Source organism: Clupea harengus, chromosome 19 (assembly GCF_900700415.2).
Source record: "Clupea harengus chromosome 19, Ch_v2.0.2, whole genome shotgun sequence".
NCBI classification, from domain to species: Eukaryota; Metazoa; Chordata; class Actinopteri; order Clupeiformes; family Clupeidae; genus Clupea; species Clupea harengus.
In genome coordinates, this window is record NC_045170.1 from 17,018,239 (window position 1) to 17,089,525 (window position 71,287).

At 44.4% G+C, this 71,287-nt stretch overlaps 4 protein-coding genes and 1 long non-coding RNA gene across 6 annotated transcripts in view; 1 reads left to right on the plus strand and 4 right to left on the minus strand.

Moving 5' to 3' along the window:
- Positions 1–5,137: 5,137 nt before the first annotated feature.
- LOC122133818 lies at positions 5,138–6,355 on the minus strand. Its single transcript, XM_042710700.1, has 2 exons — positions 6,223–6,355; positions 5,138–5,893 (listed from the first exon to the last, which is right to left on the minus strand). Exons 1-2 carry the CDS (start codon positions 6,320–6,322, stop codon positions 5,163–5,165), a joined length of 831 nt encoding a protein of 276 aa, XP_042566634.1. The 5' UTR covers positions 6,323–6,355; the 3' UTR covers positions 5,138–5,162.
- A 4,122-nt stretch (positions 6,356–10,477) lies between these two features.
- galnt12 (UDP-N-acetyl-alpha-D-galactosamine:polypeptide N-acetylgalactosaminyltransferase 12) lies at positions 10,478–24,338 on the minus strand. 2 transcript variants are annotated; one of them, XM_031586020.2, is made up of 11 exons: positions 23,395–24,338; positions 22,912–23,206; positions 22,047–22,216; positions 20,544–20,733; positions 19,987–20,172; positions 19,479–19,596; positions 18,719–18,895; positions 14,537–14,668; positions 14,172–14,285; positions 13,676–13,831; positions 10,478–12,303 (listed from the first exon to the last, which is right to left on the minus strand). In XM_031586020.2, the coding sequence occupies exons 2-11, from the start codon at positions 23,145–23,147 to the stop codon at positions 12,166–12,168; spliced, it is 1,617 nt and encodes a 538-aa protein (XP_031441880.1). In that variant the 5' UTR covers positions 23,148–23,206; positions 23,395–24,338; the 3' UTR covers positions 10,478–12,165. The 2 variants fall into 2 exon arrangements, with proteins under 2 accessions (XP_031441880.1, XP_012684965.2); XM_012829511.3 differs by having other exon boundaries at positions 22,912–24,337.
- Positions 24,339–26,882: 2,544 nt separating this feature from the next.
- poc1bl (POC1 centriolar protein homolog B (Chlamydomonas), like) lies at positions 26,883–45,620 on the minus strand. The gene is made up of 11 exons (XM_012829514.3): positions 45,264–45,620; positions 40,332–40,826; positions 38,597–38,766; positions 37,010–37,199; positions 36,393–36,578; positions 36,075–36,192; positions 32,437–32,613; positions 31,169–31,300; positions 30,689–30,799; positions 29,272–29,424; positions 26,883–28,910 (listed from the first exon to the last, which is right to left on the minus strand). Exons 2-11 carry the CDS (start codon positions 40,739–40,741, stop codon positions 28,782–28,784), a joined length of 1,776 nt encoding a protein of 591 aa, XP_012684968.2. The 5' UTR covers positions 40,742–40,826; positions 45,264–45,620; the 3' UTR covers positions 26,883–28,781.
- Positions 45,621–56,246: 10,626 nt separating this feature from the next.
- On the minus strand, positions 56,247–62,433 carry LOC116225024. Its single transcript, XR_004165874.2, has 3 exons — positions 61,892–62,433; positions 58,234–58,430; positions 56,247–57,036 (listed from the first exon to the last, which is right to left on the minus strand). It is a non-coding gene; the product is annotated as an uncharacterized LOC116225024 (long non-coding RNA).
- An 886-nt stretch (positions 62,434–63,319) lies between these two features.
- The window catches only part of c19h18orf21 (chromosome 19 C18orf21 homolog), an 18,137-nt gene continuing 10,169 nt past the window's right edge, over positions 63,320–71,287 (plus strand). The window contains exons 1-2 of the mRNA XM_012829516.3: positions 63,320–63,839; positions 70,564–70,583. Coding sequence (XP_012684970.2) covers positions 63,763–63,839; positions 70,564–70,583 — 97 coding nt within the window. The 5' untranslated portion in view covers positions 63,320–63,762. The remainder of the gene's footprint in view (positions 63,840–70,563; positions 70,584–71,287) is intronic.

Consider the following 71,287-nt stretch of genomic DNA (forward strand, 5'->3'; position numbering starts at 1 on the left):
CCCAGAGGATTCCGGAGCCCCCAGTGCTGCATTGTATTGACCGACCCTTTATAAAGGTCGTTACCTTGGCAGGCAGCTGGAACCCCTGCATGGCCCACGGTCAGGCCCTTACACACACACACACACACACACACACACACACACACACACACACACACGCACACAGACGCATGCAACACATCCGATCTGTACATATACACACAAACACACACACACACACGCATGCACACACATCCGATCTGTACATATACGGGCCATTCTACCGAATTGGTGCAAAGTCAGGTTGGAAATATTTTGAAAATTTGTATGTTTTATTCCCAAAACTTTGTCCGTATATATATTGTACCATATCTAAAGTATACATATCTAGTAAATGAACCGTCAATTTTTATATAGTATTTTCAGAATGTGTTGGAATGTTTTTCCTCTCCCAAAAATTGTCACTACCGAAACATAGTAATAAACTATAGGAAAAACGTATTATTAATAACCTGTTCAGATTGTGTTTCCTTCCCTTCTCTGAAGAGTATTTTTACAAATATTTCTTGAAGGTTTTCACAATGAAATCAATAAAACATTTTTTTTTACCAAATTTCAAAGTTCAATTTATACAATTCATCAAAATCTAAGTGCAATATTTCTTTGTAAAATGCACAATACTGATCATATTGATTCCAGAGTTGATGATTGATGAAATTGAACATACATTAAACCAATCAGTATCATAACATTTTAGTTGATAACTCAATATACTTTATTTTTTACAAAACATCCAGTGTTTCGGTAGTGACTGCACTGTTTCGGTAGTGACAGCACTGTTTCGGTAGTGACCACAGTATTTAGTTTGCAAGGTTGTATCATATTTCCTCAACCTTATTGCTTAATCTTAACTCATACCATGCTTTAGGTTGGGAATATTAAAAACACAAATGTTTTGTGCTTTTGCTGTCTTTTCCTCCAAATTTTTCTGACCTTCTTTTGCTCCCTGTTGGATAAATCACTGATACATTTCAACTTTCCTTCTTCCTTTCGTTTCTTATTTCTTTCTCTTTCCTTCCTTAAATATTCTTGATGTTTCACTGGGTCATCCCTCACTCTTTGTCGGTATTCTCTCAGCCTCTCTGCTCCACTTTTTCCTTTTGGCATTTTGGTGTCTTATGATTCTTTCTCTCCTGAACAATTTCAGATAGAAATCAGCATTATCTACATCTTTACCATTTAGTCCACGTAACACATTTATTTCAAAATGATGGGATTGAACTACTTACCATTCCATTTTGTCACTACCGAAACGTTCATGTCACTACCGAAACTTTACCATATGTTTTGGTAGTGATTGTTTCGGTAGTGACTGTTTCGGTAGTGACAATTCTAGCTAAATTTGAGCATAAATAAATAATTCTAGCAAGCACATGGCTAGCAAACAAATCGTTGAAGAGGTGTACACACAAACAAACATAATACTTTGCATAAAACCCCAAAAAGTTTACTTAATTGAAGAAAAAAAGGTGTTCTGTAGTGACAATTCTTAAGGTTACACACTGATTTTCAGACTTTGGAACACATTTATATCAAAAGTATGGGATCTAGCTACTTACCATTCAGCCATGAGGGACAGGGATGCAGTATCACTGCCTGGTTATAAATGCAGGGGTGTGGCTAAAAAACAGGCTCAGCCAATGGACTAAAACTCCTGTGTTTTGGTAGTGACATGAAAACTATGGACATGATTTTTTGAGTATAGTTTTTTTTTTTTTTAAATTAAACCCACAATAGATCTAAATCTTCCAAGTTCTTTTTAAACTTTGAAATTACATCATTGAAAAAAATCTAAAAAGTGTTATTTACAGACATTGAAATTTAGATGCCAGGGTTAGGGACAGCTACTTCCCAATAGAAAGTACCCTATAAATGATGATTTTGTATATATTTAGCTTATCCCTATCTCAATTAATGTCTTGGGTTTAAATAGACCATAACATATTCTTATTAATTATCTATGTCTGAATACTTAATTGTTTTGTAAATAGTTTTTATTGTTGTGGGACCACACTTTGCACCAATTCGGTAGAATGGCCCATACACACAAACACACACACACACACGCATGCACACACATCTGATTTGTACACACACAAACACACACACACACACACACACGCATGCATACACATCTGATCTGTACACACACAAACACACACACATACACACACGCATGCACCCACATCCGATCTGTATACACACACACACACATTCAGAGACGTCCCAACTGAACCGTGTCTTTTTCAGGCCTCATTGTCACTGCTGCTGTTAGGTCACTGGTCCAGGGTAATGATGCTACACTGTGACAAAACTGCTGGGTCAACAACTCTGCTCTTTTTAAAGGTGATGTCCCAAAAACACTGCTGACAAAGTGTGTGCCTGCATGACCAACGGAAAAATACCACATCTTTACTTAGAGTGGACCATATGATATTTATATCAGACTTTCATAAGCAGTTTCAATGCAAGGACACAGCTGGCTAGTGTCTAATATCTTCTTTACTCAGTGTTAAAAAGCCAAACACCCAGTGCCATCTTGTGTTGCATATTTATGCAATAACAATTAACTGAAAACAAGGCTAGTCATTGTAGTAGAAAACGTATCTAATATTCAATATTATGCAATAGAGATCATCTGGGAATTGAGATATTATTTGCAACATAGTGGCACATCTAAATACAAATCTCACATATTTCTATTACTCTCATCTGTGAGAAGAAAAAAACGTTAATAGACTAGACACTGTCAAATCATTAAATAGGGAGACAACATTTTCCAAGTGCATTACTGGGAATATGTAAATTGTGTGCAATTAAGCAAGCAGCATTTTCAATGGAGTGGAAGGGGAAAGCAGTCAACTAAATGCAGTCATGGGGGATATCAGCATGAGGCAGTGCGAGTTATTCTGCACGATTTCACCTGACCACGGCCTTCACCAGTCCATTCAAGCTTTGTTTTTTCCTTTTTTTTTATTGAATATAGAAAAGAAAGTTAAGCTGTCAACCTGTCTGTTTTAGATTGACTCTCTAATCAAGTGCATAATTATACTGGTAAGTTCATGCCGGACAGATAGGCCCAGAGTGTTTTCTTCTGAAAGAGGGCTTGTGTCTGTACAACTGTACAGACATTTTAATGTCAGTAGCCTTTCCTCAGCACCACTGTGGGCGGCTTGATCTCCATCAGCCACTTGTGCACGGCGCTGTTCCTCTGAACGACCCTCACTGTCTCCAGGGTCAGCACCTGGCTGTCCACCTTCCTCTCCCTCTCCGCCTCCTGCCCGACCCGGGCGTCTCTCCTGAGGTGGGGGGGTGCGTCCCAGCTCCCCCGACGGCCCAGGCTGGTCTTGGGGATGCTGACAGTGAGGTGGGCCCTGCGCTCGCCGGAGCTGGCCGCCCTCCAGGCCTGGCTTCCTGATCGCTGCTGCATCTCGCGCAGCTTGCGGTAAAAGACGCGGCAGCTGAAGCCGTCCAGCCAGCTGAGGGCGATGTGGCTCTGCAGCGCGGCCAGGCTCGCGTAGCGCCACAGGCAGCTGGCGCACTTGTACAGCATCTGCCCGTTGACGTGCTCCAGCGAGGAGGTCTGACGCAGGAAGCTGAAGTCCAGCAGGTCCTGTTGACGTGGCTCCACCGACCCGGTGCGGCCCTTGGGCTCCTGGTGGTGGTGGGCCTCGCCCATGGTCAGGAGGCGCCTTAAGGCAGGGCTTGGGGGATGCGGGGAGGTGACGGGGGCTGTGGCATGCTCTATCCACTTCACCGGAGGAATGCTGACAGAGCCTCGGCCTGGTGAACAAAGATGTAAATAACATACATAAAGCAATAACAACAATAACTCCCTCCATCATCATTATCACAATAAGCAACATCACTATCACCGTTATCATATAACATCCAGAAGCTGGTAAAACAATGAAGGGTGTATTTAACCAGCTCATACTGCATTTGCCAATGAAACACACAAAAATGCTTCAACTGGGTCTTGTGCTCTTAACCGTTTAAATGCAGAATTTTCAGTTCGATTTCACTCTCTCGCCTATTAAAATATATGTGATATTTCAGGGGCCAGAGAGGTCCGAGTTGCAGAACTATTTTAACCTTTTTCTGATTTAGAAAAAAGCACACAAAGACCGACAGGTTGCATCAGTTGTGAACATGGAGGATACAATAGAGTTAGCAGCACATACCTCGTAAATGGGTTCCAAGTTGAAAAAAAGCAGAAGGTTGAGCTATAATTAGGCTACAACTGGAAAGAGAACTACGATGCCAAGCAGCCTATAAACATGCCAGAAGCAGGTTCTCCAAAATTCATTCCACAAATTATTAGTAAAAATGTATGGTAAGAATTTAATAATGATCGTCTCCTTATGGTGTACATTATCTAAGCACATATGTTAGAATTATTTTTGTGCATTTTAAAAGCATTGTTTAAAGGTGGAAATCCAGCCTTAAATCAACACTGCATTATTTTGTGATTGTGTGATTTACAGTTTGGCTATGATTGCACAGATGATTTTAGTTTAAAAACAACAAGCTGTTGTCAGTGCCAAACCTCCGAATGTGAGTGTGTTTCAGATGTGTCGACTGGAATTTTTCCCCTCTGAAAATGGAACATACTTGTTTTGACAGGATCTGCCAGGAACATTCGTTTTGGGACATTAAGGCGAACAGACTCCATACTCGGCGAGCAAGTGTGATATCTGTTCTGACTGTGTTCATTTCTCTGTCACCATGGAGATGATTTTTTTTCTTCTAAAAGACTCCTGCCAACATACAGTACAGGAAGGCCACAGATCCGTGCACTCAAACTAACGGAGATTATTTCTATATTGTGAAGTGAAGGGAATTAAAAAACCTATGCAAACCCATCCACACAATGGCTGCATAATTTAGGCTGTTTCTCTGAACATTACTCCTAATATTGATCCAAGCAATTCACCCAGATTTTGATCTATGTGTGTTTTTTTTGTATTTCCGATTTTTGCATCACTGTTGCTTCAGCAGCATGAACCACGGTACACAAAAACTCACACCACAAGTTTCGACCTATCCCAAAAAGAAAAGATCAGAAAGTATGCAACAAAGATCAAGAAGTGTCATCATTCGGGTTACTTTATATATTTTTTTTACTGGGGCAATATGACAGACTTCTCAAGCCAGTCTTGCACTCTCTCCATCTTCTTGTCCTTGACTGTGTGGCTGTTGACACTGTCTGTCGCCGTTGCAGCCAGCATGGTGGTGGTGGTGGTGGTAGTGGTGGTGGTGCCGCTCAGCGGTAGTGTGCATCCGGAAACCGTTGTGGCCGCCTGGATGCCAGTGGTGACATCGGTGCTGACCCGCCGGTCCCACATGCTCTTGAGCTTACGGTAGAAGACCCGGCAGCTGAACCCGTCCCGCCAGCCCTCCTTGACGTGTTCCACCAGTGGCCCCAGGCCGGTGTAGTAGTGCAGGCAGGCCGAGCATTTGTACATCCTCTCCCCGCACACCATCTCCACGACGGTCGCCGCCCGGATGAAGAGAGGGTCCATATCCCCGCTGAGAGCCCCGTGGTTTAGGGTGTGGCTCAGGCTTTGGGGGTTGATTTGGTGGCTGTGAGGGTACAAGGGGACATGGGAGGTAGGTTCTGGCTGAACTGGAGCGTTGAGTGTGCTCGAGTGGCTGAGGTTGTGCTCAGTTGTCCGCAGGAAGTTGTGGGCCGTCTCCTCCATCTGAAGGCCCGTGCACGTGTTGGGGGGAGGTGGCGGGCTGAAGGGAGAGGTGCCCTGGCATATAAACGAGTCACAGGACGTGGAGGCCAGCTGGAGGCTTGGAGTACTCTTGGGTTGCACACTTAGACGGTCAGTAAGGCTCTTACACCCTAGATGTGGATAAAACAACACTGAGCTCTACAGTCAATCATTTCAGGCTTTGAGAGAACAATATTGATGTTGATGATAAAAGACGTGATATAATGATGTTTTTCCCTGGGAAACAAACCTTACTTTATGGAGAGAAAAACGTGTATTTACGTAGCTATGACCTTTAAAATGTCATGGAAATCCCAATCAAATGACTATGGTCAATGTTTTACAGAGATTCATTTCCTGATGGTGTATTTTGATTAATTCAATAATATTCTCACAATATGTTGGCATGACTTCATAATAAATAACAAAAGGGCAACAGTGTCATGTTATAATAACCTACCTGATTTGTCTTGGGCATTCGCCTTTCGTTTCTTGGTCTTCTGTCCATGGTCATTGCTGCTTGCGCATTGGCTCATCGTATTAAAGAGACGTATTAGCATGGGCAAATTCTATGGAGCATTTATGTAGTCATGCCATTAGGGTTTTGTAGCATCACTGATTAGGACAGTGATGTCACAAAAGAAGGCTCTATGGAACATGTCATGTTCACATCTGGCTTCTCTGTTGTGGTATAATAAACCACAATGTGTTTTTGTAACCCCCCCCCCCCGCCGCAGCCACCGCCCCGAGATTGCGGAAACATTCTCCATTCTTTGTGTGTGTGAGTATGTGAGTGTGAGTGTGAGTGTGAGTGTGAGTGTCTGTGTTGTATTAAGGCCTTCCTTTGTGCCGCTGGGTGTGAGGGACCGCACCAGTTTGATGAGTGTTATCACTGGCTTCACAATACCTGCTTCTGGTGGCCTGATTATTGAGAGTTGCTCAGGCCCCGCCGCGTTGGTCAAGCTCAGCTTCCTGTTCTGGATCCTCGGCGGGCGTTTGGAGAGGCCAAATTCTGAGATGACAGAGATACACAGATGGCAAATGTACAGACAGTGGCTTAGACAAAATCACAGATTGGTATGGGGGTGGGAGGAGGGGGGAAAAAGGACTGCAATTAGCGCAGAGATGAATACAGTTCTCAAAGCAGCACAAAGAGGTAGAGTGGAGAAAAGGAAAACCTCGAATTGGAAGGCTGATAATGCTGTCAAGGGAATGGGGTATGACTCGGATTATAGCTAATGATGCTGCCTAAAAGCAATCTACAGAGCATTCGGGTAAATGGCCTGATCTAAATATACAGGCTTGGCAGCCTCCTTCAGCAAACAATCATAATGGTCTGGCCCCTGCAGAGACAGCACACTGAGTTACAGGCAAAATGCTTGTCCGGCTTTTGCTTACCTTTGGTTTTCCTTATGACAGATTCCATTGAGTGAAGATGTGGGCAGAATTCTGCTGGTGATCTCAGTGTATAACTGAGCTCATGTGAGCCTCTGTTGCTCTTTAAATACCTTGTTTCTGCATCACCCGGGAGACGAGAATTCTACTGCGATGAGCATTCCGAAGCAGAATAAAGATCACAATTAATCTTTCAAAAAATGAACTCACACTAGACTTGAAACCTTTGCAAATGCAGTGATGTTGTGCACTATGCCTCAACTCAATAACTGTTAATGTAATACAGGTTGGCCAACATTTTTGATAAGACTTTTTATAGATATTCCACACTAAAACTGGGGCTGCTAAATAAGGATTTGTTCATTCTTTTTTTGGCTTGGGTTGCATTGATATTTCAGATATTCACCTTTGCTCTTGTTAAAATAAGAAGCAAAAATAAGCAAACACAAGCGAAAAACCAAAAACCAAAAAACAAACGCTGGGATCAAAGAGCCACAGGCTTGCATGCAAGTAAAATGTGAAATGGATTTATTTTTTTTCTTTAGCAAATTACCAACATTTCCTTGGCACTCGGTGAGCGAGGAGTGAGCTGATTGTGTTGCTTCTCTCTCCCCTGCTCTCTCCCTCTCTTCCTCTCTAATCTGTCTCTCTTGCAACCAGACAGGATGGCAGAAAGCAAGCGGATCCAGAACCACTCAGGCGGCCAACACATGGGACGTGGGCGATCAAGGCCTGCTTCAATATTTAAGGGCCCAAATGCAAGCCCGCATTTGTGGATCCTCTCTTCTTCTTTTTTCCCTCTCTCTCTCTTTTTCTTGTTCTTGTTTCATTCTTTTTTTCATAACGAATAAATAATTTAATTCCCTTTCAGGTTTGCTCTAGAAATTCATTGTGTAGTATTCTGGTTTTGTTTGTCACTTTTTTGTGTGTCACAATCGCATTTGGGTTTTCGTGAAGAAGTGTCACAGGCTACCTCCTCTGACGTTGAGAGAAGGCTGTGCGTATGTGTGTGTGTGTGTGTGTGTCGGTGTGTGTGTGTGTGAAGGTGAGGCGTACAATGCTTCTAGGCCTTTGCTGCCGTGGTGACGCACCCGTACTGGCATTAAACAATGGCATAATCTGAAGGCTTCCAGTGAACTTCTAGAAATACCACAATTTTTATTTTATTTTAGAGGGAAGGGTTTTCATTTCGGCTTTTCTCCACCGTCGACAGGCCCCCTTGCGAAAGGCCTCTGTGTGTGTGTGTGTGTGTGTGTGTGTGTGTGTATTTTGAGGGAAGGGAAGCTATGAGGGTCGCTAATCCCTTCCTGCCACCAGAGAAGGAGGCAGATGACACGAAACAAAGGAGGCCCACGCATGGTATGAAATACCAAACAGACGGGCGTCATGAATGAGTAATTCAGAATGACTGCAGGGCACTGAAAGAGAGAGAGGAGAGAGGGAGAGAGAGAGAGAGAAAGAGAAGGAAAGAGGGAGAGACGGATGGAGAAAGAAAACTTGACATGGGCTCTTCAATATACTCTGATGCACATGTTCAAACAAATCAAATGGGCCAGCAAATAAGCACTTTCTTGCCTCCTCTCTCTCTCTCTGACGCTCATTCTCTCTCTCCTTCTCTCCCTCCAAGGAAGAGGATATTGGGAGCGCAGGTACACCTGCTCATAAGAGAGCGTTAGTGTGTGATGTCAAATTCAGAGCAATGGTCTCCTACCTGCCTGCAGTAAGGGAGCCGAAGGCTAAATGCCAAAACTGAGGGGAACAGATAAACTAGGAAATACAGTTGCACTGTTCAGAAGATGCTTATACTCCAATCAAAGACGATGGATGGGTGGGTAAACCAGTTGGTCAATGGATGGATGGATGGGTAGATGGATGACTGGATGGAATGATGAGGATGATTATGATGAGGATGATAATGATGATGGTGGTAACTGACCACATAAAATACAAAATGGACACCAATTCCCAGTACAATTCTTGAAATGATGTATTTATTTACTTTGTGTTAAGTGTTGCGACAAAGTATTTACATTTAAAGTACAGAACTAGAAAAAACATGATGTACAGCAACAAATGGTGTCAGTGATTACACACAACATGACATTATTTCAAATGTATGCAAAAATGCACAAAAAGGCTAAATCGATTCCTATTGTTTGTTAAGGGCACTTAGGGAAGAACAGTATACAGTACTGCAGTAGCATTTCAGTGTAGTGATGGTTTTTCCTAGCCTGGGTGCCAGACAAACTTAGCCCCGCCCACAACATTTGAGGTCGGGAAGTTCGGTCTGGCATTGCTCCGTTGGGGCGAAACTATGCCCGAACAGAAGCTGTTCGGACCAATCAAATTGTCAGGGCGGGCTTCATACGATGATGGACAGATGATACGTAACGTAACCAACCACGTCACCAAAGAGCGCTTGGGTTGAATTCGTTTTCAACAAACATGGCTGCCGCTGGAGAGCTATTGGTTGTAGGTCTATCCAATTGAGCGAAGAGGCATTTTTTTTCCTGGTTCGGTTGAAACACGCCCCATAATCACAGCCCAATGGAGCAGTATCAGACTCATATTCTGACTAGAATTATGAGTATGACAACGTTAGGCCAGGTTTTTCCTACACAGAAACTATGCTATGAACATGGAGTTGTGATTGATCTACAAAATTCCCCTGCTGGTAGAAAAATTCAACCCACCATACTGAGAGGAGAGAGAATCCCAACACTGCATAGAAGTGCATAAATACCTAGACTGTGTTGATTGTATAGTCAATAGAGAGCGTGCAACACGTCACTTGGGCAATATAAATCAAAGGCTAGAAACATGTATTCACATTAGGACATTCAGCAAATACATTATGCATTGGATCTGCATATCTGTGCAGATATAAAAGTGCATATTCAACTGTTGGCAAAGACTGATTAATTTGCCAGTACAAACAATACTGCAACCAGCTCTCACCAATCTCATCTTCACTTCACTAAGGAAAAACGACAACAAAAAATAATAATTGAGAAAACAACAACTCCTTGCATAAACAAACTGAATTGTATGTTTTCGTATTCCTATTTCCTTTATTTTGTCTGTCTTCAGACACCACTGATTTGTATCTTTAAGATGCTTCAAATACATGCCCTTCTTTCTAGCCACTAATTAAGTCATTAATCAAGACTCGTTTACAGCAATACGCTTGTTAACCTCTCGGTCTCAGAGGCAGAGACCTTTTCTCTACTCTTTCCCCCCCCCCCACACAGACACACACACTATCCACAGTGCATTGAAAGACTGAGTGAGTGGTAGTAGTTGGTGAGGAGTACTCGTTGGGTGAAGGGAGGGGAGGGGAGGGGAGGGTTTCCCCATATGCAAAATTGTCTGCATTCACACAAGCGTGATCAATCAGGCACAGCACTGCAGTTATCTGCAGTCAGGATTGGAAACATCTGCCCATTGTGGAGCCCTTTGGTCTCTAATTGGTGGCTGTCAGAGCCTTTAAGACTCCAGTGTGGAAGGACATCTTGCCGTTACCCTCTCCTACCCTCCCATCAAGCAACCTCTTTCAATAACTATATCACGCACAGCACCGCATGCGACTAAACAAAAGGAACAGGAGGGGGCGGTGGGGGGGGGGTTAGATTCCTATGGGAAGGAGAAGCGTGAGGGGTGATTGCATGTTATCACTGCATGCATCCAGTCAGGCACTTGAGACATCAGTTCCGTGATCGGATCACATTACAACTGCTATAAGCTCTATGCTTCCTTCTAGTTTCCGCTTGTGCTTAAATTCCAAATGAAACTCTTCATTACTCTTCATAAAAAATAACAATAAAAAATCTGACAAATGAGTCATGTGCTCGCCATATACATAGCAATGATCAGCCTACAGTCATGAAATCAACAGAAAATGTTTTGTTTTAGATAGATAGACTATTAAGAACGGGGAAAACAAAACAAAAAACACCAGCATGTACATGAAACAGCATTGTCACGGTTCAGGAACCAGCCTGTGGTCAAGTTTGTCAGGCTGCTTGCTGAGGTATTTCCTACCAGCCTTTGTAAGACCTACTCAAGACATACTCATGTCCTACTCATGTCCTACTCAGTAGTTAAAGAATGATAGGTACACTGGAGTAGGGTGAGGGGAAGGCTTTGCGGAGGAATGTAAATAGCACGTGTGAGTGAACAAAAATCCTCCCATCACTGCGACCAAACCAAAGCTAATGTGAGAACATGGAGGATTCTAGAGGTAAACAGCAGTAAAAACGGAGGCACTGGCGCCATCTAGAGGTATTTCTCTGGGACGACGAGCTGACAGCGGCTGCACTGCCCATCACCACCTCTCTGTAGAGTCTCTCAGCCTCTGCTCAGTGCACTGCCTGATATATCCAGAAAGACTAGCTGAAGACCTGACTATGCAGAGCAGGAGTCAGAAGCAGGAGAAAGAGACAGAGAGGCTTCTAAATGATGGAGTGTAGACAGCAGATCGTCTTGTAGCCTGTGCTGTAACTACAACAGCAGAGCGAATTCCTACTTTAGGAAAAATATGATATCCACATGAAGACCGTTTAAGAGATCGCAGCTCCTCCATAGAGAGACCTTTCTTAGAGGTATGAAGTGTAAATAATCCAGCCTATTAATGCCTGTGTCACGGGATGACACGACAATATATGTCACTGTACTTGTAACACAAGACATTGGTGTAAAACATACATAAATACATAGTCGATTCTTATGTCATAACAAGTGATAAAGTGATAAATTACCACAAAATACCAATCTTCTGCAGTTTGAAAATCTCAAAAGTTTGAAAAATGTATCCATAACATCGTGTGAGCATTACTACCTATGGCAGGTGTTACTGCTAAGTTGTGTCTGGAGTCCCTGAACCGTTCAGTGCCTGAGATCCAGAACACTGGACAAATTCTTTCAGCCGCAATGCCCTGGATGATGTGGTTCTCGAGTGGTTCCGGTCTTAGATGGACTCCACTCTTGTCCGGTCCGGGCGTCCGCGTCTCTATGACCGCTCCTCGAAGAACCACTGCTGGTGGGCCGAGTCCGTACAGGGCATGAGAGCCGGCCCCGGGCTGCTGCTGTCGACTTTGGCCACAGCCTGGACGCACTTCTGGGTCTGTACGTGGAACAGCGTCCCGTCCTGCAGGTCAGAAAACACACGTCACACACACGAGCCGCAGAACAGGACCCCAGTGGAGCCGCGCTGGGATTTCACATTAGCAGACTCCAGGGGAGTCGGCGGAGGCACTGCATATCGGCCAGTCATAAATAAACCCGGAGTTGCACATATCTGAAATGCTAATGTTCAGCCGGTGAACAATCCAAACCTCCATATATATACACACACACACACACACACACACACACACACACACACATTTACATTTAGATGGAATGGTCCAGTGATGGATATTATGGTGAATAGCGAGTGTCAATAGCAATGTTTACACACACCTACAAAAACACACACACCTACATGCACTCGTGGACTGTGAGGCCCAGGTTTTGTCAATACTCTGTGTACCCAGCAAGGGTCCTTGGTGTCGTGTATATTGACAGGAGCAGATTTGTGGCTTGTCCATCCCCAAATAAGAGATCTTTGTTGTGTGTGAGAGTGTGTGTGTGTGTGCATGCCTATGATAACAAGAGAACAGAAAAGAAAATAAAGAAAAAGGAGGAGGTAGAGTGTGTGTATATATATATATATATATATATATGTGTGTGTGTGTGTGTGTGTGTGTGTGTGTGTGTGTGTGTGTGTGTGTGTGTGTGTGTGTCAGAGGCAAGCAGCAAGGGCTTAACGTCAGCAAGCATGGGCTTCTCTGAGAGGGCCCTTCACCTCATGGCAGCTGGGCCGACCTGAGCACTGTGCTGTGCTGTGCTGTGCTGTGCTGCCGAACTAAGTGCTTCAGGGAGGAAAACATTTAAGAATGGAGAGAGCAAAGAAGAAAGAAGAAGAAGAAAATAAAAAGTCACCTAAGACAACCGACGGGGCACTTTTTCCTGTTCTAATGGGCAATTTCCGATGCCCTGCTACTCTGAGGTCAAACCTCTCTGTTTCACGCTCTCCTTTTCTCCAGTGCTCTCTCCCTCCCTCCTTCTTCTTTCATTTTGTGTGCTTCTCTCTAGCCCCCCCTATTTACACTGGACTTTGTCATACTCTTCCCCAGTCCTCACAGCTATTATGAGTGCCATTACCACTGTTTGTGTGGATCTCTAGGACTCTTTGTCTCAACCTGTCTGTCTTTCACTCTATACCAGTCAGTAATATAAATGGCTTTGGATGAAGGCATCTGCCACAGACGTGCAGAAATGCAGATGTGTGTCTCTTGTACTCTTTCAGTCACCCATCACTGGGTCTAGGGAATCTTCTCTGACTGTCGGCCTGCCTCTGTCTACATCCCTCCCTCCTTTCTCCTTCTCTCACACTCTCTCTTTCTCTTTCGTTCTTTCTCTCTCTCTATCTCTCTGTCTCTCTCTCACCTCTCTCTGTCTGTCTCTCTCTCTCTCACCTCTTTGAGCACAAACTGCTGCTCCTGTGGAACGGGTTGTCGGGGTTTCCTGCACAGGTGCACCGTCAGGTAGGTGGAGACCGGGTCGGCCACAGCGCACCCTGCTGGCTCCCGTGTGTTATAGCGGATCTCGTGGTCAGAGGAGTACTCGAAGAACTGGAACACACACACACACAACACACACACACACACACACACACACACACACACAACACATGCTGGTCTCAGTAGATCATCAACAGGCTCCCACATTTACAGTGATGGATCAGGTGAAACAAATACAGGAAGTCTGCAGCCTAGTTAGGCATTTCAGGAGCAGTGGAACATTACATTTCAAGGAAGAGAACCAGTCCTGCCTGATATAAGCTCTAGCACAAATAACAAGCTTTTCCCCATTGGTTTCAAGGGAATGATGAGGCGTATTGATAATTAAGTATCCGTGGTAAAACCGTATCCTGACCTCAGGTACCTGGGTCTGTTTGCGTCAGAGGCCTACCTGGTTTTGGCCCATGCCATGGCAGGGGTAGAGGATGACCCGGTGTCCCACCACGTTATGGTCATCAGGTGGGTTGTAGTCAAAGCAGTAGTTGGTCATGCCTCGATTCTTCAGCTGCAGAGTGACGTCAAACAAAGAGGTCAGTTCATACTGTTATAATCTCAGCAGGAATTTTTAATGAACAGCATTTTTTTTATAGTAATCTAAGTACTGAAGGTATATCTCAGAGACAGAACGTTCAAGGCAAGATATATTTTATGATTGCCTCAAGTGGAGAACCAAACACTGTTGAAGGGAATTTTCCCACAGTGGTGTACTGTTGTTTGTCAACATAATCCAAGGCAACCATATCCCGCACATCTCACCATTCCGAAAAATCCTGGTCGGTCTTGCGGGACGTGGATGTCCGGGTAGATGTTGTCCAGGAACCACTTGAAGTCTTTACAGCCCAACTGCTCCCGGAGCTTCCGTCTGTCCGTCACGTCTCCGTAGGCTTCCTGGAGACAAAGACACAACCAGCCAATGACGTGACAGCACTACACTCGCTGACAAAGGACACACTGGGTTCACTTCAACCAATGACCTTGACAGAGAGAGAGAGAGAGAGAGAGAGAGAGAGAGAGAGACAATAAACTGCCAAACTCATTATGAGGGTAATTGTGATATTGCAGCAGCCAAAGCAATTTAGCGCGAGGCTGAGAGGACAATAAGAATGACATGCTAATCTAATGAGAAATGAATACGCTGGGGTCATTTAGCCACGACCCTGGCAGATGAACATGTCCGTCCACAAAGCCAACACCATCGGTCAGTCCCCCGAACAAAAGGGCACACTTGAGGGATGTGTCCCTTTAAACATTAGGAGGTCAGTCATTCACCCCTGGATCGGCCAATTCAGCAAAAGGTCTATTTTGTGATCTGATTTGTTTTACACGTGTATGTCCTCCTAACCCCTAAAGTTTAGACGACACGGATGCCCTTGGACCCAGAGGTGCATACTGCCTCGTCAAACTACCTCTTGTGTCGACAAGCATCCGTCCCACAAACCGACGTCACCCGCGGCTCTGTTATTGAGAGGAGAGTTATTTCAACTATGTTCGGGGCCTCGTGTTGTTTACGGAAAATACCACAAAGAGGTAAACCACAGCTGCACCATGTCCTGGTCCCAGAAACCAGTCATTTCTACGAGGAGAGAGTAATCTATCGGAAACATCAGCAGCTCTCTTGAGTTTGTTTGATAATGCGACGGTAAAAGGGTGAGTAGGCTGATTCACTTCACTGAGGCAGTTCTATCTTCCAAAACAACGTTTTGCTGATGTTGACAACAATCTCATAGTGCCATTGCTTTGATAGTCATTTTGTGTCGTTGTAGGCTTTAACTTGCAGCAAAGGCCATGCAAGAAATATGGTTCCACAATGACTTAACTGGCAACAGCAAAATATGCATTATTGCAGTCCTTTTTATCTTAGAATGTTTTAAAAGTGTGAGAAAACCATTTTTCCCCAGCTAAACTTTTTTTCTTTAGTTTTATGTCTTTGGTTCTTTAGTTTCATGTCTATGGTTGCCAAACAAGACTATTTCACAGTTTTTCATTGCACTAAATTAGAATAATGTAGGCCTAGTGTCAACCACAATCATGCTACAAGTTGCAATTGCAACCCAAGCTATGACAGACGGGTAGAATTTGGACATTATCTATTCATGTTGCCTACCCTTTATCCATTCATTTGAGGACACGGTCATTCTTTTGTCAACCTCTGTGTAAATTATATAGGCTGCATTAGATTTGCATTTGTGGATGGATTGCATGTGCATGGATTGTTCTTGAAACATGTGGCGGTGTGTATCAAATTTGTCTGGAAACATGAATTATTTCCGTACATTAAAACCTGACCGTCAATGACCGTCAATGACCGTCAATGACGGTTTGCGGAGATCTGATTGGCTGTAAGGGAGACAGGGGGGTCAGGGGTCAATACAGATGAGCTACAGTCCACAGAGTGGTGCTGCAGATGGTGCTGTTTGCGTGCAACATTTGCTCAGAGCAACACCCTAATGGGGCCAGCCCGGGTTGGGATATGGCGCTCTAATTGGCCGTTCAGATGTTTGTTGGAGGGTGGGGGAGAGGGGGTTGGAGGGATGACCCTCATCCTCTGGTGTCTGATTTGGAAGTGATCCATCACAGAAGGATAGGTGGAGGTCACTAGGCAGACAAGCACCACTAGGGTGTTGTTTGGAGGAAGACTGCCATTGAGCTATGAATAGGAGTCTCTACACTGTAAGAAATTACAGTATATCCTGTGAGTGAACATGAGATTCATGATCAAGCAGCTGCTGTGACCACCAAAAATTGGCCAGCATAATCTCCAAAATGGTTATCTTATCATGGTAACAAAGGAAAGGTCCTCACACTGGTATTGCTCAGACACCTGGGGTCAGAAAGCAAACTGAGGTGTGAGTGAGTGACTGTCAATCCAGAAAAGTTAGCAGAAGTGACAATGAGGAAAGAGGAACATCCAGCAGCCTTTGCAGATAGGCTACTGGAAGCTTTTAAGACATACAGTGGGTCCCTTGACATCACAACTGAGGATGTTGGCTATAAATCTGCTTTGATCAACAAAAGTGATCCCCAGACCCGGTCTGCCATAGAAATGCTTGTGACTCATCTCAGACTATGATGAAATTCTTGCAAAAATGACACAATTCTACATTTTACAATCAGGCCACTTCTAAGAAATTCCACCCAGCTGCAGCTATAGGAAGTATGCTTTTCCAAACCGAACAGGAGACAAAGAGGGACGGAGTCCTCTAGTTCTTCTAATGGGCAACACAGAGGTAAAAGCTTCAGGAGAAGCAATCCAGTGGGGGTTATCATATGCTATACATGTGGAAAGGATGGGCACATTGTGAGACACTCCCCAGGTAGTGGGGGGAAGGTATGAAGACCTTGTTTGCTATTCATGTGGAGAAGTGGGTCACATCGCAAGACATTGCCAAGACAGAGGGGGGAGACATCAAAACCACGTGCTTCGTTACTGCACTTTACTGTAATAAAGACAGATTGCTGCATCAACCACCTGACTAAACATCCTTTTTCTTACAACACACATGCACATCTGTGCCACTAACTAACATTTTGAACAATTCAAAAATGTTTGCCTCCGGCTTCATTACTGTATACCATTATAAACCACTGAAAGGAGCTTTGAGTTGGATTAAAAGATGCCCACACCAGGGGTGTGCATCTGTGTGTGTGTGTGTGTGTGTGTGTGTGTGTGTGTGTGTGTGTGTGTGTGTGTGTGTGTGTGTGTGTGTAAAAGCGAAACAGAAAGAGACACAAAGAGAGACATACATGCTTGATTCTGTCCAGCTCCGTCGTGCAGGACAGATTTGTGCCTGGCACTGGTAGACTGGCATGCCCTGAGAGGGGTGTGGCGGAGCAGTGGGTGCCAGCCAACGGGTGCCACCTGATCTGTGCCCAGCGAGTCTCTCCCTACAACTCCAGCCGGGCGAGGCGCTCAGCTCAAGGGCAGCGAGATGACAAACAGCCACTCACTGAAACGGCACTTCTTACTCATGCATTCACTCACTCACTCTTTCCTTGCCTTGCTTCATTTCTCTTTTCTTCTCTACCTCTCTTTATGTCTTTTACCCTGTCTGTCTTCTCATCTCATCTCATGTCATGTCTGTCTCTCTCTCCCTCTCTCTCCTTTGTTCTCTATTCTTTCTCTCATTTTCTCTGAACCCTCCTCTCTCCCTCTCTCTGGTAATCTCACACCACTGCAAGTGTCACCTTGAGTGCTCTCATCCTCGACATCAACCAGAGAGTGTCACTCAATCAGGGGGCTTTACAGTGCAGTGACACCGAGGCTTACCTCTCCGTGAGAGAGAGTGTGAGTATGTGTGTGCGTGTGGGGGGAAGGCGAGAGAGAGAGAGAGAGACAGATAGAGAGAAACAGAGAAAAAAGAAAGAAAGAAAGAAAGAACGATATGGAGATGGAAGAGGATAGTGTTATAGTTATCATGTGTGTGAGGAAATGAGGGGGAAAAAAAGGACAGACAACAAAAAACGGGACAGACAAATACATCAACACATTCAGCAACTTCATTATTGCTGCATGACAGTGTGGGATTACCTTGCTGCAAGCCTGCTAAGCCTGGCGCCATATCTGGGCTTACGCGTCGCTGGCAGCGCTGTGTGAACGTGTATCTCTGTCTCTCTGTGTGTGTGTGTGTGTAAGGAGAGTGACATACAACTGAGTGTGTGTGTGGGTCTGTGTGTTGGTGTGTGTCAGGACAATGACATACATCTGTGTGTGTGTGTGTGTGTGTGTGTGTGTGTGTGTGTGTCTAAGGAGGGTGACATACATCTGTGTGTGTGTGAGTGTGTGTCTGTGTGTGTGTGTGCCTAAGGAGGGTGACATACATCTGTGTGTGTGTGAGTGTGTGTCTGTGTGTGTGTGTGCCTAAGGAGGGTGACATACATCTGTGTGTGTGTGTGTGTGTGTGTGTGTGTGTGTGTGTGTGTGTGTGTTCGTGATCTTACCAGGCGAGCGTGGGGGTTCCTATGGTAGTACAGGTCCTTGTAGTGGTCCATCCAGACCTCTGCGGCCCGCACGCTGTTGGCCAGCGCCTTGCTCCGCGAGTAGGGGGCCTTCTTGGGGAAGACGTGGCCCACGTGGGAGCAGGGGTGGATCTCCAGCGAGCCTCCACACTGCCAGATCTGCCGGGGCAAGCCAGGGGGACAAAAGCAAACACAGACCCCGAGACCACGAGGACAGCGTTAGCCACGCGGACTGATCTAATCAAGGGCCGATACAATGAGGGGGCCTGTGCCGGGGCTCTGTGGGAACGGATGCACTGACGCGTGCCAATAACAGCGGCGTGTCCTTATAATTGAAATATGCTTGGATGTTTTATGAGGGACATTTTATGGCAATTCCTAGGAAATTGGAAAGAAAGCATGGCTGTGTGTGTGTGTGTGTGAGTTGGTGTGTGTGTGTGTGTGTGCGTACGTGTTGTTGTTTCCAATTCCAATTGGGGGTTGTTTTTCCTTAAAGTTAATTAAAGTCAGTTTCATTCCTGACCTTCGGCTAGAATTCTTGCACAGATGTGCACCATGCTAACCACTCACGACCTCATCACCCCGTGTGAACTCTAGCGCATGCTTCACATAGAGGTGGCAACCCAGAGAGAGAGAGAGAGAGAGAGAGAGAGAGAGAGAGAGAGAGAGAGAGAGATTACAGATCACAGGGGTGCAGGCACTCTGAGAGGTGTGAGGTCCCCCGCGGGAGACTGGAACTCACCCTGAAGGAGAACTCCAGGTTCTCTCCTCCCCACACCTCCATTCCGGTGTCGTAGGTGCCCAGGTAGTGGAAGTATTTCTTACTGACAGCAAACAGACCTCCAGCCATGGTAGGAGATCTGAGGAGAGGAGAGCATGGTGGAGAAATAGATCAACAAGGACAAAGGAGTGACTGACAGAGCACACTACAGCGGTGGGGGGGTGCAGGAACTGGTATGGCATTCATGTTGTAGGATACTTCACTTGGAAGGCTGCGATTGAATACATTGAAACCGTGTGTGTGTTCTTTGCGTATTGAAATTTTGACCTTGAAGTTTCAGTGTGATAATGAGTGTGTATTTGTCTGTTTGTATATGTGTGTGTGTGTGTGTGTGTTTGTACACACACATATACATAATCATCTGTTAATTTGCATAATATGTCCAGCTATCTATAAAAGAGTGTCAGTGTGCCTGTATGTGTGTGTGTGTATGTGTGTGTGTGTGTCTGTGCCTGTGTGTACCACACACCTGATGACATCTGTCGGGGAGCTACGCCGCTTCTGCTCATACTCTGGCACAGGGTGCCAGGTGAACACCAGCCGCCAATCAAACCCACCAATCTGAGGCTCACCGGGGTTGCCTAGGTACTGGAATGTGTTCCAGTCAATAACATCAATTACAGGACACACCACGGCAGTAGGCTCCACCATTATCCTGTCAAAGAGGAGGGGTACTTGACTCAAGATTTTCAGTGCTTTCTTTGTCATGTGCAAACCATACAGACATCACAAATGTTATGACACAGAGTGTCTGACATATACCACAAATGAAGGAAAAGACCACAGCTTGTTGTATTATTTACATAAAAGACCATGCCTGTGGATTTACGTGTAGGGTCTAGTTCAATTCAAGCTGAACCACATACTCTTGATTATGGACATGATTATGGAATCTCCTGAGGGCATATTTGGCCAGTTTGGCAACACCCCGTCTGTACACAGCAAGATAAAAACACACACCCTGACAAACAACAGGTGGTTGCCAAGATGCAGATCTCGACCTTCCTGTGGGTTGTGGTCTCTCACCTGTGCAGGAGGGGCTCCAGCCAGCCGTCGTGGCTCTCACAGTGGCAGTCCAGGAAGGTAAGCACGTCGCCCGTGGCGATGGAGGCCCCCAGGAGCCGGGCTCGGACCAGGCCCTCGCGCTTACGGGCGCGGACCAGCCGCACCTTACGCAGGTCTGATAAGTACCGCTCCAGGGGCTCCTTTAAGTGCTCTGTGGCAGCAACAACAACAACATCACACCCATAATTCACTTGAACATAATTGCACACAGACCACCTATACGCTCCACTAGATACCATCTGCAATTCTACCACTTCTGCTTTTTCACCACAGGGTGGGGCTAACAGGTGCTCTATCTCTGTTTACAAGTTCATCATTCTCCCATTCATCATTCTCATGAGCCCGCTAAGCAGGGAGTGGTCAATGGAACACAGCCATTTTTGATAGCCTTCAGATAACCTCCATCGGTCCTGACCTCAGGTGGCCATTGGGCCGTGAGTCAGCACCACACATGCCAGCTAGAGCGTATCTTACGGTCCGTTTCCTCCGCTGAAGAACCACCTGCTCTGTGCCCCCCGCCCCATCTGCAGATCAACCACAGCCACTTCTGGCATACCGTTTCACCAGTTTGACCGTTTCACCAGTTTGACCGTTCGACCAGTTCTCTGGCATGCGTCTGATCTCTCGAAATGCAACCCAGCGAGTGGTCACACCTTGCTACTTCACCCAGGTGTCCGGTTATCAGATATTTTTAACTGTGTGGTACTGATCTGAACAATCCCAATGTAGATAGCACCTGCCCTGTTTCTCTTTCAATGCATTTTTAATATCAGTTTTTAGATGTTATATTCCTGTAGTTTCATTCTTCATTTCTGTGGCTTATGCATGTACTGTGTAGTGTTATTATATCTTTATTTTATTGTCTACTACCTTACATCCGGTCAATTAGCCGGTTCGCATGTCCGTTTTTGCTAAGGGTGGACAATGCAGTGAATATGTGCAATTCATTAGTACTACAGCAGAGGTAATAGTTCACTATGTGGACAGAGATGCAGAAACACCTATTGTCTTAGAGGCTTAAAGATTTTCACCACTAATAAAATGTTTATACTCTGTCAACTTCAACTTCCTCCACATCTCTAGTGCCAGGTGTCCATCCACATGATCCACCGCTCAGCATTCAATTTACCTTAATGACCATTCATTCTAAATGTTAATCTAACGGCACAGACAAAAGAGTTAATGTCTGTACACATATTTCTCAGTACAGTCTCAAACCTGTTCCCATTTCCTGAATCTCCCTACGGGGATTTATAAATGTTTATCTTATCTTATCACTGTTGCACCCAATACTGGAGCCACCTGAGGGTCATACCTCTGTCACTGTAGTCGTCCAACAAGATGGCTGTGCACATATTTCTCAGTACAGGTGATGTCTGAGAACTGGGCCTCAAACCTGTTCCCATAACTACTGGACCGATCCCTAAAACCTGTGCCAATACTGGATCCACCTGAGGGTCATACCTCTGTCACTGTAGTCGTCCACCAAGATGATCTCTCGCAGGAGCAGGTCAGGCGAGGTCTCCAGCACGCTGTGGACAGTGCGCAGCAGAGTGGACCACGCCTCGTTATAGAAGGCGATCACCACCGACGTGGAGGGCAAGGAGCGGTAGTCATACTTCAGGTCCTTACAGCTGGTGTGGGGGAGTGAGAGGAGATGGAGAAAATAGAGTTACTGATGGATGACTGTGATAGTAATAGTAATACTGATGAGTTTGTGTTTCAGTGTGTGTGTGTGTGTGTGTGTGAGTGAGAGAATGTGTTCAAGAGAGAAAGAAAAAAAGTGTGTGTGTATGTACATAAAAGCGCAAGAGATGAAAAAACAGTCCTGGCTGAACACACTAGTCTTGATGTTTGTTACTGTCCCCATGGGAATACAGTGGCTTGTAGCCACAAAGACATTCGGCTTTTCTGAGAATGATGCACCACACCATGACAGTTACCTGAAAACTACTATGATAGTCTGGAAGATCTTCTATGAAATGCACATTGGCATTCACTGTATCGTATTAGTTAGGTACCAGTGTACAGATAGAGCCAAACATTTGTGTTTAAAGTTCAGGTCTGAACCCAGTTTTCTAGCATAAAACAGTGCTGTGGTCGAGGTTGTGTGTTATGTGACTGAAAAGACTAGCCAACTACTTCACTCCGAAATTATCATATCATCCCAAACTTTCTTGACAGATATAGGTCTCCGGTGAACAGCAGTTCAACAAATCATCAAATGAATCCTCCGACTAAAAATGCAAATTAACATGTTCCATTCACATGTATAGGCTATATCGACATGCTTGTCTGACTCCCGTATGGTTATCTTAGTAGGACTTACAGTGGATTCCATCTCTCGGGCAGTCTTCGATGAAGGGATATTTTGTCGCTCACGTAAGTATTGATTTGATGTTTGGTGACACTCTCCTCTTCTTTCTTCTTCTCTTCCCCAGTCAAATCTAACTTAACAGCTCGTCCCATTTCCCCAAATGCACTCATATCCAAAGGTGGTTTCTCGTAAACTGGTCTCCTCAACTTTTCGTATTCCCCATCTTCCTGTCCATTGGTAGAAACCATACGTCGACTTGCCACCCCGATATCGTATCCACTGCGTTTCAGAAATACGAAGTATCCAACTACAGAGGCACAAAGGATGCAAACAATCAGTTTTGACCGATTTCTTCGCCCGCAAAGTGCCATGATATAATGAGAGTATCAAGTTCTTGAATTAATGTTGCCTCTTAATTCAAGGTGCTGCTCCTTGATTGTCGTCGACACGTTTGCATTGCAAACTAGGTTATGAGAAAACGGAGCCACAACTAACCATGTTGTTGCTTACGGTTTGTCCCTTTAGATCTTTTTGAAAACTTATGGAACACATCATTGAGTAGTTGCAATTTATCTAGACAATAGAAGGGCCGGATACATTTGCTGCGTGATTTGTGCGCAGAGAATTTCTATAAGAAATGGTCTCATAAAAAGTTGACTACTTCAAAGCTTCCGAATCGAACCCTTTCTTCCAGGAATCCTTGTAAAAAGTTAAAATGAGATGTATGACTGCCAGAATTTCTTCGGATAAGTTAGCAAGGTGGCTAACTACAGTGGCACTTGGGGGGAAAATCCAGGTCAGATCATCAAGTCTCTTCAGGGTTACACGGTGACAGTGCTAATCCTAATCCAGTTAGCGCTAGCCTGAATTTCCACCTTCTCTCTTCTCACCATGGTAAAAACATGTCAAGTCAGTCAAAGTGTCTACCACTCTCTCCAGCGCCTCAGGTCCTCTGTGTGTGTTCACTACTCAGGATATCCAGGAAGTTGATAAAGGGGGAGGAGGCATAACACAAAACTGTGCAAACTATTTCCAACAAGAGAAACTTGGGGAAAGTTGTCGAAGATGCCCTGCAGTTAGCTGAGCAAACAGATATATCCTAATCTCTAAACCTAATCATTTTAGACTATGGATGACTCAAGTACATTCGCTCTGTCTTTATTTTCTCCAAGTCCAGAGTATATGTTTTGTTTTTCTATAGCTTGGGCTCCTTACAGCAACATAATGCTTCCGGTTTTTGCTACAAGTAAGGATAGGTAGATCACATCGTTACAGTTTTAATAGCTTCCATCTACCAATTCATCTTAAGCATTCAGGAGAAAAGAAAAGACCGGATAGGTTAAATTAAGTAGCCCAGTGTAGTCGCCAAGACAAAAAAGTAGGCCTACTCGTCATAACTCACAGCATTTAAGTAATTCGAAAGATTTGGAAAGTTTACTCTCCAGTATTGTAGCATATTCTGTTCTTGTTGTTATGCTTTCGAATCTTGCATTGCAATGTCTGGCAATGTGAAATGTAGACAACTAGGCCACACAAAAAAATAACTACCTGAAGTACATCGTAGAATGTGCAGGTGTGTTAAGTGATCTCTCTGATCCCACAGATGTCACATAGCCTACTTGTTGTCATTGGTCTAGAAGTATCTTGACAACAAAACTAGGGCTACTTACTTCTTTAATTCATTAATTCAGCAGCCTGACACCCTCCAGCTAGAATGACTATTCGGCATTTTAAATTGGCATCGGGGACAGATTATTTTGCTTAATTTAGATCATTGAATTACAATCTGGGTCAAGATTAAACCATTCACATCACCTCTACAGAACGGCGAAGAACGCTTAACAAACACTTCAACCTGTTATACCCTGTGCACAAATCTACTATCAATTTATTTATTCACTATTAGATTACTTTATTTTTTGTCATCAAAACCCCAAAAGGATAGGTAATCATTTTGTACACTGATTAATAAAACTGAAGGACACCATGAAACCTGAAGCAAAATGCATGTTATTCCAATTAAATGTATTAATATTTCATAGTCCATGCCTGGGGTGAGAAGGTAATTTGAGTGCTTCACAGCTTGATTAAGTAATGTTACTCTTGTAAAACGTACAGAGACAAGGCAACTAGACTGTAATCATCTATGCTACACTGCCCGCAATATTGAGCAATCTCACCACAGTGCAATTTGTGTTCCATTGTAGGAAACCAGAACATACTTTTTGAGGAAGTACAAACTGACATGCCCTCATTACGATATAATTTGGCAACTGACAAACTGGTCACGATATATAGGCTTGTAGGTGAATCTATTGTCAATCATCTGATGTACGCAGATTATTTGGTTTTACTCAGCCCATATAGTGCTGGGCTGCAACAGATGCTGAGGGTGTGCTCTCAGTATGGCATAGATCATGATATAAAATATAATGCAAAGAAAAGCCACATAATGATAGTCAGAAGTAATCAGGACAGGAAATTAACCTTCCCTACCTTTTATTTATCTGGCAGTCCCCTTGGTGTTTGTGAGGAAATAAAATATCTGGGCCATGTCATTTCTGATGATTGGACGGATGACAACGATATATATCGACAGCGCTGTAAAATATATTCTCAGGCCAATATGTTACTAAGGAAGTTTTCTATGTGCTCAGATTCAGTTAAATGTTCCCTGTTTAGAACCTACATAACACCATTGTACACTGCTCATTTGTGGTCTAATCACAGGAAACGGAGTATACAGAGACTGAAAGTAGCTTACAATGATGCTTTTAGATTGCTGCTTCATGTGCCTAGGTGGTATAGTGCTAGTCAGTTGTTTGTGTCTAAGCACGTACCAACCTGTGAGGCGCTCTTGAGACAATTGATGTATGGTTTCATGTGTCGACTGGACAAGTCTGAGAACTGTATAGTAGAGGCTCTGGTCAACCCTCTAAAGAGCTGCTATCGATTTACTTCGAACTTAAGACGACATTGGAACAAAAGTCTTCATACTTTTTAATGCACTGTATGTTGTATCTTTTTGTTTTTCTCTCTTTTTTATAGTTGTATGTCTGTTATTTTATATGGAACTTGGTGTCTGAAATAAAGATTGTATTATTAAATAAATAAATATCACATGTGACTCAAGTTTCAAAAGGTTCAAATAAGCCTTCAGTCTTTTTGTGTACTGAGGACTTAACGTTATAGAAATTTAGTTTCTTTAAAGAATCTAGGATATTAATGTGTGCAGGCTGTGCCTTCAGTGACCTGCACGATTTTCTCCCTTGAGTGCACGTCAATTTATGGCCACTAGATGACACCAAATAGGCCTTTTACCCTTTTTTTTGCACCAAATTAGGTCATTGGATACTCTACAAGCCTATATTTTACAGAACCATCTGATTAAGCGTACAGGTGGCCAATTCTAAACATTAAACATACTTTTGAAAGATCTACTCCTGGGGTCCTATTCTGGCTTCATCTGAATCATACGCTTTTACTTTTGGGACAGGTCTACTCTATAGAACCCTGTTAGAGTGCACATATACTGGATGCTCTCTTGGGATTTAAATTACTCATGCAATTTGTGGGAGAATTGTAATCATAAATTAAAGTATATTAAAAGAGCCTTTTAAATGCTAAGGATGTGCCTCAATGCTGTTGTTTTAAATGATTCTCTGATAATTTTTTTTTTTAACTTTATGTTATTTAATTTTTTTTATACTTAATTTCTGAGTTATTTAATGTGTTTTGTTTATTTATTTTGTCTGTTTTGTTTTGTTATGGTTTGTTCATTTATTGTTCTTCTGTACTATGTAGCCTCAATCAGGGCATTGCTGCAAAAGAGCCCTGTGCTCAGTCAATTTCTCCCTGAATAAACTATGATGATGATGATGATAAATACATCTAGGCAATAGTTCCCTCAGACTCATCTACAGACATCTTTATTTCATATTTATGTGATTTAGCACACTTAAAAAAAATAAAAACTACAGCCATTTATCAGAATCAACTTTAATAATCATTTGGCCTGAATCACATAAGTACATGTTATTTAAAAAATATAGATTTTTGCACAGTCCCACTTAGGTCCCTTTACAATTTGAGAATAATTTTCAAAGGCATAGGTAATGCACTGGCTGGGGGGAGGTTACAACAAAGGTCAAAGGTCACTTTCCAGAAAAGGACGTGTCACTTCTGATTCACGCCATAGTGCAAATTAGCACAGAAGATGATAAATGAGGCCGTTCAGAAACATCTTCAGTGTTACAGCTGGCTACCGAGTGACAGTAACACTGCACATGGTATCACGTTAAAAAAGCTTCCAAATGTTATTAAAACTGCACGCTGTTGGGAGAATTAACACATAAAAAGTTTGGACTCGGCCAGTATTAAAGACAATTCAGGAGCTGAAGTTACACTTTGGTCAACAGTCAAGGTGCCCCCAAGTGCTAGGAAATACATGTAGGGGCTATGTACAGTGTGTGTACGCACCTGGCAAAACAGGCCAGTAATGCCATACAACACATTTGTAAACCACACTTAATCCATATTGGCAGATCAAAGTGAAAAATAGATAGGACAGTCAAACACTTAGAAGGCAGAAGAATTAACGCATCGCTGACATAAAGGAAAGCCTCCTCTAACACTCTTACTTGGACAAGCATGGCATCAGTGTCGTGAAAATTGGAATGGCCAACAAGGTGGCCATCAGAATAATGTACAGTATCCATGAGGTCAAAAGAAGACACCCAGTTGTCTATATTTAGGCCAGTACATGATCAGTCTCCTCAGGACTGCACAGCAGAAAACACAGAGGCACAGTGAATTCCCATGGTCCCATCTGGAGTAGGCAAACCACATCCTCTCTCTCTCTCTCTCTCTCTCTCTCTCTCTCTCTCTCTCTCTCTCTGTGAGCTCCAATGAGCAGTCTAAGCATTCAGGTTTAATCTAATCCCAAAAAGACACAGGCTCTCCTCCACACCACCCTCCTCCTCCCCTCCCAAATCCCCTAAATAGAAAAAGGCATCACAGATGGGAGATTATTTTAATTGGCTTCTCATTGGTCGGGATTCCCTCCAGAAGTGGACTGAGGGTAAAACCACACTGGCTGAGGGAGTCGAAAGGCATTAACGCCTCCCTGGCGCTTGGGTTTATCTTCGATAAACAATCTCTTCAATGCAACCGCTGACACACACAAACACAACAAAAAGATACATAAGACCTATGGTGGATAGGCATAATGTGTAAACAATATCAAAACAAGATAAAAGGATAAGAAAATGACTAAAACAAATAATAATAATCTCCCATTTCTCTTCCAATGCCTACACCGACTCTGTGTGATGTAAAGTCATGAAGTGTAAGGCGGAAAGCCGCTGTGACACAATTGTGTTCATAAAGGCGCCGATGTGAGTGGTGTTGGCACGAACCTAACCCACCGATAGCACAAGAGGCTTAATCACACAGCCCTGTATTGCTCTTGCAGTACTTCAAGCCTGGCCTGGAGTAGCCAAAATGGCTCTCTACACATTCCTTAGAAGTCCCTTTCGAAAGAAAACAATATCAGAAGACTGATCAAAAACAGTACAAATAAAGATATTGGCACTTCACTGCTGGATTCCCCTTCGATTCACAAAGGCATATGGTCAAGACCAGTCTGTTCTGCAGCATTCCAGAGGGCACAGCAGGAGCACTTCCTGCTTGCTCCCGAGCCCTGCATCTCAAAGCCCATTATTGTAATTGCACTTAGGTCTCGTGGAGCTACACCCCCCACAACACACACACACACACACACACACACACACACACACACACACACACACACACACACACACACACACACACACACACACACACACACACACACACACACAGACAAACAGACACACTTTCCCTTATTCAAACTTCCATCGCTGGTGCTTGTCTCCTGGGGTACATTTCGTCATCTGGATGTCTGCGCGTCCCTCTGCTGTGCGGTAAGAGGTGACACATGTGCCGGAGTGAGGATGGTAGATGCTTCCATCCTGCAGAGAGGGGGGAAAAAAAGCCACAGAGAAACGGGAGAGGAAACGGTGCCATTAAAAATCAGGCAGGCCAACAAGAGCCTAAAGAATCCACAAATCACACGTGAATTCCTAAGACAATACAGCAAGGCAATGCCAGTGCTGGTGGCATGGACTCAAATCCCAATTAGTACAGGCATAGAGAAAATGTAGCTTTTGTATTACTTTGCATCTGTTCAAATACCATTGTGTTAAATGACAAAACGTAAAACAACCCTTAAGGCATGGTTTTTAGTCCCATGTTAACCATGTTAAAATACATTTGTTTAAGGAGTTTATGGGGAAATAGTTTATGCAGGGGAGGGGAGGGGGGTAGACTCACATCTCTGAACTCCCAGACGATGGCGGGGGGCATAGGAGCACCGTCCTGTGGGCAGTGCTTCATCCCAATGTAGTTCTGCCCCGACGGCACCTCCGCACACAGCTCCGTCACCGAGTTGAAGCGGATCTCCTTGTTGGACGTGTACTCAAAGTACTGTGGGTGAGGAGGATTTTTGCAGGTGAGTGTAACCGTGAGGATGACTGAGAACTTTCAGTTGAACTTTGAACTTCACCTTGAACTGAGTTAGCAGAGAACAGCACCATGAACTGTGCTCCCATCAGCACTTGGGTAGCAAGACCATATCAGCCAATCAAAACTACTTCATTCAATAAACGGTTTGATAATTAACCACACATAAGAGTCCGACTTAATATTTTATGGTGACTGAATGGGACGGGACATTTAGGCAGCTGCCTGCTTTGTTAGGCTGGTGAGTGGTGTGGCTAAAGATCTCTGAGCTGGGACACATTTCTGAATCTGACAGGACCATCCAGACAGACTATTTGTAGTTTTAGATAAGAGTTTTAGTCAGGCTGCAAGTCAAGACATGCATTGAGGTATTATCTTCCTCACTATGTTTGCTAATAACCTTGACTGCATTACAGCAGCCACCGTTTTGGGGAGACATCAGGGCCTGTCCATCTGCACGCCACTGGAGCACAAAAAAGGTAATCAATCTCTACAGTCCGAGGGTTCTCGTCAGGTCTCATGCATCATTCACACAGGCCAATCGACGGCTCTATGAAAAGGGCAGATCCTGTCCCGACTCAAACTTATTTACCTGGCCCCGCATCATCTAGTCTGTACAGGCCTCATTTATCTTCCCAGGGAGGGTAAGTGCCCTCGTGGACAGGCTTTTGTCAGGCGGAGGCTAAAGTTCCCTTTCTCGAGCGCGTTGGTGGAAACATCATCACGTAACAACTTAATGCTTTTTTTTTAGGAACACCCGATGCACAACATCAATGAATAATAGGACGATATCAAGACCAAGGAGACACACAGACAGCGAGACACATGACATCCCCTTCTCACTCCTGCCATTAAAAATAGACCAGAGCTGTTTCTTTATAAAGCCACAAAACAACTGCCACAAGATGAAATATAGGCACAGGGTTGGAAAAAAAGCACTGAAAGTGACCGATTGCCTCATTAAGGCTCATATAAGATATAATGATGCGCTGTCATCCTGACATGACAGTGGAGAGGGTAAGCCTGTAACATCTAATGTTATCATATGCATTATATAACACCGCTGAAATATAGCTCATTTCAGATGTAACTCAATACTGCTGACATTTACAGATGCCTGTCCACCTCCTCCTCCTGTTCTAAATGACTTTAGACTCTAAAAGGCTATGGGGTCTGAAGGCCTAGAGTGGTAAGGCAGAGAAACAGCAAGGAGCGGGAGGGGAAGTACCTGGTTGCCGCCCTGGCCGTGGCAACCAAACATGGCAAGGTGTGCACCTGTAGGGCTGTGCTCAGGGGCGTTGTAGTCCAGGCACTCCGAGTGGATCCCTGCACTACGGACCTGAGATATATATATATATATAGAGAGAGAGAGCGAGAGAGAGAGAGAGAGAGAGAGAGAGAGAGAGAGAGAGAGAAGGCTTCTAGTTACAAAATCAGTACAAGATGTTTCACACAATTCCACACAGACTACTTGGAATGAAGTAGGAACAACTACTTTTGTGTCCCTTATGCTGGTGTTCTCAAGAGTGTGTGTTGGGCAGATGTAATGCAAGCTGTGCAGAGAGGGCCGTAGGGTGTCCTTCCTCTGCGGTTTTACATTTTCCTCCAAAACTATTCAAAGTGTACTGAGACCAAGCATGTGGAGGCAAGAGAGAGGACAGGGGGCTGACACCTCCGGGGACTGTGTGGGTGAGATGTGGGCACTTACCGCTCCGTGCCAGCCCTCCCTGTCCTCGGGCACATGGAGCTCCGGGTAAATATTCTTCAGATACCAGTTGAAGCTCTGGCACTTCAGTCGCTGCCTCAGAAGAACCCGGTCCGAAAGGTCCCCGTACGTCTCCTACGGACCAAAAGACAAACTTCAACAACAAAGAAATATCAACTTTCCCGAAGCTATCACCACCCTACAGATCTATCATCACCCTACGAAATGTCATATTATGATAGTGTCCGCATTGCTAATGCAACTGCTGCTCTACTTGAAGCATCTTCAAACATCCCAAAACGTGCCCTCATGTGCGTCCTCCTGGAAGTGGCGCCGGCCATTCTGAAACGTCTGACTGAGTAATAAAGAGCGCTAATGAGATCTCCTCAAATGCCAGCAGTCTACCAATTATCCGATGTAAACTAACGATCGGCAGAAAGACCCATATCTGGTGTCGTTGTCATCTCTGGCACTGGTAACCAGTCATGCCAGAAACTGGCACGGCGGTATTCTCATTAGTTTGACCAGGTCCGGCTTGGCACGTTTTCGACACCTCCTTTTCATGAGATAATTTATTGTTTGATCAAAGATCCCTGACGGCATGAATAATGTAACTTTTTTCAGGTGAGCGATATATAGAGTTGCATGCATCTTTTATGTCTGCTAACACGGGCAACTTGATACGCCTAGTACTCGCCCCACTTACAGTACCTCCGTTTGAACATCTCTCAAATACAGCAAACAAAACCAGCAAACGGAGCCCAGACACAAACTGCCAGCTGTGTTGCTGGTAAAGCCCCCCTCCCCCACCCCCCTTTTCCACTTGGAATATGATATCACTTCAGATTTTCTAAAAACACAAAGGGCCTTTTCTGACGTTCAAACGTCTCAAGTCATCATCGCAGGGTAACCATATCTCCTTAACTAGGACAGGGTACACAAAGTGTTCCTGTGTCCGCTAGCTAAAGCTATCTTGGCAGTGTTCTTGCTATGGAGACAGTTGATGTTATCAAGTCATATTACTATCCATTCCGTTTAAAACAATGTCTACATAACAGAAGATTACTGCATAATTACACCTACATAAAAAGGCTGCGGTGACAGAGCAGTTTGTTGTGTGTCAACAGTGTGTGTCAACATTAACTTGTAAAGTCAGTTCCACTAAGCACTCAGAAGAATACTCTACGTAGGCTTGTCTGCTAGCAACTCCAAAGCAATAATGTCACTGTTGTTTAACATCTGCCTGCCTTGGAACTCTTCCAAAGTCATACCTTGCGGGCAGGTGGGTTTCGTTTGTAGAAGTGGTGCTTGTAGGAGTCCATCCAGACCTCCGCAGCTCGGACGGTGTTCTGCAGGAAGTTGGGCCGGGCGTAGGGGGCCTTCTTGGGGAAGACGTGGCCCACGTGGGAGCAGGGGTCGATCTCAAGCGAGCCTCCACACTGCCACACCTGTGGGTGAGGCGAACCAGAGTGCTTACAACCAGCCAGAATGTTGTTTTTTTTTAATCAAACATGCGTCCGCTAGGGATGTGCATAAAGGGGTTCAATGAAATAGTATCAAAAGGAATCTACTACCTTTTTTATTGACAATCGCTCCCCGTTACACAATACTGACAACAAGAGTCAGATGACTGGATAACAAGGACACAGACGCAAAGGCTTTAAGGGACTGAAAACCCAGAACCTTGAACAAGGCAAATAATATTTTGTTACTAAAATAATTAATTCCATCATTCTAGACAAAAAAGGTTGATTCATACTAGGAGTTAATGAATGTATCGATTCAAAGCTACTTTGATTACAGCCAAACCAGTCTGTAATACCACAAAGACCACACAATTACATTTACATTAACATTGTCCTCTAAGAGAGAATCTATGCACAAAATATCACTTTCCTTACAACAAATATCTGTTGGTATTTAGACAGTACAGTTATTTACTAACTAGTCAAATTAGAGCATTAAGAGCCAAAGACATAATGCAGTAATGCACTTACATGTGATCAACCCAGTTAACCATACACTACAGCAGGGGTCTTCAACCTTTTTCAGCCCAAGGACCCCTTGGCTGAGAGAGACACTGAGCAGGGACCCCCACCCCCGCCGCCCCAAATTTGGGCCTGATATTCATATAATTTATTTGGAACTAAGTGTCAGTCACACACACACACTTCCCTACACATGTTTGAACAGGATTACAAATCATCTGTGACACAAAACTCGTTTCAATTTATTCTGTTTATTATTGACATTTTTTCTCCCTTACAGTTAGCCATCACTCTGTATTAAATTAGGGAGGGACAAAGAATTGAGAAGCTTAAGTATGGATGAAATATCTCATACCTAGTGAGAGATCTGACGTTTGAGAATTCATCATTCACGTCTTTGGCAACAACATTCTCCCTATGAAGCATGCAGTGCGCCATACATGGCTCTTGCACCGTCTGTGCACATCGCGACACATTTTGGCCAGGGTATATCATGTTCACGGAACGAATTGTCGATCACTTTGAAAATCTCAGAACTTTTTTTACCTGCAGGCAGCTGCTTACAGAATAGAAATTCCTCCTGCATCTCATTTTGGTCGACAAATCACAAAAAAGCTAAAAGCTGAGCGTCATTTGACACATCGGTGGATTTATCTAATTGTAGTGCAAAACAATCTGCCTTCGGGAGTTTTGCGACTAGTAGTGCCCTCACATCAGCTGGTAATTCATCAATAGGGCCGGCATTGGGATGCTTTTCAGTTTTTTTACGTACTCATCCTTCCCAAACATTGTTTTGCACATATCACTAGCTGTTGGCAATATTAAACTTTCCGCAATTATGTATGGCTGTTTGGTCTGAGCGACACGTAATGCAACTTGATAAGAGGCTTTTAAAGCTAGCTCGCACACTTTGGCTGATTGTCTCATCAAGGTCTGCTGGCCCTCAAAAGATTTTAAACGGGAAATATTAAATGTTTTTTTTCCCTTTCAAGTGAGCATGGGTTGTCTTTGAATGTCGTTGCCTCTTTGATGGTTTCATAGTTTCGTTTGATAGCACGGAAGAGCAAACCACACATAATTCTTCACCATCGGTCTCTTTGTAGGTGAAGGCAAACTTCAGATAATTCTCTGAATATTTACGTGTCTTCTCCCGTTTGCGCTTTTCGCTGTTCATGGAAGGGGTGTTGGTATCCTCTGAAGGTAGATCATCTGAACCGCCATCAGTGGTGTTGTTCCGAGAAATTACAAAACGATCAATTATTTCAAATTGTATGGTTATGGCAGGTAACGTCTTTTGGCACCAGATAGCTAAATGTAGCTAAAAGTGCATATGTTGCCATTATGATCAAATGATCGCGTGAAGACTCATGGGTAGCCTATGTATTATTTGTAAGGAATAGAAAGCCATTTTTACGTTCTGTTTATCTTTATGTAGTCTTTTGGACGTTTTTTATTTTTGGAAAAGGGTAAAAATGCTTCAGATGAAATAATTTGGCGGACCCCCTGCAGTACCTCCGCGGACCCCCTGGGGGTCGCGGACCCCCGGTTGAAGACCTCTGCACTACAGGACAGTGATGGTGATGGGACAATTTTACTATAGTTGCAATTACTTAATTTTTCAAAGTGTTACCAATATATTTAGTTGGTAAACAAGATTGACTTCAGTCAGGATGGAATATTTCCCCAAAAATTCAATTTCCTACTAATTTTCTTCCTCCTCTAGACTCTTTTCAATGTGGGATGCTGCCACCTGATCTACCCGCAGAAACCCTCTCCTTACAGCTGCCCATTTCCACTTAACTATTTTGCAAAGATTCTATTCCGCGTATAATTCATACTGTACGCCAGCCTATGTACCCGTAAAATAAACAAATGGCGTCACTGATATAGTTTTCTGCTTCATTGCTCTGCTTATCCTTATAATATAACCGAGACTTTGAATGTCAGCTCTCTCCATTTTTATCCACTATTAATTCGGCTTTTTCCATGTATATATCCCTTCTTTTATGTTTCATGGAATCATATGTATCATGTACATATGCCACACGTATGCTAATATGTTTTATCCTCTGATCCCTCCTGATTCTCTCTTCTCCTTCTATCCCCCCCCTTGAGGTTCTGCTCAAGGTTTCTCCTTGCCCCAGTCACCTTAGTGCTTGCTGTAGGGGGTTCAGGCTCTGGGCTCTGTAAAGAGCCTAGATAACATTTGAATCGTTATCAGTGCTATATGAATTGAATTTCATCCCATTTCATTTCTTAAAGTAGTAGCACTAATTTGGTATTGGTGTCACTGGTAGCTTAGAAGTGGTAGATGTAAAAGGCCATGTAAATTAGAGAAATTATTCCCTTTTAATCCCACATTGCCCAAACCCCTCTTTACCACATTACTGATTTAGGAAATTAAGAACAGCAAAACACATAAAGGCTGGAGAATTACAAGACTAAATTGCTGCTATAATAACTCCTGTCCCATACATTTTTCATTTAGCTTTTTCATTTTTATTCTCATACACAGTTGTAAACCAATTCACATGACATCAATTATGCATGCTAGTCTTGCAGCTCGGAGCGAGGTGTTATATTTTCATATGCATAAAACATGGCCCAAAGGTATACGCCATCTATCAGTTTTACATTCGGACACGCAAGCATGCATACGTGTCCAAACGCACACCACACACCCTACACAAACACGGAATCTGTCTCTCCCTGATTAATTGACACCCGCAGATGAAAGGAGACTCTTCATCTCTTATTTACTGAGGGTTTTCCCAGCCTCTCTCGGCATCACTGATTCACTTGATCAATTCTCACTGAGAATTTGGAGCACAGCACCTCCTCAGACATGAAGCAGAGTTTCTCGTGTGGATCCCTAGTCAAGAGAATGGAACACGGACATGGAACGCAGAATGGATACTCACTCTGAAAGAAAGTTCCAGGTTCTCTCCTCCCCACACCTCCATACCCATGTCGTAGGTGCCCAGGTACTCAAAGTAAGCCTTACTGACTGCAAACAGACCTCCAGCCATTGTAGGAGACCTGTAGAATAAATAAAAAGTCGCAGATGTGATAACTGTAACTTCAGTTCATTTCAGTTTACGCCCCCCCCCCCCCCCCCCCCCCCCGTTTAATGTGTTGAGAGTATTTGGGCGACTGTAACTTCTTAGCCGGTCATGTTTCAGGCTGAGGGAGACTCGGCGGATCTGAGTGAAACCATGGAGCTGGGTCGTGGATCTTACTTGATGGGGTCGATGCGAGACTTGCGCCGCTTCCGCTCGGTCAGGGGCACCGCGTGCCACTGGAAGGTCAGGCGCCAGTCGAATCCCCCGATCATGGGCTCGTCCGTCTGCATGTAGAACTCAAAGGTGTTCCAGTCGATGGTGTCGATGACCGGGCACACGATGGTGCTCTCGTTCTCACCGATCCTGAAAGGGGAGAGAGAAAGAAGGGTTCTTACAGGACTCTTTCTTCACCTCTGGGGGAAAGCCTTTACCTGATCCAGTCATCTGCTAATTGACATTAGATCTAATCTGAATAACATTAGATATGTAGGAGTCTTGCTACAGCATATTCAAACTCAAAATGAAATCAATGTAGTGGGAAGGGTGACATTGCTATGTATCAATGTCACTTCAAAAAGTAAATGGGATTGTGATTCTGGATTAAGCTCCTTTAGCAGTAGCACACATGTGAAATTGTACATAATAATATTCAGGTAAAAAAATTAAGTTGCAAAAGGACAGAACAGGACAAAAACAGAACAAGCAAATTGACAGCAAATTGACAGAACAAGTAAATTGACAAGCAAATTGACAGACTGATAGTCAGTGACTGATGATAGTACGTGGCGACGCACCTCTCCAGCAGTGGTTCGATCCAGCCGGGCACACACTCGCAGTGGCAGTCCAGGAAGGTGAGCACGTCGCCGGTGGCGTAGGTGGCGCCGATGAGCCGCGCCCGCACCAGGCCCTCGCGCTTGTTGGTGCGGATGAGGCGCACGCGGTCCAGGTTGCTGATGTAGTCGGCCAGCTGCACCTTCAGATAGCCTAAAAATTCACGCCGGTGACGACAGTTAGGAGACACATCTGTCACGGTAAACAGTCTGAAGTCTTATCTCTAGAAGTCAGACGGGAACAGTCAGCGCAGGACCAGACAAGTGACCCAATAAAAGCCGGTGAAAACAAATTACGTAAATTAATTGGTGGCATCATTAGCGGCTAACGAAAGGGCTGGGAGGCCCAGTGTTGTATGTCCAAGAGAATTGCGTCTGGGAAAAACACTCTGTGGACCTGACTACCACTAATCTCTCCAAATGAAGTGCTTTTTCATTACCCTGTTGAACAATAGAGGACAACCCACAATGCACTCGTTGGCTGCTAGATTAAAAAGAAGACCCCCTGGGATATTTGTTTCTGACAAGGTCTTGTGTTTTGTTCCCTTCCCAGGAGAGCAATTAAACGGGCCTTTCATCGTGGTGTTTGAATCTAAAGGCAGCCTGCCCAAAGCAGTTACTAATTTGGAAAAGCACAGATGATAGCATGTCAGTTTTGGAGCCTCTGTTGGAGTACAGACAACGGAATGTGCAAGTGTCGGTCTTTTGCTATCATAACACATCGGCGCTGAAAAGCATTACACCCACAAGGAAAGAATTTTGGGAAACTGAGTGATTAGAACTATAAGGCTCTGCCGGGCTCGTTGGCATTTTAAGACCCTGAACTCTGCATCAATGTCCCCAAACCTCCTCATTCTATATTTTTCTAATACTTCTCAACTTTGTCAGGAAACCTATGATGCACATGTAGCACATAAATCACATTCATGCAATCAAACAATTTCTGGTTAAAAATGTCTGGTCAAACTGGACCTGAACCTTGTTTTTTTAATTTTTTTATACTGAATTCTGACTTCTGAGCTTTAATGCATCTTATACTGTATGGTATCAGTTCTGGGGGGTGCCTTTCTGAGTGCATCTCTGCAGCACTGTCTTAGGGGTTCTGAGGTGTCATGGACTCACCAGGGTGTGTGCAGGTTTAGAGAGGCCTGCTGGGCCTGAGATTCATGCAGATTAAGGGGGAGGCGGCGGGGTGGTCAAGAAATGGCTTGGTGTGAGGTAATCACAAGGCACAGCATCTGAGAGGAGCTCCGCGCTGGAGAGCCACCAAGAAGGCTGCTGCCGCTGGCTCAGGATGAATAGTTGCATAAACACTGGAGTGACACCCCACCACTATCTCTCTCTCTCTCTCTCTCTCTCTCTCTCTCTTCTTTCAACACAGTTTTCCCTCCCACTCCCCTTACTGAACTCCTTACTGGGCTTAATAAAGTTCAAAAAAAGTTTCTCCCTCCTTCTCTCTCTCTCTCTCTCTCTCTCTCCCTCCCTCTCTCTCTCTCTCCCTCCCTCCCGCTTTCTCTCCCATCACACCGTCATCCCCTCTCTGGTACTCACTGCGGTCGCTGAAGTCGTCGATGAGGATGACCTCGCGCAGCAGGACAGCGGGCGTGGTCTCCAGCACACTGTGGATGGTCCTCAGCAGCGTGGACCAGGCCTCGTTGTAGAAGGCGATGATCACTGACGTGGTGGGCAGACGCCGCAGGTCGAACTTCTTCGCCCGGCACCTGCCAGTGTGGCAAACATAAGGGAGATACACAAAAGAGGAAAACAGTTAACAACAATATTAGATAAATAAAAAGATAGAGGGAGGATGGATGAATGGAAAGATAGATAGATTGGAGTTAGATAGATTGATAGATAGATAGATAGATAGATAGATAGATAGAAAGAATTAACATAAATAAATAAAAGACATGAGGAGCATATCAATCATGACCCTAAATAATGACGTCAGCGGTGGAACAGGTGAGAAACCTGCTACGTCTGTGTGAGTGGAACAGGGGCACTCTGGCCAATCACACTGAGCTGCAACCCGCTGGTTATTGTGTGCAGCAGAGATATTGTGAGGCTTTGGAGCCTTTGGCTTGCTCTGGGCATAATGGCACAGAATTAAAAAGGACAAAAAAAAAAACATCACACTGAGGCTACACATGCCAGAGAGGATTTCACAGACGCCTGGGGAACAGAGAGAGAGAGAAAGAGAGAGGGAGAGAGAAAGAGGGAGTGGGAGAGAAGCATGGAAGGAGATGTGTCGCACCCAGTAAATAAATACACAGGGACAGCTTGTGCAAACAGTTCAGGCGTCACTCTAACTGTCGCACATAAAAAAAGACAAACCGATTTATAGCCGAGTCAAATGTAAGTGGCCCCGACATCTCGGGGGAAAAAAAGTTACAAATACCTTCAGGAAAAGGCAAGCAGCTCAGGGAAAAGTTGCTTCAGAAGACTCGCTAGCTTGCAAACTTGTTAGGAGCCTTTAAAATGAGAAACGTATTCACAGTGTGAGGCAAAAAAAGAACCTCCCGGTCAATCCTCAGTCAACACGGCTTAAAAGCTCCCAACAAGCCCTAAGATGTTCTGACTGAATCACACTTTAAAGGCTTCCGTTTCTTAAGCAAAGCTTTTTAAAAATTCACACAAAAATCCAACCCAACTGATCTTGTTCATCTCAACAGGGAGATTAAAAAAAAAATTGTGATGCTTTGCAGAAAGCCGACATGAAATCCAGCTCATTATTTCAGGCCTGGGCTTACTACATAGCAATTAACAGCAGAGGCCCACAGAGGTCCACAAGGGTCTGGAGATGAGGGGAAAGGGGATGAGATAGAGATGAGGGGGAAAAAAACGCAAACCAGTGTAACATGCTCTAGAGGTAAGGCTTTAACACCAAGCCTTTGCTTCGTGAGTAAATGTTGTTCGGAAACGGAAAAGAGCATCAAGATAAACCAGAGAGGATCGCCAAAGCAGACCCTCAGGAAACATAAATAATGGACTGTGCGGCTAAACATATGCCAACTTGACAGGCCAAACTGATGACATCTGGATAAAAAACTCAAGAGAAAAATGTACACTCAACACATCCAGTCCAAGAACACGCCCCTGCAAACAAACAACACGACACAAACATACCCGAGACCCAAACCCAAGAAGAAAAACCCCATGAAGCAGGGTAGGAGAGTGGAGAGTGCCCGAGAGAGGATCCAGCAGGCACTATGGCAACCATTCTAACCACAACAACCATGGCCAGTGTGCCCGTCTTGCCCCAGCCCACCTGCTCGCCCTCACTCACTCGTGCATCCGGTTGTCCTGGATGTGGCGGTGCAGCGAGATGTGGTCCGACACGAAGATGTTGATGGCGTAGCGCTCGATGCTCTCCTCCTGCTGCTTCTTCTCGTCATCCTTCAGCGTGAGCCGCGTGGCCCTGCCCCACTCGCCTGGCGCGTTGCTGTCGGCAACCGGCTTCTGGTACACGGGCCGCCGCAGCGCCTCCGCGTCCTCCTGCTGCTGCTGCTGCTCCCGGGCCCCCACCGCCAGGCCGGCGCCCGGCTCGTCCTGGTCCCCGACGGAGTCCGAGGAGGACGAGGAGGAGGGGGTGGAAACGACGCTGTGGGTGACGATCAGGTAGGAGAGCCACATCAGCCACAGTACCATGCCCGCCTTGGCCAGCAGGCCCAGCTTGCGCGACAAGCGCACCCTCATGATGAAGGTGGGCGGCTGCGACCACAACGCCAAACCCTGCCCGACCTCCTCGCCGTCTCGCTTGTCTCTGACTGCTGTCAGCTCACTGTGGAGAGAGAGAAGGAGAGAGAGGGATAAAGAAAGAGAAACAGAGAGAGAGAAAGAGAGAAAGGGACAGATAGAGGGTGACAGACAAAAGAGTGAGTGACTTTTAAAAACATACTACACCAATCCATATCAGCTGAATGAAATCAAGTCTTCCACAAGTCTGTCAGAGTCATTGTCATAAATTCCTTACACACACACCCCACTGTTCTCTGAGTGACTTTTAAAAACATACCACACCAATCCATATCAGCTGAATGAAATCAAGTCTTCCACAAGTCTGTCAGAGTCATTGTCATAAATTCCTTACACACACCCCAGTTCTCTGTTCGCTGGTAGAGACACACACTTTTTACCCAAGCACGGCAATCCAGACTATTCTCATTTGTAGTTCCACGTTGGTGGAACTAACTGCCTAGTACTACCAGAGCAGGGGCGTCCCTCTCTTTTGAAGAACCAGCTCTTCAGAGAGCACCTTCCTTCCTAACTGGCACCTTGACTAGTGCTTAACTTGCACTTCAGCAGTTACATTCCTGCACTTCTTTTTCTTTCTATGTCGTTTTTCTATTTCTTATGTAAAGTAGTATTTATTGTTACACCAGGTTTGTATTGCTCTTAGCTTGACTGTTCTCTCCCTTGTACATTGCTTTGGACAAAAGCGTCTGCTAAATGACTAAATGTAATGTAAATTATATACTTGATGGAAAACTGTATACGCTAGCAGTGCTCTTGATCCAACTGATGATTTAAACATGAGGACAGCGAGAGAACAGACTATCTGCGAAGGAGGGCAACAAGAGGTTGTAGAGTTACACCACAGAATGAAGGTGACAGGGTACAGTGTTGCATGTGCTAATCTATTACGATCACCTGGGAAATTCCAACCCATTCAGAAGAACTGATGCTTCTAAATGCCAATGAATGGAATTCCAGTGGTGGCAGGAACACCCAGCTGGAACCCCACCCACACAGAACCACTTCTACCCATCGTAAGTACCTGTGCGACGGGGTGACTTTGATTCGTTATTCTATTAGGTGGTTTTCCGATCTCATGCTACCCTGTCCTTAGCTGACACGAGAAGCTCTACGGGTTTTTATCGCACCGCATTCGATCATTTTCCGCCACCCACGGCGCTTGACTCCTCGTTAATAAACGATGGCGCGGAAGAGATTTCGATCCGGAGACGCGCAAGGTTTCTCCAGCCCAGGAGGCAATCATGGCAGTGCCTGAGCCCGATCCATCAGCGCTGCCGCGGCCTCCTGTGTAATCACATAATTGGGTGGCATTAATATTTCAGTGTGCAGGGATTTACACTGAGAAAGCACCGGCAACAAAGTAAGAGGATGACACTATGAACCTCCCGTCTTTTTCTCTGTACGGGAACCCTGTACCTTCTCTGTGTCTTTCCCGTGACCATTTTCTGCAACTGATGAGCCCTGGTCTCTCTCTTTCTCTCTCTTTCATACACACACACAGATACACACACACACACACACACACACACACACACACACACACACACACACGAAAAGTTCTGTAACTTTAGGGTTGGGATACAGTTCTACTATGCTGTCATCAAAGCCAACCAATTGTGCTTTTCTACAAGGGGGAGGGAGAGTTACCTCTTCAAACCTGACAGTAAAAAACCTGTAGTCTAATCAGTATGCTTAACCAACACCCTCATGTATTATCTTTCAGTATGCTGCTTTTCAAGGTCTTAAAAAAAAAAAATTAAGAAGGTATTTACCCTTTCAGACATGTTCTATCAAGGCCCAGCAATCAAAGATCCTCTAAACTATTTAGCGTCAAGCTTCTGAAGTTGATTAAAGATTAAATAAACAATTGGGCTTTGTTTGCAAGTTCTTGTGGCAAGTGTTGATATTTGTTAATTTTTTTCTTAAAGTCAATACTAACAGTTGAACCTTTAGTATCCCATTCTTTTGAAAAGGCAGAATAAGTCATTCAAATCAGAATTCCCTGCCCAAGGTTAGTTTGTATGGGTGAGGCATAGTGAGGCCCTCATATCTCATAAACTGCAAAACACAACCTGTTGAAGAGCCAAGGTAAGTTCTAGTAAGCTCCAGAAACAAGAGACGGGGCAGCCCGAGCTGGCTCACCGCTACCCCTACCGACACGCAAATAACGGCCCCATTATGAACTGGCCTGCCGATCACACCTTCCCCTCTACCACCTGATAGGGCCTTGGCAGCACCAAGCACGCAAATGGGCATCAACTCAGACACAAAAGAGCTCTTAAGGGAACCACTGGCCTGTAGCCTGCGCCTCGCTTTGCTCTGCTTCGCTGGGCTAGGCAGGGGGGACCTCCAGTGGCTCAGGGCCGGCAGCCGGTCGGTGGTGAGGAAGCACCAGAGCCAGCCGCTGCTACCAGGTGTGTGCCACTTCACCGCTGATGCCTTTGAGGCCAGGTGAGGCGGATGGCTGAGGCCTACTTTAAATCAAATGTGAGGTAGGACTCATTGCCAGTCCACAGGTGGTGTTTACTTTCCAACTCTGGGCAGGACGTGGCATCAGAAAGAAAGTGAGGCAGAGAGAAAAAGTAAGAGAGAGAGAGAGGGAGAGAGAGAGAGAGAAAGAGAGAGAGAGAGAGCATTCCCAGTTGAGCCACAGCAGAAGATTGTTTTTAATGCGACTTAGTCGCAAGGCTGACTTTGCCGTATCAACGAAATTGGCTCCCATTTCCACAGGACTCCAATACAGTTTATCAGCATCAAATAAACGGCTTTCAATGTGAGCAGGAATTGGCCCAGAGAGAAAAGGCGTGATAATTTAAATAAGGCAAAACCAGCATTGGCAGTTCTATGGCCCATTCTGTGCCCTAGGCAAGCTCATACACTTTGTGGCCCATCCCTTTGTTTAAACAGCATCTTTTCACTGAGTGTCTAGGTGCGACATGAAATTGTGTATGTCACGACACTGAGAAGAAAGGAACAAAAGTTGAGTCAAAGACAAACAAGAACCAAAAAATACAGAGCAGGGTGAACAAGTCATGCGTCTTTGGCCGGCCTGAACCAGTATTACACAGTGTTATTACTATGTGTTTACATTTGGAGTGATGTTGGCTCTTGAACTGTGAGGGAAAGAATAACAGTTGTAGCCCAACCAGTGGTAAACACTATAGTGGCTGTGCAGAGACATCACTATGAAGAGCATAGCCCTCAAGCAGGGGGTAAAAATCATAAGGCCATAGTTTGCATAGCCTTCATAATATAAAACCCTTGATATTTAGTCACAGTTGCAGGACAGCCTACAGCTTCTTGTTAGCACCTGTGTTCACTATGCTCTACTGTAGTCCAACATTTAAGTAAATACAGACACAGGTAAGAGACAACATTACATTATCTTGTGTATCTGCAAAGTCAATACACAGGTTTTGAGTACACAAGGTTTTGAGTTCCTCTGGCTTTCAGAGGAAACTATTTGCTGCAATAAAGAAGTGATGACTAGCCTGAACATCTTGTCTGACAAGATGCCAGTGTCCATACTAGGTCATAGAGTCCGACTTTCATCTAATCTCTAAACAACGTCAAGTAAATAACAAACCCACTTGATGCGTAAACTACAATGTTATTCAGTTTACGCTTCATAAGTAAATCAACCTACACAGCTTTTTATTCGAAAAACAGCTCTTAACTGCTCACAGCTGTGCAGAGAATCAATGACGTACAGTAAAATGCGCCGAAGTAGTTATCTTGTAACACACAAACAGGCGCGCACGCTCATACAAGCAACAGGCGTGCAATGGTTTTTACCTGCCACTAAATTTGCATTGGGTTTGTGTAGAGAGGAGTAAAAATGTGAGAACTTCCCCTGTATCATTCTGAGGTACACGAAGTAAGGCAGGACATACTAGTCTAAATAGCTTTTACAACGAAAAGAACCTGAGTGGTTGGACTAGGCTACACAGTCGTCTTTCAATAATCGCATTCCACAACATCAAACAATGGACAATTCAGGGTATTGACACAACCAAATGAGCGCCTATAATGATAATGATAATGTTACAGTAAGTGACAGGCACGTCCAGATTTGAGAAAGTGGATTGAGGCGCGTCTGAGGTCCTCATACGTGGAATCGAGTCAAACTAGTTCCTTTGACAATGGTGACGTGTATGCGAAATTCATTTATTCAATAATTAGTGACTTTAATAGTCAGGAAATGAATTAAACATTCGTTCGCCTCGGTTTTCAAAACGATGTACTATTGAGTTTAGCAAGTGCTGTTTGACGTGGTTTGCAATAAGTTCAGCATCACTTCGGCAAATCTGAGCTTGATCAATCAACTGCAGTGAGAGCTCTGCAAGAGAACGCAAACTAGGTTAGTAGCAGAACTAATCGTTGACTATAATATAACAATCAACCATTGGAACGTACCGATTTATGAATAGGCACTGTTACATTGTATACAAGCACTTCTTACCTTCCACACTACATTCCGTGTCGTTTCAGACTGTACTGCTTCGCTGGACTCGTAATCAGCGGTTGTATCTTTCAACTATTGCTAGTCGGCTAGCTAGCTCGTTGCAATGAATAGCATATAAACCACATCCTCTTCTTCAGTCGACCTTACTTAGATTTAGCTGGTTTATTTATCTGATTAAAACTAGAAACTTTGTAAAAACTAGTTCGTTCCAAACTGAATCTCCGGTAGAATTCATATATTATGTACACTTCAAATCAGGTCAGAGGACTACCCCTGGGTGTTAGATTGTAACTACTGACGCTTTTCCTTTGCCTGTTCCTCAGGAAGTTTGACAGGCTTGTCTGGTCGCAATAACACGTGACTATTGTGGCTATTCTGCAGCCGACTGTCAGTTTGTACTAGTTGACGTGGTCACTCAGTCATACTTTTAAATATTCTGTATCAAGATTTCATATTCCCTTATAAAAATGTGCTGGTGGTTGAAACGCGTATACCCATAAAGAGTTTTGCATCATCTATCATTATGCTTTCTTTCACCTATTACTCACAACAATAAAAAAAAAATCCATTGTGTTTATAACAATCAAAATAATAACTTTATTTTTTTTTGTTTTCTTAGTATTTACATACCGGTAGCTCTCAGACCTTACATGCAGTTGTTTGTTTGTTTGTTTATTCATTTATAGCACAACCATGCTTGTCCCTCGTCCCTTGAAATGTTTCTGCTCAAACCACCACCACATTCTTCCCTTTCAACTGTTATGCTGAATAGGTAACAAGTTGTGGCAAGTACAGCCCTTGAGTGTAACCACAAAATCTGCTTAATCCTGTAACTGATCTTGTTTGGCTCTCAACACAAAGACCTAGCAAATTATCCTGGGACATACAGTAGGTGATATTGCCAGCTCATTTTGTTTTTCATAGTGCTTAACGATCATCACTGACACAAAAACCTGTATTCACATTCACATATGGTATGTTATGTGTGTTACACTAAAGATATTACTTCTCAGTATTACATCAATTTCAATATTTATTATTGTCTTGTAATTCAACACATTGAAAGATGACACTTGAAATAGTTTTTCCCCCTTCCCAGAACAAGCAGCCTAAAATGCAAAATGCGGCCTAGTCAGCTTTCCATGCAAACTCTGTTGACCCACTGCATCCACAGATATGCATGCTAACAGCTGCTCCTAAACCAGGTGTTTGCGGGTTCAGACATCTCATTGAGCAGCTGTCGTTGGGGCTCTTTGGTGTATATGAAACTCCCAGCGAACAGTAACAGACAGAGGAGGCCCAAGTTGCTCCGTCTGGTTTCCAAGGATGTAATATAAACCTGGTGATCCTGTCACAGAGAGAGAAAAAAAACATAGCAACACCTTTGAACTCATATTTGCAGATACTCATGGCTTTGCAATGCGGATCAGCCTATGAAGCCCTGCCCCGGTAGTTCAATAGCTGGACTTGCATTGAAAGTAAACTGAACTTTGACTTTTTTGACAATAATGTAGTCGAGGTGGGTAGGTCAGTATGTGTTTATGCATTAACATACATCAACCGACACCGATAAAACTTTAGTTAATCATTCAACAAATGTCCTAATAAAACAGAAGGCTGTTTCTGCCACAGGGAAACAAAAGTAGGAGGATTTGCAAGACAAAATCCTATTCACAAACTGGCAGAGTTGATGTTAGTTCAAAGGAGGATATTTCCAATATATTTCCGATCACAAATAGAGAGTTTTCAAAGGAAGCAAAACGTCTCTTCAAAGATATCTTAAGGGTTTGTAAGCATACTCCTCTTTTATAAGTAATTTTACTGATAAGGACTGTTTGGCCTCCTGCCAGATAGTGCAGTGTGGATATATTTCTATAATGAAAACCATACCTTGCTCTCATTCAACCAGAGGCAGACATTAAGATCACGGGTGGGGCGTTCAAATAAAAAATGTCTGAATGTATGGCATAGCACAAAGTCACAAGTTAAATATTTGACACTGGAATATGGCCAGCTCAAAGAGATATGGAGGGATAGGGGGAACAGTAAATCTTACGGACCATACGGCTGCAACTGAGAACATAAGCGAGGACGAAACTTAGGTGACAAGCTTTGAGTCTTCGTTTAGATTACAACAAAAGTGGCATGTTTGTCTTTGAAGTGTACTTGTTTAGAAAATGTGTCAGGGGCTTTTGTCGCAGAGCGCTTTGGGCTGTGTCTTTTTTTTCTTCAAAGCTATCTCTTTTGGCTGGAGAAGGCCGCTTGACCAGTGCAAAGAAGCTGTCAAGGCCTGGCTTATCTCACTGTGGTGTGAAAAGGCTTTTGTAAGACATAAACAAAGCCCTGCAAGACAAACATGAATTTAGGCACTCCAGCCAATTATCGATGCGTTTCGTTTGATTAATTTCTTTGGCAAAGTGGATGCAGATGTGAACATTAAAACTGTCAAAACATTATCGAGGATACATTGGAAGTGTGATGATATGCGGGTTAGTGAACAGTTATTTTTACACATTTCTGTCAAGGGGAGGCGGTCTCTAATAGCAACACACTTTATAAATGATAGAGTGGAAAATGTCTCTTCAAGCACACCTTCAAAATGTGGACGTGTACACTTCCTTGATCGTTATGCAAATGATGAGGATGTTGTATCTCAGTATGAGCACAGTACGAGCACAAAGTGTGCACATGATGACGTCAAACTGGGACAGATGAGCAATAAGGCCTCTTTGTGAGTGTGTGTGTGTGTTTGTGTATGTGTGTGTGTGTGCAGAGCAAACGATCAAACACCCAGTACGTTTTTGGAGGGATTGGCACAGAATCCTTTTTAAAACCATGTCCTGCTCGAGCCGGACACCGTCTGGCCCTCGGTGTGTGGCACCATTTAGCTCATTGTGAGACTTGACACACTGCCAGTCACACCTCCTTCTCTCCTTCTCTCCCTCCCTCCATTCCCCACATCTCCACCCCACTCCCCTCTCCTGCTAGTTACTTATCCCCACATTCTACCTCTGGAGCTTTCAGTGTTGGTCCTCCCCTTTATCGGTGCATACTGTGCGAGAGCCGCCGGAAAGTGGGATTTGATTTCCGCGATGACCTGAAAGACAGCATATATCCGGCAAAAAGGTGACGCGGAGCTCTTATCTTTCACCGGTGGGGGTGTGACTCACTACTGTTTTGGTGTTCAGTGTTACTGGCCCTTAGTGGCCATGTTAGCCTGTACCCTGGGCTCCGGCAGTAAAATCAATAATTTACAAAAATGCCATTCAGAGGATACAAAAGCTGCAGTATGCATGGAATTTTAATTACACAGAGGGCCCAGATTGACGTCGTAGCCGCAGGCATGAGGTCAGAGGTGATCTGGCATCACTTACAGACAGAAAGTTACAAGGTGGAAGGGTCATTATGGTGTGCAGTTAAAAAGAATAGCTTTGTGTCAGTAGGATTTGGCTATATATGCACACGGACAAGTCTTTCAGACTGAAGAACATCTTACGTACATCTGTGACTGAAGTAACTCCATATGTGCTCTCCCAGAGTGTTGACTTGGTTTCTCTTTCCTAAACCAATCCTATCAGTTACAAAATGGGTAGCCCGGCTTTGAGATCCAATCATATCCTCTTTAGTTGTCTGTGTCAATTCCTTAATGGAACAGGAGAACCACCTGAGGGCTGCATGGTTCTTGCCCACAGATCTGTCTTCACACTTCAGTTGCTGTTCAAAGTGGAGCTGGTGAAATAAAGCACTTTATCAAGGACAGGGTGTCATCTAGTGGTCATTCTCTGAAGCTCATCTGACCAATCAAGATGATCTATGTAACTAAGCAGTTTAATGCTGTTCTATATAATGAAGGTACTGTACCATTTTGGGCAAAGTACGCGTTGCATACCTTTAACAACACTTTCATTCGTTATTTTAATCCATGTCATGGTAAACTTCGGGACTACATAAAGTAACTAAAGTGTTTTCATTTTGAGATTAAAAAAAGAGAGATTTAACATGTATGTGCTCAAAGTCTTTTAATGGCTTATTGTGACTTTGGACAGGAGGATCACTATATAAGGACAAACACACCCACCAAGACACCCCCATGGGTCACTATCACCATGGTACTTAATCATCATAGCTTTCTGTTAACAAGCATAATTAACTTGTTCATAACTTAATTACATTATTGTCTTGTAGCCTGTTCATTTACTGCAATACTATCATAAATCAAGCTGACACGGTGTCTTGAGGTCAGGCTTTATTAATTGAAATGAATTCCGGCCTTTGAAGTCCCCTAATTACAAGTCTAGCACAGGGAATGATACTCTCATAAGAGTTGAATGCATTCAGATTTTATAAGTCTGCCAGGACTGATAGCCATGATGTCGTTCCATACTTGAATGGTAAAATGGTTGTTTGATGTTTCTGTCTTTTATACAGCACATTAGGGAAAGTCAGACAGTTTACAGTCTAATATCTGTTTGTTATACTTTATTGTAAATTTAAAGGAATTCAATGATAAGCAGGAGACCAAAAGTACTGTGAGAGGATGCATGTGCGCACCGGTATGTGTGTGTGTTCTGTGTGTATGTGTGTGTGTGTACTGTGTGTATGTGTGTGTGTGTGTGTGTGTGAGTGTGATGCTGAGTCATGCTTCACAGTCTCTCACTGAGAGGAGAGGAGAGGAAAGGTTATGGAGGACACCGCGCCCGTCTGACATCCAGCCAGCCCTGCTGCTGCTGCTGCTGCTGCTGGTGGGCACCACTTACTCCAGCACGGCCAAGGTCAACAAAAGTTAGTGTGTGTGTGTGTGTGTGTCTGCATGTGTGTATATAATAGAAAAAGAGAGAGAGAGGGAGAGAAAAAGAAAGAAAGAGAGACAGAAAAAGAATGAAGGGGAGGGAGGAAGGGACAGAGCTTGGCAGCTCGGTGTCTGCCAGTGCCAAAACCTACCCTGGTACCCTGGAACATCTTGTGCTTGGTTACAGAGATGCCCTGTTTTAATGGTTCGCTGCGGGGGGGGGGGGGGGCTGGCTTTCTCTGCTCTCTGAGCCTCCCTCACCGTCACCAATCACTTACTCACTCCCCAACACCATTATGCACGCTCCAGAGTTTTGCCTGCATTGTCCCGGCAACACATTCAATGCCTAAGCTGGTTGTTTGTGTGGCTCCAGACCAAAAGAGCAAAAGAGAAAGTGGGTTGTGTGTGTATGTATGTGTGTGTGTGTGTGCGTGCATGTTTGTGTATGTTTGTGTGTGTGTGTACGTGCATGTTTGTGTGTGTGTGTGTGTGTGAGTGTGTGTGTGTGTCTTTGTGAGTGTTTAATGTGATTTTGTATATGGGAGCCAAACCTACCAAAATGCATGCATGGTCTACTGGGGGCTCTGGTAAAGCAGCCAAAGGGCCAGCTCCTTCTATTGAGGCAGAAATCTGTGTGACGTTGCTGGAGCTGTGCGGTGTTGTCGGCTTGTGCTCGGCTGCCTTTGATCAACTCCGTTGGCCAGCTGTGGGTGGACATTTTCCTCCCTGCCTCGGTTTTTCTCTCAGTGGTGTTTGTGCTGGACCTCACTGGCACAAAGCAGAAGGGCATCACGAATACCTGTTGCCCGGCGGTCGAGTACGCTTCAGTGGGCATGTCATTCAGCGACAAAACTGTGCAGGTGTGTCAGCGGTTAGAGAGTGAGAGAGAGCGCATAATAATCAAATCTCATTTTATCACAAGAAAATGACAGAAAATGCAGGAGCTTGCAGCTTATTTTTCACTACACTATTCTTTGGCATCAAACAAGGATGCTGAAACTCGCATCAACTCCCAGCTCAAACAAAATTCCCCATTTCTCAAAACTGAACCCTCATGGTTCTCTCAAACCTGACTGTCTGGAGAAAGAGAGCGGAATGCAAAATTTGAGCCCTTAAACGACTAGATGAAGACGCTGAGGGTTGAGAGCGAAAGAGCTAAGCAGAAATCATTAGAGCACGGGAATCTCAAGCTGCAAAGGAGATGACAGTATCACACTGCTCACATGTCTGCCCTTCCCTGGGTGGATTGAGTCACTGCTGGTTGGTGGTGACTATCTGGAGAGAAAGAGAGAGAGAAAGATAGAATGAACGAATATAGACAAGGAAAGAGAGAGAGACAGAGAGAGAGAAAACGAATTTAAGACAAGGAGAGGGAGGGATGGAGAAACAGAAAAAGAGAGTGACAGAGAAGCTGAGAGAGAGATAAAGAAGAAGAAGAGAGAGAAGGAGAAACAGAGCTAAAGCGAAAGAAAGACAGAGAGACAGAGAGAGAGACAGAGAGACAGAGAGAGAGCGAGAGCAGCATGGCACTCAGATCTGGGCCGTGCAGATGGGGCCCCGGTGCCTCGGCCTGTTTGCTCCTGATAACACTGCTGGAATTGTTCCTCTCGCCTCCACCCACTGTGCATTTATCAAACGACAGGCACAACGAGATCCTTCAGACGGCCTGCGCTTGCCGAGGTGCTTTCATGGCAGCTGGCCAGAAAATGCACTATCGCATGCCCGACCCCTCTCCCCCCCAACAACCACTGCCCCCCAACCCCCCTACCCCCATCATCCATCCCACTCTCCAAATATCAGTCGTCTGCGCTCTTTCATGAGGGGGCTAGGGGCTGTCAGGCAGGGAGAAAAAAAAGCTCTTTATGTCTCTCTTGTGTTTCTCTCATCACAGCAACCACGGCTGGACGGGAGCGCAAGTGTATGTCTGCAAGCCTGAGCACTCGCCGTAAGAAGGCCATTGCATTGCATGGCATTGCATTGAGGTACCCCCCGCCCCATCTGGAAAATGGAACATAACATCAACATTGTCTCTAATGGTGTTTGTTTTCAATACCTCTTATAAAAAAAAGAGTTCAGCTTCTACTCCTGACAGCGACACTGAAAAAAGAAAAAACAATTCTTTTTTGACAGTTAAGCCAACTAAAATAGGATTTCTTTTTCTGCCACACTCCTTGAGAGAGGGAGGTAGAAAAATAAAGCAGCCCATTAATTTCACAACCCACCGACTTATTAACTCAACAACATTCATCTTCCTTTCTGTCACAAGAGTTTTTAAAAATGCATTTTCGCCCCATCAGCGACAGTATCCTCACGAGCCAAACTCACAGCTTCCAACGCCGTCCCCCAGCACTCAACACCCAAAGATGAATAAACCATGGCGGACAGGGGCAATAGCAGAGAGAGCAGCCCAGCAGACAGATGATGACTGAGTTAGAGAGAGGTCACCTTGTCTGGCACCTCTCCACATAGCCTCACCTCGCTGCGACACTCTGTTTCCCGACTGTCTGCTCACGGGTGCCACTGTCCAATCGAATGTTCCACACCACCCTTCCATTAGAACTTACATGCACACAGACAGCAGAGAGGGACATGATTATTTAAAAAACGGTTCTGCTTATTTAAAAAATGTGTCTGCTTCCCTTTTCCCAGGGACACCATGTGTGCAAACCCATGAATTACTAGTGACTTGTCTCATGCGCTTAAAAAAAATCCAGATGTTCCTCCGTAACATCTCTGTTGGCTTTTAACAATAATAATTTAGCACTAGACCGCAGGCATCAGCCCTGTGGAGCAAAGCAGATGGTGACCGGGGCGCTGTCGGAATCAGGCCCACTCCTGCATTGCTTCCAGAGGGGCACTGGGAGAGGGAGAAATGCCCTACATCTGACTGCATAATTCCTGGATACTGCTGGGCACTTTCAATGGACCCCCTACAGCCTCACGCTCTACTGCCAGAACTCCAAAAGGAGGACCTGTCGGAAAACATTTTCAATTTCTCTCATCTTCCCCACTGTTTTTCTCTGCGTGTGTCTCTGTCTCGTGTGTGTTTGTGTGCATGTGCGAAGGAGAGAGGTGGAGAGAGAGAGAGAGAACAAGAGATAAGCAGAAAGGTAGAGGAAGACAGGGGGAAACAACAGAACAGCAGAGAGAGGGCATATGGAAGTGGGCATGTTTGTGAGAGGGAGTAGGGGAGGAGGAGTGAAAACAACACAGGAGAAAGAGAGAGGCGGCGGCGGCGGGGGACGACGACCATGAAAGCATATGTGAGGCTGATAAAAGCGTAGACCGCGTTTGTGTGCTCTTTTTTCTTACCCCCTTCCCCTCTGAGAGACGCGGGCAAGGCAGGCGTACCATCTGCAGATCTGTATTGACAAGCCGCAGCTGTCAGCCGATGCCCAGACTGGGCTCACATTTAATAAATCACATTTAGGTGAGTCTCGGCACGCTCTTATCTGTTGGCCGGGGGCCTCGGGAAGGGAGAGGAGGGAGGCCGTGTTCCTGGGGGCCTCTGGGGAGCGCTGGTAAATTGAGAGTGCCTTTCAGAGGCCCTTGGGCTGATAGGAGACGAGACGAGAGATGCCCTCTCAGGTGAGGTGGACTGGGCTCCTTTCAGCCATGGGAAAGAAGAAGCTAAAGCCGTGTAATGAGCAACTGAGGGGGGAAAAAAAGAAAGAAAGAGACTTTTTCTCTGTCTTTTTCTTTCGGACTAAGACTCATCTTTCTCTCCCCTGTATCCCTCTCTCTCTCTCTCTATATATATATATATGTCAATCGTTATGACACGCCACCATGCTCACACAGACACACAGTGGAACTGACTATGCGCAATGACCTTGCTGTGTGTAATTGAACACTGCTGATAAAGGGCTCTGATTAATGTTCTGCTGAAGTGCCAATTGTGATCCTCGCCCCCCACCCCACCCCCATCCCCAAAGCACACACATACACACACACACACACACACACACACACACACACACACACACACACACACACACACACACACACACAATGTGCTCACATTCGTTGCCTTATTTATGTCACGCGCTGCGTGTTCCGGCCTGGAGGTGGCACGTGGCACATGTCTCATCTGCAGTGAAGGCTGTTGCGACGGGTTAACTCCCGTTCACTAAAGGGCATGGCGCCTCGCCAAACGGGGATTTTGAGCCTGACACCAACAATCTGAACATTCGGTAATCAAAGCAGTCGCCCATTAAAGGTTAATCTGAGCACTGAAGCTGACGAGAGAGAGCTCCCATCCATGCACAGTGAGTGCTTGACTTGGCATTATTCAAATTTCTACGAAAAGAAAGTGAGAAAAAAAGACAGGAGAGTGGAGAGAGAGCGTGAGAGAGAGAGAGAGAAAGAGAGAGAGAGAGATAGAGAGAGAGAGAGAGAGAGAGAGAGAGAGAGAGAGAGAGGTGCTTCCTCTCTGTTTAACAGCGGGAGAGGGTTTGATTGCTCCCATCACAGAGCAATTCAAATGGCCCCCACGTAGTTCTTCCTTAGGAGGACCGGCCCATTTACACTGAACAAGAATCAGCTTTAGCAATGGGGAGAGGCATTATTGATGGAGGAAATGGCTTTTCGAAATGGACAGAGTTATAGGCGAGCTGAAATGGGCTTCTACCCTGATCAGTGATTGGGGGACGGACATTAAGTGTGCTGGCACAGGAGCGAGCACAGCGTGGAATTTGACAGTGCTCCGAAACGAGCCGCTCAAACGAGGCTGTCAGCTCCGCCGTGTCCTCTGTCCTTGGCAGTTTTTTGCTTCAAAGCCAGAGAATGAAGTTATTTGTGTACTGCTGCGGGTGCTTGATGCACGGTAAACAAAGATAAAAGAGACTAATGACAGCATATATGTGTATTTCAAAGGGCTTCATGCTGGGTTGTTTGCACTCCTAGCTAAGAGACAGAAAAATGTGCTCTAAAGTGTTTATAATACCATAATCATTTTATGAAAAAGTTTTTCTCATGTTTGGATAAAAAAAAACATGAGGTTAGTGCAATGTCCTCCCCCTACAGCGCACAACATGATAATAACACATTGATAATATGATAATATCACACTGACACATGTATAACTGATCTAACTTATCATTACAAATATCACAGCCCAATCTGACCCATGCGTTATGTTACGTAACACACTGTCAATTCCATATGGCACACATTTAGTTTTGAACAATGCTGCGGGACATTCACATCCCCAGCAATCTTTTCTAAAAATAAGATCTCCAAACCCGCCATCACAATCTGTACATTGTGATACATTACTGTGAAGTTTCCGGCAACTAAAAGTCTTTTACGTTGTGAGGCAGCACTGATGCAAACTCAGACTGCCTTGACGTCAAGCTACCATGTCGATATGGGCACCCCTACTCCTTGGAAAACACATCTATCAAATCAGGCCATAACATAGTAGCGAGTAAAGCAATGAGATTTTACATTCCATTGGAGTGGCACCTCGAACAGGAAATTAATTCATTTCAGGAGTTTAAATAATGTCTGCTGCGTGGCTGTCATCTCAATGATGTCTAAACAGGCAATTCAGTTTGAATATTTACATCTGCAAGAAGATGACCTGTCTGAGGGCCTCGATGTATGTGTGTGTGATTGTGTGAAACATTGTGTGTGTCAGTGTGTTTGCACGAATGAGTGTATTCATGCGAGTGCTTGTAAGCTGGTGGCTGCGTTCTTGTTTGTCTTTTTGTGTGCGTGTTTCTGTGTGTTTGTTTTATGCATGGCTGCCAGCATGAATGAGTGTAGCTATGCATGTCTGTGTGTTTGTGTGTGTGTGTGTGTGTGTGTGTGTGTGTTTGTGTGTGTGTGTGTGTGTGTGTGTGACAGACAGAGAGATTAAGGAGCGTGGGCATTCTTGTGCCTCTTCATTGTTGCACTTCATCCGTAACCTTGAGGGAGATAAAGGACCATTAATACTGGACCAGACAGTTCCAGTGTGTCTGCGACCACTCCGCTCACACACACCCAGGTGCATTATTGTTGACCTTGTCTCACTCTATTGCGCTACAATAATGTTTTCCTTGGCACTGGTGAGATAGAACAGTTTCTTCTGCGTGTGTGTATGTGTAAGTGTGTGTGTGTGTGTGTGTGTGTGTGTGTGTGTGTGCATGTGTATGTGAGTGTGTGTGTGTGTGGGGGGGGTGGGGTGAGTTTGTGTGAGTGTGTGTGTGTGTGTGTGTGTGTGTGTGTGTGTGTGTGTGTGTGTATGCACTCCTTGTCATTAAAATAAACCTGCCACCATTTGAATACCATTGCACATCCCTTCAAAGAACACAAAAGACTTCTTTTTTTACCTCTGCAAATCAGAACAGATATATGCATGAAGCAAAAACCTCCCATCCTTTAAAATAGATACTTTCTTTGGGATCATTTAAATGGGTCCTTTTTTCAAGTGACTTTAAAATCCAACAGCTGCAGCATCTCTTCATGTAAGACTTAGAGTCTCATTAGTTTACTCCTAAAGTTGGCATTTGATCCTTGCAAACAGTGATACAGTTATTTACCAGGGGACTCCTCATCTCTATGAACCCAACATCGTTTTTAAATCCATCCAGGGAAAAGAAAGAATCTGCTGAATTATAAATAACTCTAGAGGGAAAAAAAGAAGTCATAACACGAAAAGTAAATGAATATTAATGTAAAGTTTGAAATAAATTGACATCACCGCCATTGATGTTGCCAGAGCGACAGCGCGTCCGTGCCGTGTGATGTTGCTTCGAGGTGGGGAAGGGAGCGGGAAGCAGTGCCTCTCTCTCTCTCTCTCTCTCTCTCTCTCTCTCTCTGTTTCTCAGTTTCTTGCTGATGCTGGCGCTGGTGCTGGGAGTGTCGCCAGTCCACTGGCTGCAACACAAGACACGAGCGGGAGACAGAGGCAGCTCCCATGTCCTGTGTTGCAGCCCCTGGCCAAGCCACAGGTCACCTTCAGCTGGTTGCCTCGCCTGCTCCATCTGATGCTCCCTGAGAGAGACAGAGAGAGAGAGAGAGAGAGAGAGAGGGAGGGAGGGAGGGAGGAAGAGGGAGGGAGGGAGAGAGGAAGAGGGAGGGGGAGACAGAGGAAGAGGGAGGGATTGAGATAGCGAGGTGCAGAGAGAAACAGTGAGAGAGAGGGGCGGAAGAACGTGAGAGAGGAGGAGGAGGAGGAGGAGGAGGAGGAGAGAATGATGAATACAGAGTGTGAGTGAGAAGAGAGGAGAATGGGTGGAGGGAGGGAGCGAGTGAAATGGAGATAGGAAGAGGAGAGACAGAGGGGGAGAGAGAGAGGGAACCAGAGAGAGGAGCAAGATAAAGTGAAAGAGGCAAAGCAAAAAGACAACTAATAGAAAGCGTACACGTGAGAAACAGCAGGGGAGAAAGAGAGACACAGGGGGAGAGAGAAAGGTGATGTGGGTTTTTTTCATGTTACGGACACCACATTCATCACATGCGCTGAAAATAGCCTCCCCTCTTTCCGTTCACCTGGCGCCCACGAGAGACGACCCTCCTCCTCTCCTTCAGCAGCCTCCCTCTCCAAGGTGACCCTGGGGTGGCCCACAGTGGCATGCGAGCGAGGTTAATGACAGGAATCTGTGCCGCGCTGTTAAAGATCCCCACTGTTATCTTAACTGAAATATTTATATTGTTGAGGAAGTGTGTGTGTGTGCGTGAGGGGGGGGAGGGACTCCCGGGGCAGTTTTGGAACAATTCCAGAATAATCTGCAATAGCAATGCAAATCGGGAACAAATGTATCCCGAACCACGGCCGTGATTCCATCTCCTGCTCTCAATCCGTACCAGTCGGAAGATTGCCATTATTTCCATTTTCTTTGGTCTCTGACCTTTGATCATTGCAAACATCCCTTATCCTTTCAAGGTAATAGCAATAACAAACTCATCCCCATCTGAGCTCTCTATCATCCTTTCGTATTTAATCTCCTTTCTGGGAGGTGAGAGAATAATCATCTATCTCTCCCTCTTTTTTTCTTTCTGCCTCTCTCTCTCTCTTTTACTTTCTGCCTCTCTCTCTTTCTCTCTCTTTCTCCATTTCCTGTGAGGTGTGACCGGCAGCAATCATCAGCTGCACCTCTCCCAGCTCTCCCCTCTCTCTCCGTCTCACTCTCTCTCTCTCTCTCTCTCACTCTCTCTTTCTCTCTCTCTGTGAAAATGGGTCCAACCTACTTCTGAAGCTGCTGGGACAAGCGCTGTGTGGCGACAGACGTTTCCAAGGACGCTCCGGCAAGGTGAACCCGAAAGAGGAGAAGATGGGAAACTTCCCTGCAGACAGGAGAGAAAGAACAGGAGGGAGGGAGACAGTAAGAGAGAGAGAGAGAGAGAGAGAGAGAGAGAGAGAGAAATGCTGCAGAGGCCAAACCGACCTGGATCAGATGATCGAGCAGATGGGAAAGATGCAATGTGTCCGTGAAAGGTTGGACATGACAGAGAAAGAGAGGAGAGAGGGAGAGAAAACCACACAGAAAGTTAAGTTTGGAGTCCCAGGGTGTGGGTTTGGAAAATGGTTTAAAATTTAAATAAGTTTAAAGTGACTCCAGTTGGTAGGCGAGAGCTCTGTCTGTGTTAATAGAACACTGCAAAAAGCCCAATTACTTTGAAATTAATATTAGCAAGTCAGAATGGGGAATGGCTTTTTCAAAGAAAAGTCAAACTCACTGAACTGCATTTTCTGTGCTAATTCAGGGGTAAAAATTGATAATGGAGAGAACTAGGCCACCTATTATGCATTTATATTGCAATCTTTTGTAAGAAATGCTTTTTATTACACTAGAGCAACATCTGAGTCTGAGGAATTGATTTCAAATGGGTTTGAAGTGGCTGCCGGCAATTAATGGGACTTGTAATTAAAGTATTGACTTTGCCTAATAAGTACCATTTATGCAATCAGGACAATGGCAACCGGCAGCAAAACAGATGCGTGCACAGCATTGCGAGCCAAATCTTTAAAAGCCTCCTCTTCTCGAAACAAACAGCATGGTTCCCCGATCAGTTGATCATGGAGAGTCATTTTAGAATGGGCTGCCATGCACTGCAGGCTCTGGCTAAATGAAAAGTGATACCACCATACTGAGGGACCATGATGATTCATGACCTGCTGAAGAATGGCATTTAATGATGAGGAATAAATCAAAACAAATGAACAACAACAACGACAACAAACAAACAAAAGTGCCTCCCTTCTCCAGGAGCCAGCACAAAGGCTGGTGCTCAGGGCCACAGAACAGGCCGTGTGACCTGAGGGCTGTGTGGAGGCTTTCTTTTGTTCTCTGTTCTCTCCAAAGAACCCACCAGAAAAAAACAGGCCCACGGTCCTGCCTGTGACCGAACAATGGTGGCCCAGTGTCCTCAGGACAAGCTCGGGATGGTTTTCCCCCTCCGCAGGAGCCCCTCGACCCACAATCCCCCATTCCAGCCCAACCCATTTCCTTCTATGGTACCAGGAGCAGTTATTGTGGGTTATTGTGTGGTGACTGGATCTGCCTGTGCCTCTGTAGTGTTTAGTAGCTCGAAGGAACAATCAAGCATTTGGCCCGTGGCTTGACTGGGATATGTGTCCACCGTACAATATCTAATTGTGGGCGGCTGGCTTTACTTGTGGTGAAATGTGTGCGAGTCGATGCCCTTTGTCTCTCACACACTTCCTCTTAACTTTTTACATCCCCTTGGGCAACCCTCGCTTTTATTGCCCAATGATGTCTATAGTCAATCAACTACTGTATATGGCAGTATCCAAATATTCCTTATTGTATTCGTCATTGCCAATGGCATGTCAACAAATGGTATGTGACATATGGCTTATGACATATCAAAACTAAACCTTCACCTCCCCTCCTAATAACATAATTTGCCATTGCCATTCAGTCCTTTTGCCATGTTTAAGATATGCCTCTAATTCCCTGGTCTGAAATATCCGCTGCTCTGGTGGATTCTTACCCTCATTTCTAGAGTCTTGCGGGCCGCATAAGAATTAGCTGTGGAAGGGCCCAGATTTCCATCTAGGCTTGGGACCACACTGAACCTTTTGTAGAGCTGTCATGTTTTGTTCTCTTAAAACCTGATTATGCATGGCAGTGCAGGGCATCCTGCACCATGGTGTCAGTGCAAGGTAGAAAAAAAACAAAAAAAACACATCAGGGAGAGATATAGCTCTGCAACGACACTTTGATGCTAAGTTTACCAGGCTTGTTTTACCGCAGGAGAAGTAAACAGAGGAGTCCGTAGGCGTGTGAAAGAGAGGAGGCTGGCACGCCTAATTAGATGGGGTCCCAAGTAATGCCAGTCCAAAAAAAAAGAAAGAAAGAAAAGGAAAAAAAGCAATTCTTCCTTTTGGCCAAGCGAGAGTCTTTACCCAAAAATCCATCTGCCACCAAATGAAAGCACCCAACCAAGGTAGACAGATCCTCCTTTTGGAAAGTAATTGCATTCCCCTGGAGGGACACTCACACAGGCCGGCAAGTCTTTCTCGATCCCTGCAGATGCTCAATTTAAGACTGTTTCTAGTCTTTGCAATCATCAGACAGGTCTGACTGTAAAGATGATAGATTTTGTCAATGCTGCAGAATATGGATGAGTAGTGAAAATAACTCATTTTCAAAAGCCAGGGCCCCCTTTGTGACTATGTTGGGGGGGATAAATGTTTTCATATTCCGGGTGGAACTCGTTTTGAATAAAGATTGACTGTCTCGCAAGCAGCATTTAAAGCTTCGCTGTATCATCTTTACGTGACATGAGAACAAATGTAGAGAAACAAACCAAGACAGAGACATCTAAGAAATGCAACATTAAAACAAGCACAATTCAAATGTCTCAGTGCATGACATACATGATCGTCCGCCTGTGATGTGGTGTGAACTATTTAAGCAGTGTCTTGCAGTAAAGGAATTGTAAGTGTTCCAGTGATCATTAACAGCCTCCCCCCTCTGTTTCTTTCTCCACCACCTAACATCACTGGATAGGACACGGGGCCGTTCGCCCGGCTCAGCACAATTGGAGTTGGTGTTGCGTTACACATTTGTTGGACAGCACCTTGCGTCTGCCCGCTTGCTGCCAGGGTAGCGTTTATCGCATGCTGACAGCACACTTTGTCCGTCTCCTGTCAGTTCAGAGACGGGCGAGAGACGTTTGTTGGCACAGTGAATCCCCAGGCCTGGGTGTTGCGGCAGCGGAATGTTTATTACTGTGTGGGCATTGGAGGTCAGGTCTTTTCTGTTTCCTTTTACAAGTTGTGACAGTTTGGAACATCCATGTTCTGTCATTGTCATTTCTGAACACATCTAAAGCTACGGTGTGCTGGGAAATCATGGAGGAAAAAACATTCCATATAATTGCCCTCAGTTTCTGTCTAAACGTTGCTTATCATTGTCCTTAATGTCTAACGTCATCATGAACTATCAGTTAATCACATGTAATAATAAATGCCATCCGTTAAAGAGTGATCGTAAAAAACGCATTACACAAAGACTTTTTTTTTTTTTTACCAATTTTGTCCCTTGTATTTGCCACTTGAATTGTCAGATAATGTAGGCAGGGACTTCACAGTCCTTCGCACCCTCAGTTCCGAGGTTAAGTGATGCCAGATCTGTTTAGACTTCTTAAGAAGGAAAAACCTGAGCCCGGAACATTAAAACAAATGTGGTATTCCTTCCATAGCCTATTGATCATATCTTAAACCCGACATGTTCTGAAGTTAAATGTCAGGCTTGCACGACGTTTCATTGAATTTGAAACAATAATCTGTATGAGGTTATCAAAAAATGGTTAGTACGTTAGTAAGGTTAGTACAAAAATATAGGCACACACACACAACATCGCTCTACAGACTTACCTGTGGGTTCTACTTGAGCCGAGTGCTGATGCGCTGACTGAGGATACTGATATCGGCTTTGTGAGCGCTGGATCAGACAACTGGATCAGAGAGCCACTGCAGGTGTCTCGGATGGGGCTCTCATCATCTGTGCTCTCCCGACATTTCTGTCGTGTTCAGCCAGTGCCGTCGGTAACTTGTTTCCTCTCCTGTCGCGTTCAAGCTCCCCGCAAGCTGAAGCATTGTCAAGGTGCGTTCCAGATTATGTTGCTCTCTCAGATGTCCTCGCGCAGCCAGAGTCAGTGCAGAAAATTGCGTCTAGCGGCTCCGCGTCGCCTTTAAATATCCAATTTCATACACGCGGCACCTCCGGGGATTTTTTTCCAAAAGTCAATGCGATTATTTTCCTGCTGGATCTATGAGGAGGTGCAAGACACTTCTAGGGGAGGTCTGTTCCATGATGCGATCAGAAATGGGGCGGTGAGCGTATAATTGCTGCTGCACAGAAAAACACAATTCCCCAATGATCAATCATAGTTTTCCGGGAGCATAATAGTGCATAACATTAATCATGGTTTCTATTACCACTAAGTACTAGTTTTCATTTTTTATTCTGTCACATTTGTATTTTAATCAAATAATCTAAACTTGACCTTGACCGTCACGTCTCCTCTTGAGATTTAGGAACTCTCAGGCTATGAGAACAAGTCATGGGCCTACTAAAAACCTGAGTTGTCCTGATTTCACACTAATGTGTATAGTGCAACGACATTTGTAACCAATTTTGTCTTGGCTCTAGGTCTACATTGTGAGAGGCAGATTATTAATAGCCAGAACCATTTATAACCCTTTACATATTTTATTGCAAACCTAATAGGGTCTATGATATAGGCTACTGTGAGCCTTGTGTCAGAAATGATCAAAGGACATCTCAGGTCAGGTCAGGTCAGGTGAGATGAAGGACTCGGTCAAAGACCAGTCCTGGTGATGTGCATCATGTCATGTGCATCAAATATTACCCTACTTTTACTACTATTATTGTTATTGCTCTTCTTTTTCTTCTTCTTCTTCTTCCTCTTCATCATCATCTTCTTCTTCTTCTTAGCGTTATTATTATAAACATGTAGGCTACAGCTTTCAGTGTAGGCTACAAGCTGAAACAGGTAATCAACACTGTAGTTCTGCAGTCTCCATTAAGTCCATTAAAACAAGCCTAATACAGATGAGTTTGGTTTGATGTACCATGGTCAGTAATATCCCAACTGTTTTTGAGAATAGAGTAGCTAAGTAATTACTTGCAATAGCAGGCCTGTGTTAATTACATTCTTAATTTTGCTATTAAAGTTCTAATAGGCTATACTGAACTAAGAGAAGACTAAAGCCAGCCAAAGAAGAAAGAGGAAGTGCAAAGAACAACATTGACGCAAGCATGAGAAGCCAAGCCTACTTCACAAAAAACTCCTCACATTTTCAGTGGGCCAGAGCTATGAAGTGTTTAAAATGTTAAAATGCAATACACTCCAAACACATTCATATATAGCCCTCAGATAGACCTAAGTTGCCCAAGACCACTTTACGTTCGTAGGACTACGTATCCCAGAGTGCACAAGTTTTGTCGTGAAGGACTGTGGGTAGCGCGCACACATGTGCAGCAAATGTAGTCGCTCCTGACCAGGATTTGTTTGCTAGAAAATTAACACACTTTGTATGTTTTATTGGCTAATAGGTTAATAGGTGTGTACAATACGAATGTCTCGTAATCTATTGTTTCATTATTGATATTTCAAATCTACTGTGAAAAAGGTACCTGAACGGTAGGAGAAAATTGCCTTACTAGCCAGCCGGCTAACATATCACCACGTACTTCACACACGTCTCCGACTAATTCGAGCATGGATAAAGATTCGTTTTTGAAAAAAGCTTCTCTACTTTATAAAGATAGCTGCCCGGAACTGTCTCGATTTCTCATGTAAGTAAGCATGTTAATTATATTTTGCAATGTTAAATATACAACGTATTATTATTGTAATGTTATACATATCCTCTAGGGGGCAACCCATACATGTCTCCTTACACTGATTGCAGTTTGAATATGATTGATTCCACCGAAAAGTATCATTAGAAGTCATATACCCTGTAAAATAAGTGCCCTACAAGCTGTGGCTTGACGGAATGAAGCCTGTTTGTTGGGGCGAATGCCTCTATGTAGGTGATGTAGCTGTCTCGATGAATGATTGCTGGTAGTCATCTAGTAGCTCTTCCTCACAGGGACTGACCTATTTCCCAGAGGAATTAGTAGAGTCGAGTCGAGTCGAGGCGAGGCTTTGGTATTAAACAGTGATCTTTCCACATGTTGCTTAAAAACCTTGGCCACGCTTACCCAGAGTGCTGGCCTGCAGGGCTGATTATGTAATTGGTTTTCTGCGTCCTTGAGGTAAAAAAGTGTTCACAACCATCCTTTACCTTAGTCTGATAATGAATGTGTTCTTGTTTTGCTTTTAATCCTTTTTTTTTGTGCTCATGCCAATGCTAATAGTTTCGACTCCCATGGAGTTTGGCTGCTACCGGATATTTCATTTAACTTCTCAGTTAATGACTGCCAAGAAGTATAGTCTCAGTTAGGGGTGGGCTATATGACCAAAATCTTCTATCACGGTATTTGTAATTTTATATCACGGTTACGGTATATATCACGGTTTATTATATGTAGGGTGACCAGATTTGGGTTTTTGAAAAAGAGGACACTTCAGCGGTGGCGAAATGTGTCCACAGACATTTATTTATTGACCCTTAAGAACACTAAGGTGCAGAAACAATACTGCCTCAATAGGCTATTGGCCTAAGCAATAGTGGTCAGTATCCATTGAATCTTTAAATAGTAAAATAAAAGCAAAGTGTATGTAAAAAAAAAAAAAAAAAAAGGAAAAATCTTTCTGTGGCATTTAGTCCAGTGCTTATGTTTCAGTGGTTCTTTAATGTACTTTCAGAAGATAACTCAAGTGTTAATTTTCTTTTCAATGTGTGTCCATATGTTAACACAATCATGATGAGATATTTTCTTTATATGGCCACATATTAAAATAAAAAAATTAAGAAGTTGGCCATTACACATAGACATATACATAGACGCTCCATTGACCGCCTCAGCCCGTTGCTGCGACGTGCTAACGTGATGACTGGTCTGTAAACAGACGCAAGTAAATGATGGAGCTGCAGTTTTTCTGGATAAAAAGCACTATAGATAGCGTTTATATTTCTCAACCGATTTCACTGAGTCGTTTTTATATTCAAGGGTTTATGATCTACGTGGAGTACCAAAAAAAGTTTTGTCTCCATATTACTTAGAATCTCGTTGGTTTGGCCACAATCGCCGTTGACATATATGTATATGATAATCGTTGCTAGACGCTCACTGTTCTTGTGCTCTCACAGCTCATTCACTTTGAAATACTGAAAAATAAATGCCTACACTAGACACTTTTCAGTTCATATTTTTCAGTATATTGAATCTTGCCCAACAGTCGAGGATTACTCAACAAGTAGGCATGACAGTCCTTGCAGGTTATGTGCTTAAAAATTGTACTGGGTATCGTATTATACGGCTCTTCAGAATGTTCAAAAAAGTTCCGTTGATTGGAATGGGCCACCCCAACGTTCGCAGGTCTGTAATTTCTTTATTTTCACTGCTGCGAAAATGTAATGACCGCTGACCATCTTTCATATCATTCTGCAAGTAGTCCGGTCATTTAACGTAACGGGAAGTAATGGGTTGCTACGCAACACCTGAAACTTTAGAGTTCTATTTTATTTCTCAGCAGAAATCACAAAACGGCTACAAAATCGTTAAAGTGGTATTTTTGGAGTAATGTCTATTGTTTTGGCGAGTTACTGTATAATAAGAGGGATGAAGTATAGTTCGGAGGTCATTATCTAAAAATAAATCGATTGAATTTCAAAATAAGAGTATACCGCGGTTGAAACGGTATGGCCAAATCTCTCCCGGTAGACACATTTCTACCGTTGCACGGTATATACCGTCATACCGCCCAGCCCTAGTCTCAGTTGTGTACTGCTAATGACTTTCAATAAGCGCATATGAATAAATGGAAACGAGGTACGAGGAGTGAATATAGGGATGGCACTACGTGACTGTAAAAGGTATATGGCTCCTTCCCTCATTACTCAACACAGCCATGGTTTTCCTTTCTCCCTGCCACAGCTTAAATCTGTAAATGATCTTGACGTCCGGTTTGTACTTTCCTTATGTGCATACCCCTGCTGAGAGAGCGAGAGGAATGAGGGGAGAGCAGTAAGCCGACCCTCAATCCATTGACTTGCCTACGTGCAGCTGTCAAGGTCACTAAGTTTTTTTTTTCCTTTCTGATTGTCCCTCCCGCCTTTCCACATAAAGCCTTTCATGACTTGAATTCGTATTGTACTCCATCCCCGCTGAGCTCTCCATCTTTCCGAGGCTTCTTTTTTTAATAATTCTTTTTTTCTTCTTCTCGTTTGTTCTTGTTTTCTCCAAACCACACTGAATTATTTATGGACTTTCCCCTCTAAATGTAAAGTTAAGCGCCAGAGTTGTGTTGGCACAGAGTGTCATGTAGAGGAGACACTTGACTTTTTTTAGTTTCGCAGAGCGAGGTTCATTTCCACTGGACAGCCATTACAAGAGAGGGAGAGAGAGAGAGGGAGAGAGAGAGAGGGAGAGAGAAGGAGAGAGAGAGAGAGAGAGAGAGATATGAGCTGCTCTTAGCGTGGCCTGGTGTTTGCCCTGGCCCAGCCCCAGTCTGTCTGAATCCTGTCACCAGTCGGCACCTGAGCCAGGAAAAATGCGGCTAAATGAACAACGAAAACACAGCGAACCGACACAAACCCACATCCATCGGTCAATTTTTCCCCTCAGTGTTTGTGTGGATGGGCTTAGCGCCTTCTGTGATCTGTCCAGACGGTTGTGATGTCTGCACAGCACCTTGCCCTGAAAAAGACACATTTGTAGAAAGGTGAGCCCACTCAGGTGCACACTGTAGGCTATGGGCGACAGGCCTGATTTAGGTGAGGGAGGAAGGCTCCAGCTTCTCTGTGTTTTCTTTGTAGCTGGTGGAACCCGGCCCATGTTTTGGTTATATTAAATGTCACACCATGGTCCACAACCATACCCCACAGCCATGCCCCACATACATCTTTACATTTGCACTAAATTGTTCATTGTATATATCTATTTATGTTAAATTGTTGTCATCCATATTCATCGTACTTATATCTTATCATGTCTCCTACCTCATTTATAACTTTATAACCTCTACTGCCACCTTCACCTGTACTTCACCTGCACTTTACATATATCTATATTACATCTGCACTAATCACCTTTATTGCTGCTCATGTTCTTACTGCTCATACCACTTATATCTTATGTCATACTGTATATACCATATTTATCTATATATATATTACCATTTGCACATACTCTGCACTTTTCTACTTTGCACTTCTGGTTAGATGCTAACTGCATTTCGTTGCCTCAGTACCTGTACTCTGTGCAATGACAATAAAATTGAATCTAATCTAATCTAATCTAATCTAATCTAATCTATGCACGGGTAGCATTTCTATAGCTTAGAAATGTACTCCCCATTCTTCATGCTCATAGATCTGATGGACTTGAGTGTGGGTGTACATTTGTGGGCATTGTATGTACGCATTTCTGTGTTACAGTAATAATCCTAACAATGATGAGAGGAAGAAGAACATTTTCCCCCCAGACATTTCTATGTAGGATCTGTGTGTTGGGGGTACCCTCATAAATAGTGTATTTGTAGAACATGTTGTACTTTGAGTCATTGTTTGTGTATATTGTGGTCCTCTCTGTGTGTGCCATGTCATAGTCAAACATGGATGTAGACAGAGTGCTTCCATTACTCATCCCTTGGGTGTTTACTCTCTGTGTGTACATTGTTTTTGTGGTCATCATCATGCATAACTGTACCACAGCCCCCCCCCCCCCCCCCTACACACACACACACACACACACACACACACACACACACACATATACGCTATTGTGAGTCTGTGGACTGGCTGTGGCCTGAGTTACAGCTGAGTAGTGCGTAGCTTACGGGCAGCTGGCTACTGGAGGAATGCCTACTATGGCAGCTCTGCCGCCCAGGATGACGCTAGTATCCCCCCTTGATGAGTGAGCTGGGGCCTGCAGTGGCCATCCTTATAATTATGTTGGTTTGCCGTAACCTGACCGACTCAATGAAATTGGGCCCAACCAATTTTCACGTATTTTGTTCTGCCGACTTGCCGACTATAATTTTCTGTTGCGAGCAGAGTAGAAATTTCACAGATGGCACGATAGCCATGTCTTAGCACTTGTAAAGAGGACCTATTAGAAGACTAAGACCACAATAGTATAGTCTTCTAATAGGTTCTCTTTGTCACATGTTTTTTTTTTGGTGATGGAGTTAAAAAAGTATTTACCTTCCCATTGTGTTTTCGATTTGGATGTTACAGCAAACCAACATATTTTTAAGGATGGCTTACTGCTGGCACCCCCCCTCCCACACACACCAGACACAACTGATCCCTTGTCTGCCTGACACCTCCTCCCCGGCTTTCTGCTCATGAGCTGGCAGTTGGAACGTGTAGCCCAGACATGATGGCAGCCGTTGGTCTTGAGGTCTGATGCCACTGCAGGGCCCACATCATGCCATCTGCACAGCCCTCCTCAGCGACTAAACCACTGCTCAGAGGAGTTACTGCACAACTGCAGGACAAATTAACCATTACAGTTCCCAACCCACCCATCTACACGCGATGGTATCGGAAGTTGTCCCAGAGAGAGTCAAGAAAAGCCTTTGTTGATACCATCTAGCACGACAAATAGGGCTGTGCCTATTAGCTGATGCTTATCTCTCCTAAGTGTGTGCTTAAAAGGAGATGCATGACAAGTATGTTAATTCAATTAGGGCTGTGAAGAGAGGGGGCCCTGTGATATCACATCTTCCATCACTTGTTCATATGGCGAGCGTGAAGGCTCCCTGGGTGACTGTTTTACGTTTTCTCATCTTTTCTGGGCCACTCATGCAGTTTTAAGATAACCGGACGGTGTAGTTGAGCGATTCCTTGTGTGATTCTCAAACAGGTCAGGATTTTCTATCCCTTCTCATTAGTGCGTTTCTCTCTTTTATTTTTGTGTGAAATATCTGAGAAAATGAGTTGAGCATAATGAGATCTACCTCTCAGAGTCGTGTCTTGAATGATAACCAGAATGGCAATTTGGAAAGCCTCCTCGGGGGTCAAGAAGGCCCAATCATCTAAACTCTGTGTGATCAGTCCAGTGCACATTCACCAAATGAAAGACCTCCTCTCAGTGGCTATATTTGGAGGGCTACTCTGTGTCTGTGAAAATGCCCCCCACCCCCAAATTAATAGTCGAGTGCTGTAGTCTTGGCTGCCTCCGGCAGATGCTTGGCCTGGTGAGTCAGGCTTTGGGATGATGCCTCTTTGAAGGCTTTCTTATTCCAACGCCACGGGCATCATGCCGGGAAAAGAGAAGGACAGCGTTTGAGGATGATGCCATCGCCCAGCTCCCCACCCCCTCGGGCAGTTGGCATGGGGTCGGAGGGTCATTAGAGCTGCAGAGCGTCTCCCTTTTTTCCCGCTCGACCGCAGCACATGCCTCTGCGAGCCCTGGTAAACAAAACTTCATGAGTCAGGTGTTAGCGCCTCGTGCTAATTTTAGCCACGGATTATAAGGGGTCTCGCGCTGGCCAGTTCAGACTGGTCTCGAGTGCCAGAATATGAGCTCAGACCGGATACATACAGTTGGCATCTCGAGTGTGTCGTTGATGAGGAGACTCTTGTCCCATATTTCACTGACACACTGATGTTTTTCTTGGAGTGACAGTTTTCTGTTGGCTTCCAAATAAAATATAGGCCAGTTCAGTCTGTTTCCACTTTGTTGTGTTTACATTTTAGTGCAGATACATAGCAGCTTCTTCAGAGTGTAGTGTGTATTCTGACAGCAACACAAGAAGTTCACTGGAATCCTAGCACTTAGTCCCTGCTCAAGCCTGCTTTGGACGCCTGAGGTGGAATGTTGATCAGATGTTCCCCTTTGATGATAAAATCACCATCCATTTATGGAGAATCCATTTATTTCCATTGATAGAATGTAAATGTAACCAGAGATGACTGACACTTAGTGGTGGTGAGAATGCATGTCTGGACTTTTTTGGTCTGAAATGGGTCCAGAGCTAATACCAACAAGGCTGGCTGGCTGGCTGGCCTTGAAGTATTGAATTGACTCTTAAAATGTCTCATCTCTCTGAAGATGTTGTGTTAACTGCCTTTAAACCATTCTGAATTCCACATGGCTGCCAGCGATATGTCTGGCTCTTGGAGATTAAGAGATAGAATACTTGAAGTAAGAGTTCACCACATGGATATATCGAACGTGTAAATGTGGAAATGTATGTGGTGGAGATGGTGTGTTTGTAGCTTACAAATTTAGCTTACAAATAATATCCCACAAAATTATATTTTGTAAACTTTTGGAAATATTTCATCATGTTCAGTAGGCATTTTTGGTGATATTCTTCTTGGTTACATTGGGCTTAAGTTGGGCACCATTATAGACTTAACTAACTACAGCCTCCATGTCCTCTTTTTCTTCATTTTAGGCAAACCCAGCAGATGAATGGTAAGTTACATAACTCCTCCTTGTTTCATTTGCATGTTCAGATGTTACTTCACGGATCTTGCCTTCAAAGCATATTTTTACGACAAGGAGGTTTTAACTACCCTTGGCTAGAAAAGACAAAATACTGGCCCTGTCAGTGAAAGTGTCAAGCTGTGTGTGTGGCAGCTGGGAGAGAATTGGTGCAGAGGTCTCTTAAAAAAGAATGTTAAAATCCTCAACTAATCCCATTAGGTCAGCTGGGAGACCTCATGTGAGGCCTTCACAAGCCCTGTTAAAATTCACCACTGTCTGGCTTTCGCCCAGTCCCCGAGCCACTGGCAGACATTAGCCGTCCACTATGATAGCCTGTCGGGAAAAGCTTACCCGGGCTTTGATCTTCCTGTTGGACTTGAGCACCCCAGAATAGATCAATGCCTTCACTTTTTTTGTAACTTCCTAGTTGGCAAACACTGTACTTGACTGGAGATTCACACGGCTAAGGTCACTCTTAAAACATTCAGCCTCCTCCAGAATACTGTACTCAAGTCAGCTGTAAGTCAGTCTTAGTGCAGTGCATTGTTATCATTTGATAGTTATTGTCTGATTTAGACTAGCAGCTCTTGCACACCCATATGCAGCATTGGTCCAATCCTGAAAGACCATGTAGCAACCATGTTTTTTGCAGTGTTGTTGTATTCTGGGCATTATTACTATCCAGCATCGCT

Coding starts and splice junctions, on each gene's coding strand:
- LOC122133818 (XM_042710700.1), bottom strand. CDS start 6,322: ATGCTAATACGTCTCTTTAATACGATGAGCCAATGCGCAAGCAGCAAT. Junction 5,894..6,222: donor GAATGCCCAAGACAAATCAG/GTAGGTTATTAT, acceptor ATCCACATCTAG/GGTGTAAGAGCCTTACTGAC.
- galnt12 (XM_012829511.3), bottom strand. CDS start 23,270: ATGGCACTTTGCGGGCGAAGAAATCGGTCAAAACTGATTGTTTGCATC. Junction 22,217..22,911: donor CCCGAGAGATGGAATCCACT/GTAAGTCCTACT, acceptor CCCCCACACCAG/CTGTAAGGACCTGAAGTATG. Junction 18,896..19,478: donor ACCTGGAGTTCTCCTTCAGG/GTGAGTTCCAGT, acceptor TTGCCCCGGCAG/ATCTGGCAGTGTGGAGGCTC.
- poc1bl (XM_012829514.3), bottom strand. CDS start 40,741: ATGAGGGTGCGCTTGTCGCGCAAGCTGGGCCTGCTGGCCAAGGCGGGC. Junction 38,767..40,331: donor CAGGACAACCGGATGCACGA/GTGAGTGAGGGC, acceptor CCACACTGGCAG/GTGCCGGGCGAAGAAGTTCG. Junction 30,800..31,168: donor GGGAGGGCTGGCACGGAGCG/GTAAGTGCCCAC, acceptor TATATATCTCAG/GTCCGTAGTGCAGGGATCCA.